Source organism: Hemiscyllium ocellatum, chromosome 24, assembly GCF_020745735.1.
Source record: "Hemiscyllium ocellatum isolate sHemOce1 chromosome 24, sHemOce1.pat.X.cur, whole genome shotgun sequence".
Taxonomy (NCBI): domain Eukaryota; kingdom Metazoa; phylum Chordata; class Chondrichthyes; order Orectolobiformes; family Hemiscylliidae; genus Hemiscyllium; species Hemiscyllium ocellatum.
This window is the reverse complement of record NC_083424.1, coordinates 15,393,839-15,465,927: the sequence shown is the minus strand read 5'-3', so window position 1 is coordinate 15,465,927 and position 72,089 is coordinate 15,393,839. Positions and strand designations below refer to the sequence as shown.

The following is a 72,089-nucleotide window of genomic DNA, read 5'->3' as shown; positions in this document are numbered from 1 at the left end:
CTACAGGCAATTTGGAAAAGACTTTGGCTATTAACCCTAACCATGCCCTTCATGATTTTATAAGCTTCAATAAGGTCATCCCTCAGCCCATGACATTTCAAGGAAAATAGCCCTAGTCTATTCAGCCGCTCTCTGTGGCTCAAACCCTCTAACCCTGGCATTATACTTGTAAATCTGTTCTGAACCCTTTCAAGTTTAACAACATCCTTCCTATAGCAGGGAGACCAAAATTGAATGCAGTATTCCAAATGTGGCCTAACCAATGTCTGTACAGCCTCAACATGACCTCTTAACTCCTATACTCAATGTACTTACCAAAAAAGGAAAGCATATCAAATGCCTTCTTCACTATCCTGTCTAAATGCGACTCCACTTTCATGGAACTATGAACCTGCATACCAAGGTGTCTTGGTTCAGCAACATTCCCCAGGACCTTATCATTAAGTGTATAAGTCCTGCCTGATTTGCCTTTTCAAAATTCAGCACCTCACATTTATCTAAATTAAACTCCATCTGCCACTCTTTGGTCCATTGGCCCATCTGATCAAGGGCTTGTTGAACTCTGAGGCAACTTTCTTCACTATCCACAACACCACCAATTTTGGTGTCATCTACAAACTTACTAACTATACCTCCAATTTTCACATCCAAATCATTTATGTAAATGACAAAAAGCAGTCGATCCAACACTGATCCTTGTGACACACTGCTGGTCACAGGCCTCCAGTCTGAAAAGCAATATTCCACCATCACCCTTTGTGCCATACTTTCAAGCCAGTTCTGAATCCAAATGGCTAGTTCTCACTGTATCCAATGCTATCTAACCCTGTTAACCAGTCTACATGCAAAACCTGGTTGAACACTTTATTGAAGTCCATATAGATCACATAGCTGGACTGTTCATCCAGAGACCCACGCAATGTCTGGGGAACCGGGTTCAAATCCTTCCATGGCAGATGGTGAAATTTGACTTCAATAAAAATCTGGAATTAAGAGTCTAATGATGGCCACAATTCCATTGTTGATTGTTGGAGAAACCCATCTGGTTCACTAATATCCTGAGGGGACGAAACTGCTATTCTTACCTCATCAGGCCTAAATGTCACTCCAGACTTACAGCAAAGATGTTGACTCTTAACTGTACTTTGAACAATTAAGAATGGGGAATAAATGCCCAGCGACAACCTCTTCCCACGAATGAATGAAAAATTTATAAGGACAAAACATGAACAAATAATGAGAGAAGTTGAAGTAAACACAAACAAGAAACTCAATCAAAATCCTATTCTTTCTAACTTTAAATGAGATCACTTATGAAATAACTACATCTAGTGTGCTGTCATGTCTAGTGTAGGTTTCAGAGTTTTACATTGAGGAATGTAACTTTCACTGATTTGACAGTTGATACATGACTTGAATGTGGGTGAGTGCATTGGGACTGAGCTGCTTGTGGGCACCATGGTTGACTGACACTGCCAGTGCAGCAGATGTGGTTGAGAATTCTAAGTTTCACGTTTTCAGTGTGGCCAATTTCACATAGTTTCTTGATTGCTGATCATCTGACAGCAGGGTTGCCCCAGGCTCTAACATGTCATAATTGTTTGGCTGTGGGAATGTTGATGCTTAATCTGAAATGACACAGGGAAATGCCTTGGCCCTTCAGCATGGTGATGAACTGTGTTCTGATCAGAAATAAAAGTTATATAATACATATAAAAAAGAGTTCTCTCACCAACTCTTTTATGTACCATTTTTTTAGTGGAACCTGTTAGGGCCCACCAGTACAGATATGTCAACATTGCATGTATACACACATTTGTCAAGATTTATAGTTCCACTTGTATCTACATGCATTCAGTAATGATTCATCCTTTTCAATTACCAGAAAACTTAGAACTCCTTGTCTCCTCCAGCCTTTCTTCATCTTATACTTTATGACCTATAAATTCCATGAATATTCTACAAATCTCATACAGTAACTTCAGTGGTAAAGTAATAAAGCGCTGCAGATATAGGGTCATGAACTATGAGAAAAATCCCTGCAGAAGTTCAGGCTTGGGATGACTCCATAACCAAATTGTCTGTTTGCTGACCTTTAGTGATCAAAGAGTTTTTGTGCAAAAGTTTTCCCATAGCAGGATGAACTGCATGTCAGAAGTTTATATCAGGTGAGATCATAGATGATCTCTGGATTGTTTGTGTCCTTTTTAACTTCCTATATGTGCGCATACTCTGATACAATTGACAAATCTCACTCACAGAAGCCACAACAATAACAAGTGTGAAAAATGTGCAGTCTCAAATGGATGTACCAATTGTTTTCTTTGCATTTTCTTTATTTTTTATTTTCACATTTCCAACACCTGAATTCTTTCATTTCCCCTTCCCCCACCTCACCCGAGTTCCAAACTTCCAGCTCAGCACTGTCCCCATGACTTCTCCTACCTGCCTATCTTCTTTTCCACCTATCCACTCCACCCTCCTCCCGGACATATCACCTTCATCCCCTCCCCCACTCACCTATTATACGCTATGCTACTTTCTCCCCACCCCCACCCTCCTCTAGCTTATCTCTCCACGCTTCAGGCTCTCTGCCTTCATTCCTGATGAAGGGCTTTTGCCCGAAACATCGATTTTACTGCTCCTCAGATGCTGCCTGAACTGCTGTGCTCTTCCAGCACCACTAATCCAGAATCTGGTTTCCAGCATCTGCAGTCATTGTTTTTACCTAGCTTCTAAGGTTTGCCAGCCACATTACCAAGTCTGAAAACTGTACAAAACTCTTCAGGCATATGGTACATAAGCATAAGTTTTGTTGTAAATAATACTTATAATTTAGTGCCATATGCTGCATTGAAGTATTTGAACTGTTTTGCATTTCTGTAATAGTTAAAATTTGATATTATATGATATACTTTGTCAAATGTCTATGAGCTGACTATGTATCTTGAGAAACAAAACAGAAACACTGGATGGATCCTTTACATCCTTGATCCTTATTCTTGTGAATAAGTCATTGGTTGTTTCCTTTCAAATCAACAGAATCCCATTTTTTGTAACCCTTTTCTTGTGTTTTATTTTCCAGTTCTTCATCAGTCTGATATTGCTTCTCATCCCTTTTCCAGTCAGCTGTCATCTTTCCTGTCATGAAAGGTCCAGACTGTACACAATATTTCCAGTATGGTCTGACAAACTGTCTACTCCTTTCTTACATCCACATGACTCAACAGCCTCAAATCAACAGATCATTTTGTGTTAAAAGGTCAAACTGTTTCTTTGCTGAAACCATTCCTTTAGGTTCCTTTTAGTTCAGGAACTCTGAACAGTGTTGGATTATTACATCAGAACTGGATGGTGTTGACAGAAAGGAAATGGATTTACACATCCCAGATGATTCACTTCCTTCCTGTAATCTGAAACGTATACCTTTTTGAAAATAAAGCTCAAATGAAAATAAAGTTTGCTTGGTTTGGAAGGAAACTGGAGTATGTTACCGAATGGGACTTTTTCATTTTTAGCATTTCTCCTCAGGATATTGAGTGCAGTCTTCAGGTATGAGCTTACAGTGAGTGTCAATTAGCTTTTCAATCAATGTCACAGTCACATCCAAAACCAGACGTGTCCTCATCCAACACCCACATGTATACATTCTCAACAGGACATATGGTACATAGGGAAAGGATCATTCCTGGTCTGTATAAACGACAGATGTCAAAAAAGCCAAGAGTGAATTATTACCTGAATCTTTTTGCCCATTGTCCAGTTGATTTGTGTGTAGAAAGACTGAAACTAGAGATGGAAATGTGCTGATAACTACTGACATAATCTCAAAGCAATTCAGATGAATTGGCAAACTCTTTAACTCAATATGTTTGCTGAACTTTCAGTGTCTCTAAAGCTATTTTCTAACAAATTTGGGAAAGTCAGTGGATAGGCTGAATGTGTGTAATACCTTTCTGCAATTAATCAAGAAAACCATCAGTTGCAGCATTGGGATCTACATTTCCATCTTGTTTGTCCATGTTTCAGCTCTTTTGGCAACTTCCTGTCGAGAGGTTTTGTTAAATGTGATAATAAATAAGTGCAGATATGCATTTTGATGATTGAGTTTCTGACTAAGTAAATTGATGCATCGGTTAAAAATTAAGAATGGATGTCATTTTACACATTCCGTATTTTGACCTAAAATTTTAATTAAATGAAGGAGCAACAATTTGGATGTACTTACATTCTATACAGGAGCTACCTTAACTGCAACTCCGTTTTCTATCTAATGATCAAATTTCTGCTTCACTGTTTACCCCAGTTTAAAAAAGATCACTACTTATTAAGTAGGCAATTTTGCCAAGACATGATAGAGAAGGACACTCGCTTAAATTGTTTTAGGCATCCTGCTAATGGACTCATGACAATATGCCCAATATAATGCCAATCTGTTGAATGGATTACATCTGTGTGTAAGTCAAACCTGCCTGACAGTTCCAGCAGCAAATCCCAGAACCATTAATAACCCTTACATTTTAAATGGCAGGACCAAAGTAATGGTCAAACCAAACTGCATTAAATATATTTGTACGCTAATCTTCATGTAGCATGATTTCAAAGCCATGACAACAACTTCCATTTGTATTGTATCTTTAACACAATAAAATGTTCTAATGCATTTCACAGGGAGAAAATATTAAGTAAAATCAACATGGAGCCGCTTAAAGAAATATTCTGTTTTGAAGAACCTCTGAAAAGCTATGAGAGCTTTCATCTTCTTCAGGAGTCACTGAGTGGATACAGGTTATTTCTATACTAGGAGGCTCCAAAAACTGAGATAAATTATTTAGTCTCATGCAACCAAAGAAGCCATGTGCAAAATAGTATTGTGCAAACAGGTTTGCCAAGCTATTTCTGCCCAGGTACATGATATATGACAACTTGAAAAGGAAAACATTTGAATGGAGAAATAAATTAAATGAAGCTCATCAATATGTGAACATGTTGGTTTCTTGAAAATGTCAGATGTGGTGTTCAAAGGACAATCGTGTGTTATCATGCTGCCCTCTGTTGTTTTGAATTATACACGAAAGTGGGCTGAATATTCATGAGTAATGCTCCAGATAAGATAATATATTGCAGAAAACAAATAGGGAAGAAGATATCAGGTTAAGTTGTGAAGGAAAAATTACATCTGATGTCATATAGTTCTTCACATTGCTGAACGTAAGGTACATCTGAAAACAAAAGCTCAGTCATTCTGTGATTGGAAGACTGTACTTCTTGTCTGGGTAGATGTGTCAAGCTACCTTCCTCATGTAAGTCTAGTCTATAATTTATTTTGCAATTGCGTATTAGTTCTGTGCTGATAAATTCTTAACTTCTAAAAATTGTTGTGGTTCATTGTGTCATGAGTAGACACACAGGTATTAACAAGGATAGCTAATATTTTAAATGTCTTTTCTATATGCTGTAATTGAAAATCATTTCCCAAATATTTCAAAGAGTACAAATAGTACTTAATACTCAACTCTTCAGACCAGAAAATTTCAACTTTGATCTTGATTCGTAGTTAGATCACCTCTGCTTTGACAGAGATAGGAGCGATGTGATTGACTCGCTGCGCAGGAGTTCTTCTTCTTGAGTTCCCTGCTGGAAAGCATCCACACTACACTGCCAGAATTCACAGCAAAGACAGAGCAAGGAGGTAGGTCTCAATTCTACCCAAGTCATACTGAGGATCAAACCTTGTTTCGTTGACACCAACCTGATAAACACTGGCTATTCAGCTAATGAAGTCAACCAAGCCCAAGGGGTCCATGTTGCTATGGCAACATAAACTTTTATGGCATGTTGCAGTTGGATCTATGGATAGTGAAGGTACAGGTTTCATTTTCTTTCTGCCATGTGGCAGACTGGAAATCATCCCCATGCTCGCCAACTGCCATTGGGATATGGTCAGATAGATTTACAAGCTGATCCTCCACCTCTTTCACTGAATTAAGAAGACGCCTCCCTTGGCTATCAAGCTCTGGAGTGGGATTTGAACCCAGAGCTTCTGGCTGTGAGGCAGCGATGCTACCCACTACACCACTAGACATGCTGAAGTGTTAAAGAGGGGGAAATCAGCCAGTGATCCCAAATGCAATCCACTGAAACCTCTTAGACATTGCACGCTTGTGGGAGAACTGGGCCTCGCTTGTGTGCTGTCCTATGATCCTACTGTCACTGATTATATTCACAAACATGAAGAAACACTGCTATGTTGAAGCTACTAGAGGACTGTGAATATGTGAGAGTCTCTGCACGTACAAGGTAAAAGAACAAAAATGGAAAAGAATAACTAAAATGTGCAAAAGCTTTCAATTGTACACCAAAACGTAAACACTAGAGCTGCCTGTGTCTGTAATCTATACCAGTTTGGCACCTGCTATCATTCAGAACCTTGTTGCTTTTGTCAGTGTCAAAATTCTATTGTGAATATTGGAACAGTTTTCCACTGGATCCTTTTCTCTTATGATCAGGAAACAAGTGAGACTGAATTTGCTCAACTGACAAATCACAAATTAAACCAACAAGGCTTTGGAAAGTGTCATTAGATTAAAAATAGAACAACACACTGTATAATGTAAACATTCTTTCATGAACCATTTGATCTTCCAGGAGCACAGCTGCAGTGATTTCAATGCAGCAGTGAATGCTTTGTCATCAGTTTGTTCTCACTGCCACCATAATAAGCTAATGTCTCGGATAGGCAGTTTCAGTACTGTACACTGACAAACTGAATCAGATTTAGCCTCTCCTTAATGATGTTATTAAGATATAACGTCAAAAAAGTATCTTACAATTCAGATTGTTACACACAACAGCTAAATGATTCCTAAATTCTTCTAAATTCCAACTGAAACAAGCCCAACCTGACCAATCTATCTTCATAAGATAACCCATTCATTCCAGGTATCAATCTAGCAAACCTACTCATAAATGCTGCAAACACATTTATATTCTTCCTTAAATCAGGAGAATGAAATTGCACCGTGGAATTCCATAGTAGTTCCCTGTTAAGTAAAACTTTTTACTTGGCCTGCTCAGTTAGAACAACTTTACATTTTCCTACATTATACTATATCTGCCATACTTTTGCCTAATTACTCAACCTATCTATATCCATCAGCAACATCCTTATGTTTGCTTCACAATACACTTTCCTAACTATCTTAGTGCTGCCTGCAAATTTAGCTATTCCCCTCATCAACATAATCAAAAAGGAGCGAGGTGGAAAACAGGATACCATAGGCCAGTTAGCGTGATATTTGTCATTGAGAAAGTATTAGAATCAATCACTCTGTACTTAAAGAACCTCATGTAATCAGGAAGAGTAAGTATGGCTTTGTCAAGGAGAAATTATGATTAACCATTTTATTGGAGTCCGTTGAAGGAGTATCAAGTGTTGTAGATAAAGGGGAGCCAATACACATGTTGTGTTTGGACTTCCAGAAGACATTTGGCAAGGTATCGTATCAATGGCTATAGCAAACAATAAAAGCCTGTGATATAGAGATAACACATTTGCATGGAGAGAAAATTGGCTGGCTGACAGAAAGCAGGAACAGTCTCTGAGAGATTGGCAGGATGAGACAAGTCAAATCCCACAGTGGTTTGTGCTGAGGTTTCAACATTTTACAAATTACAGCAATTACTTGTTGGTCTGGGGTGACATGTAGGCCAGCAGATGCCTTTCACTAAAGGAGCATTAGCGAACCAGGTGAGTTTTTGTGACAGTAGTAGCATAGTCATTAATATGTTAATAACCATTTTTTATAAACTGAATTCAAATTTCACCATCTGCTATCGGCAATTTGAGCCTATGTTCCCAGAGGCTGGGAATCTGAACTATTAGCCCAGAGATGTTACCATTCTACCACCACTCCCCTGATTTCCTTAATATCTACCATGAATTCCCCAATCTCACTCTCTGGAGGACCAATACCAATTTATAAAACCTTTTAATTTTTAAAAGTCTGTGACATGCATGAAGTGGTTCTAAAATAGGTATTCATCACTTTTGCTGTGTAAAGAACCTCACAATCTGCAATAGTAACATCATTTCAAAGTAATTCATTGTAAGTTTAAATACTTTGGACATCTTTCACAGACACAAAAGTTGCTAAAAGAAAGCATGTCTATTTTGCCTTTGGAAAAGACCATAAGACATAGGAGCAGAAATTAGGCTATTCAGCCCAGCGGGTTTGCTCCACTTTTCAATCCGTTGATAAGTTTCTCAATCTCATTCTCCCGCTTTCTCCCCATAACCCTCAATCCCCTTGACAGTCAAGAACCTATCTATCTCCGTCTTAAATATACTCAATGACCCTGGCCTCCATAGCCTTCTGTGGCAGTGAATTCCATTGATTCACCACCCTCTGGCTGAGGACGTTTCTCCTTATCTCCATTCTAAAAGGTCTTTCCTTTACACTCAGGCTGGGCCTTCGGGTCCTAGTCTCTCCTACGAATGGTATCTTCCCAACATTTTCTATTCCAGGTACTTTAGTATTTGTTAAGTTTCGATTAGTTCCCCCCACGCCCCCACTTCTAAACTCCTTTGAGTATAGACCCAGAGTTCTCAAAGGGTCCTCATATGTTAAGCTTTTCATTCCTGGAACCATTCTTGTCAATCTCCTCTGAACTCACTCCAGGGCCAGTAGAGAGATATGGGGCTCAAAACTGTGCACAATACTCCAAATGTGGTCTGACCAGCGCATAACAGAGCTTCAGAAGTACATCCCTGCTTTTATATTCAAGTCTTCTCAAAATAAATGTCAACATTGCATTTGCCTTCCTAACTACTGACTCAAACTGTGAGTTTACCTTGAGAGAATCCTAGGCTGGAACTCCCAAGTCTCTTTGCACTTCAAACTTCTGAATATTCTCCCCATTTAGAAAATAGTCCATGCCTCTATTCTTCCTCCCAAAGTGAATGACCTCCATCTGCACTTCTTTGCCCAGTTGCACTGAACAACGCAAAGGGTTATGTACGAAAAGCTACATTGTTATGATATACCATCTAGAAATCTAAAAACTAATATTTGGAGTCAGATATTTTTGAAGATTCCTGTGATTTATATTAAGAATTTAGAATAGTACAACACAGAAACAGCCCCCTCAGCCTACCATGTCTGGGCTGATCATGATGCCATTCTAAACTAATCCCATCTGCCTGCATTTGGTTTGTATGGTATATATAAATTGACAAGGTATTTGTTGTTTCCCCAGGAAATTAATGAATGTAATCGTGAAATGACCTGGGGTCCACTTATTTCATGGCAAAAACCCTTCATCAGGAATTCCTGATGTTTTGCCCAAAACATCAATTTTCCTGCTCCTTGAATGCTGCCTGACCTGCTGCGCTTTCCCAGCACCACTCTAATCTAGACTCTGATCTCCAGTATCTGTACTCCTTACTTTTGCCCGTTTATTTCATGTTCTAATGACCATGCAGCCTGCACCAAATACTGAAATAACATTCTGAGATAATTGTAAATGTGAGCTCCTTCAGTTTGACTCTTGTTTTACATGGACTGTCATTAGAAAATGATACTTCCAGAATACATTATCAGTTCTAACTTTACAAGTAACCCCTATCCTATTGTGCTATTGCCCAATCGACTCCTTTGGTCTCCCTATTGTTTAGGTTAAACAGATACTTTTGGGCACTTACATTCGATGCCAATACATGGTTGAGTGCATCCCTTATATGGGGAGCAACCCTGACGAAACTTGCAAAATGTTCTCTGTAAAATAATCATATTTATAGAAGGATTAAACTAAGCGTATGAGTGTGCCAGTATATGTGAACATGTGACAGTTTATGTTCATTGATCCTTCTGCCCTGAACATTGGTCCCTTTGAGTTATATGTGTGCTTGTTTGTTGGTCTTATTGTCTTTCTGGCATTCAAACCCTTTAGGACTGGGACACATTGACTATCCAAAATGATACAACTTTACGTCAAATCTCATCTGCCCAGCAGCTTTCCTCCAAACCATCAATCAACCTTACTCTACCCCTTCAAATCCATGGTCATTCACTTGGCTCAGATTCTAATAGTTCTAATCAGACAGTTCAGAAATGTTATGACACATCTCTGGAGCAGGTGAGACTTCAACTCTGGTCTCCGGGCTCAGAGGTAGGGACATTACCACAGTGCCACAAGAGCCCTCTAGTGGATCTATTTATTTTTACAACAACTGGCAATGACACATGATCATTTGTGGTCAGCTTTTTTCAGTAAATTCAAATTTAACCACCTGCTATAATGGGATTAAACCAATGTGCCCAGAATATAACCCTGGAGTTCCAGTTATAGTCCAGTAGCATGATCAGACCTAATGTAATGACATACCTCTGCAACAGGTAGGAGTTGAATCCAGGTCTTCTGTCCCAAAGGTAGGGACACTAAGTGCACCACAAGTGTCCTTATACCAGTGGCCTTTTGTTTATGTTCAGAAGTGCTCTTACACACTACTGAACATTGTTTCCTAAAACCAAATCAGCCATGGTATTTCTTCCATCTGTTAACCACCACCAGTAAATCACCCAATTGAATAATTTATGTGCAAAGCCTGTCAAGGTCAATACAAACCATCAAGGGTGAGGGTGAGGTAGAGAGAGGGTGAGGGCTGCAAAATCAAAATGGAGTTGGCAGGAGAAATAAGGCAATTTAGCCCCTGCAGGGCCCACCTCTGTCTAAAGGCATTGAGTATTGTTGGGCACTGTGTGCTTCTCCAAACAGACTCTGGCATTAATATAATGGCAGAAGAGTGGCAGACATGACCCCCTCCACAGCCTGCTGCCACATAGCCATAACCAAGATATACATGATCAAGGCTTACAGTTAGGCTGGGAGGCAACCTGCAGAACTATGCTTTTATTAAACTATTTAGATTAGATTACTTACAGTGTGGAAACAGGCCCTTCGGCCCAACAAGTCCACACTGACCCACCGAAGCGCAACCCTCCTGTACCCCTAGCCTAAGGTTAGAGGCAATTTAGCATGGCCAATTCACCTGACCCACACATCTTTGGATTGTGGGAGGAAGCCGGAGGAAACCCACGCAGACACGGGGAGAACGTGAAAACTCCACACAGTCACCTGAGGCAGGAATTGAACCCGGGTCTCTGGCGCTGTGAGGCAGCAGTGCTAACCACTGTGCCACCGTGCCACCCACAAGCCTAACCTATTTTTTTCTAATCAAGCTGTTGAGTGATGCTATTACATGCTGCTGGGGCAGATGGGACTTGTACCCAGACCTCTTGGCTTAGGGGCATGAACATTACCATTGCAGCACTAGAGGGCCCCCCAGCGGCTAGATGCAGTGGCACTCAGGATTGAGCTGACCTGTGGCAGTTTATGCTTTAAGAATGAGCAATCCTGGAAAATGGCAGCCAGTCCAGCATTTGTCAGTAGCTTATGACTTTCACTCTACCATATACAGAATCTGGCTAACATGTACCCATTTACTGTGTTTTAAATTTGCTAATGATCCCATACACGAACGTACCCGCCACAAATTACTCATTGTATTGTTTGAAATAGAATCCACCCCGTATTTATTAAACAATAACAACGAATCTCCCTGAGTTTCTGATAAAGTGTCAGATGTGAATGATTTACTGTGTGGAGTTTGCACGTTCTCCCGTGTCTGCGTGGGTTTCCTCCGGGTGCTCCGGTTTCCTCCCACAGTCCAAAGATGTGCAGGTCAGGTGAATTGGTCATGCTAAATTGCCCGTAGTGTTAGGTAAGTGGTAAATGTAGGGATATGGGTGGGTTGCGCTTCGGCGGGTCGGTGTGGACTTGTTGGACCGAAGGGCCTGTTTCCACACTGTAAGTAATCTAATCTAATCAATGTTGATCTGATCAACGGAGAAGACACGCCGTTTACTGTTGCCTTTTCTGATGGTAATTCATTAATTAGAGCAAAGCACTGCGGATGCTGGAGACTCAAAATAGCAACAAAAAGAAACAGAGAAGTGCTGGAGAAACTCAGCAAGTCTGACGTTTCTCCCAGAGCAGGTGGGCTAAGTGGCCTCCTCAGTGCCCTAATGATTCTGTCATTCTCACACCCAGTTTCTCCGCACACACGCACAAACGATGAGAAATTGTTCCTAAACACGTTTCAAATCTGGGCATTTGGAGGGCTTTGAGGGTTAACGCACCATAGAGACAAAAGCAATTTTAAGTTTTCTGTTTTTTTTCAAAAGTGAAAATAATTTGCAGATTTGACAGCCAACAATTAAAATGTAGATCCCTGAAGGTTTCTGACTTTCCTCATCTGTATCTTTCACAAGGAGTTTTGAGATTTTACTAACGGTAGAATTGAACAGGTTCTAAATGACCAATAAGATGATCAATTTGAATCCTCACAGTTTTCGAGGGCACCACATCGACTCTGGGCTCAATTCTCCAGGGGTGGCATCGTTTTTTTTCAACGCTCTTTCCCATTGCAATCTCTCTCTTATTCGAATAATTATTTGTCAATGGTAACAATGAACAAATCCCTCTTTTTTTATATATATAGAAAGGTGTTGGAGCAGGTTGACCTGAACGAAGTAGCGATCAAATAAATTGTTATTCTTTTCTCAAATGACAGCATAAATGTGAAAGGCTGAATATTTAACCGGAATGGGAAGAGAGCCAGGAGGAATTGTACCAGAACCTGTGAAGATGAAGTGAGGAAGGAGTGTTTGAAATGTGGACCTTTCACTGTTTGGGGCAAAGACCAATATTTTTCTCCTTAGTGTGATATTCACAGGTTACTTACAGTGTGGAAAACAGGCCCTTTGGCCCAACAAGTCCACACTGACCCGTAGAAGAGCAACCCACCCAGACCCATTCTCCAATATCTCACACGGCCAATTCACCTAACCTGCACATTTTGGATTGTGGGAGCACCCGGAGGTGCACACAGAACAGTTGCATGAGGCGGGAATTGAACCCGGGGTTCTCTGGCGCTGTGAGGCAGCAGTGCCCCCCACATTCTACTTGCTGAGCATTTCCACCGTTCCTCAGTTGATTTGTTTAATAACATGTTAAGTGCTTGGCTGCTGAATAAAGAGATTACAATCTCCATACACCCGGTGTTAACGCTACCAGTCCCGGTGCAAATACAGTAACAACGATGGAGTGCATTTGGCTGGGGGTGGGGATGGGGCGGGGCGAGGATTGCTGAAGGAGGTGGATTTCACCACCAATCCTGATCTATCTCACATCCTCAAAGAATCAAAGTGACTGACTGGGGGGTGGGTCATCAAACGGTTCAACAAACTCTCGTTGAAGCTGACTTGGTGCAGGATACACCTTTAAGTCAGGGAGGGCAAATACCGTTCTTCAAAACGAGCTGAAAATGTGTTGCTGGAAAAGCGCAGCAGGTCAGGCAGCATCCAAGGAGCAGGAGATTCGACGTTTCGGGCATAAGCCCTTCAAAACGAGACCGAGTAACCGTTTTAATATCCAAATGTTTACAGCATTGTTTAAAGGGGACGTGGGTATTGGTCCAGTTTGGACCAGTGTCACGGAAATGTTCATTCCGGTTACATTCTTTCCTCAATACTTTGGGACATTTCTAGGACACTCTTAGTTATTCCCGCAGTTGGAATGTGTTTGATTTTAATCCATTCTATTGCACTTGCAATAGTTTTGACTGTTCTGAAGCTGTCTGTCTGACCTGGAGCGTGACTATTAAGAGTACAATTATATCGAAGCATTTATTAAGAGAGGGGAATGCGTGGACAGAAGTTTAATTTTATTGCACTCTTTGTAATTTTCAAATGGAAATATTTTGTGGAATGCTTTTGTAAATTTCATGAATAAAACATAGTTTGCGGAAAGCAAGCTTTTCGCTGGGCGTTTTAAACGGTAAATGTCTTGCACTCAGATATTTTTGGATCTGCTGCTGGTTGTGATTTGGCTTTGGGTGTGGTGATTTCATTTTAAGTGGCCAGGTTTTCACCAGGAATCGTTCAATATTCTTTATTTTGGCACCTTGCTCTTCACTATTCAGAATACAAAATATCAAGCCGGAAAATTTGATCCGTATTTCTGGGAAATAAAATCTTTATGATTCGGACGGATCTGCAACTCAGACCAACACTCCTGAAACATTAAGACGGGACTCAAAGCCCGTTGAAATATACGGAGTTGTAACTGGTTTTTAATCAGGTGGAAAGGACCGAGTGTCAGCTGTTGCTGAGGAGGAGAAATAGATTTTAACATTTCAGTGGTGAGCACTTGTTAGCCTGAAGAGGAATAGAAGTTGAAAAATAGGACAGGGCAATGGGACGAGCTGGGTTGCTCAAAACTGGCATGGACAGGATTGGCCGAATGGCCCCCATCTGTGCTACAGCCATTCCTTAAAACTAAGGGTTCTCGTACGCTCCAGCTGCCTGCAAAATATCCAAAGCAAAACTTCATTTCATATCATTTCGAAAAATACATGTTTAATGTTTAGAAATCGCTATATTCACTTGGTATTCTGTTGAAATCCCTTCCAGGTTCCGTCCATCAATATTTCAAGTCCCAGTGTCCACCCATAACTATTAGTTATTGGTTTCTCTATCTTGCTTGCTCGAATCGTTAATGGGCTTTATAATTTCGTTTCAGCAACAATATATTTTTCTTTTTAAATACATTTAAATAGAGTTCACAAGCCATCAGTTGGTATTCTGTATACTTAGGACTTGTAGCCCTCAATAAATAAAGGGAGCTCGAATTAATTTTTACCTCACCAAACCGGGATTTAGTGTTGGCTCTGTATATTTAAAGCTAGTCACATGTAGATCAACGAGATAAGATCCATTTTATCATTACAAGTAAGAATGATTTGTATTAATCTGATGAAGGGCTTATGCCCGAAACATCGAATTTCCTATTCCTTGGATGCTGCCTAACCAGCAACACATTTTCAATTGTATTAATCTGAGTCGCTTTTGCAAGCCCATATATCAAAAATCTACTATGCATTTTATCGTTATGTAAAAAGATCATATAAATAGACCCTAAATAAATCACCCGAAAGAACTGTCGATGCTGTAAATCAGAAACAAAAACAGAAATTTGTCTCCACAGATGCTTTTCCAGCAATATCTATTTTATAGAACCTGTCTCGATGATGAAACGCCCCAATAATCTCTCAGGGAAATAGTTTTGAAAAGTGGTAACGCACTTGTCACCTCAAAAAAACACTTACAATTCTGCGCGCGTCAATAAACTGAAACGCCGTGGGTGGAAAGAGAAGGGATAACCCCCACACACAAAAACAAGGTACATGGAAAGTGAGTGTAAAAATTCTCACTGAATCCGAGATGCGCTTTTGTTTTCGAAGGGATTACACAAAAGCGAAACGCTACACTCTGTGGTATTGCTCTCAGGTTGGTATGGCTTCAGGGCCACTTGCTGCCTCCTGTGTGCGCTCTCTGAAGATGCACCCCTCTACCAGAGCGGAATTAAACGCCCTGTTACTGTCACAGGGACCCTCCTTCCTCGCTATTCCTCTGACCTACTGATGGGACAAGCTTAGCATTGATTGTGCTTTTCTTTTGGAGATTGCCACTTTGAGACAGTGGGAGTATTCCGTGTCCCACCCTGTGTGACTGTGCCCAGAGGATTTTTTTTCCCCCAGGTGTTCCCGTGATGTTGGATGGTTTAGATTGACGTCACGTCGTCATGGGAACCCGTTAAGTACATTTGCAAAAAAAAAGCTATGTTTTTATTTGTCTCTTTTGTGGCTTTTTAATTACCGACCGGGGACAGCTGCAAGAGCTGGGTCTGGATCGAACAGATTTGGAATTGAACTTTTGCTGTGTTTGGGTCTTCTGGAGTCCTCACCTACCCAACATAAAGGAGAGGATGATCGAGGTTTGAAGAGAACACTGGTACCTGGGTGAACAGACTCGGAGGTCAGAGGCTCATATGGGAAGCGTTAGAGAGAGTAGAACACGAGATTGCAGGAACCTTGGTCAAAGTCGGGACATTCCAGAGGGGACTCCTTCAGCCAACGCTCACGTCAAGACCTGCCCGGGAAGGAACGGCTTCCTCATGCCAGCCAAGAAGGTCAGGGATTGTGTGGCGCTAGGGGACAATGACTTTGCCTGTGGTGAGCACCGTTCCTCCCCGGGATACGCGGTACTCCCGCAGCCCCAGTCCCCCGGGGCTCCTGGTGCCCACGGAACCCAAATCCAAGCGGCGCCGTTCCGGACCCCGGACCAGAGAGACAAATGGGGCAAGAAAATGGACTTCCTGCTGTCAGTCATTGGGTTTGCGGTGGATCTGGGCAATGTCTGGCGCTTCCCTTACATCTGTTATCAAAACGGTGGTGGTAAGTCTGTGATTAACGACCTGCAGACCAAACTCTCTGCAAGCACATTTCTACATTAATATATCTGAGCAAATTACTATACTGATAAAGTATTTACCTTCAGTAATTAATAAATTCAACAGGTTTCTTAGGTGCATTTTAAATCATTCAAGATCATCCCAGCATTGCTTTAGACTTTCGTATGTGATTTGTTTTACTTGTATCCGTTTTAACATACACAAAAAAATTAAAACGATGTTTTAAAATATTCAGGCTCTCAGGAGGTGCTGTTATTGTACAACACAAGCCTTACATTTCTGCCAATGTATCTTTCCTTTCAGAAGATGTAATTGGCCGCAAATCGCAGCTTCCCGAAGCTCTGACGATAATTGTAGTTACTGTTAGCCTTGCTGTTTAGCCTGGTCACCTCTCCTGTGCTCCCTACTGACCAGCTTCCAATTCGCACGACTTATTCCTGGCTAGAAATCTATGCAGTTCGTTGTTTAAATACAGTTAAGTTAGTAATATTTCTGGTCTTTAGCACCTGACCCTATTTTTTAAAAAAAGCTGTGGGACTGTTAGTGCTCCGCACAGCAACATTTAGTTGCAACAGGGAAGACGTATCATGGCATGTTGAGATTCATAACATAATTGTGTCCTGACATTGTGTTGCTGAGTAGATGGAGGAACAGAGATAATGAACAGTTCGATCAGTTTGATAGGTTGAACATAACAGTACAGTTTTGTGGATGGATTGACGGACAGATAGGTGGACCGACAGTTAGGCAGCACGGATAGATAAATGGAGAGATGCAACTGAAAGCAATGCTGGACTAATAATTGATACTAAGTGATTATTGCTGATCCTACTGAAATATATCACGAATTGCCAATTGGGTGTCCGTTCGATTCATGACGGCTGAAGCATTATTTAAATTGGTTCAAGGATTTGAAAACACATTTAGACTGTGTCAGGAGTATGAAATATAGGAAGGTGGCCCAATCCAGATGACTGGCGTCCGTTTAAATAGTAACAGAAGTATTACATTCGTTAACACTACATACACATCAACTTTGTCTGCACAAGAAACGGACAGACACTCCCAAAGAGGTATTGTAAATACGCACCCCTTGGTGGCAGACACTGCATCTTGCATCTAACTATTGACTAAAACATTTAGCACTGGTAACTTACTGGTAATAAGGCGAATTCTTGTCGAATTTACTAAATATAAGTGAACCTTATGGATTCACCCTGAAGAGACAATCAGTGTCAAACGACATAAAGGTTCATTTGACATTTAAAAACTCCCAGATTAAACTCTATCCACCTCCCTCAGGCTCTCTCGGTGACAGTTCCCAGAAACCGGTGTCAGATGTAGACTTAATCAGATCCCAAACAGCACGAGGTGAATATTGGAATTGCTGTAATAAGTTGTAATAAGCTTAGAATAGGTTTCATTGGTAGGATGGAAAAGAATAACCCCGCAAAAAGAAATGTGTAGATCGCCTTAAAAATAACACTTTTTTTTATGCTGGAACTTTGTGCTTTTGGAAGTTTGGTGTTTGTAGGTAACATCTAATCAACTTAAAGTTTCCTTCCGGAGGCCACGTCCCACGTTGTGGTGATGGAACGAATTCCTTTCCATTACTATGACAAGTATCATTGCATGTGATTGAATGTTATACATCTTTGAACTTGTGAGCCATCCCCGTCAGAATTACGCTAGTATTTCCTATTTATCATTGGCCGGACTTTGCGGTTGTCTGCACTCGCTTCTGGGTAAAACCGACACAACTCCTGGCGTCCCCAGATGTACTGTCGGTGACACCGTGATTTTCCCCGCTGTAGCATTCATTGCAGAAGCAGACAGCACAGAATCAGTGATTTGAAATGAAGTCTACTTCTTCCACATTCCTGTCAAAGCCATTCAAACTGTTAAGTTTCGTTGAATGACGCTAAACCGTTGTATTTAACCATTATGAGCTCTAAGAAGGGCTCATGCCCAAAACGTCGATTCTCCTGCTCCTTGGATGCTGCCTGACCTGCTGCGCTTTTCCAGCAACACATTTTCAGCTCTGATCTCCAGCATCTGCAGACCTCACTTTCTCCTATTATACCATTATGATTAGGGAAGAATAATATCTCTGGTCCTAGAAAATATTGTATAAATGTGAAATATCATTCCATCTATTCCATGATAAAATAATAGACATTTAAAAAGTTTGCCTTTGACCTTTCACTTTCTACTTAATCCTATGGGTGTTTATTCCAAACTTCATTTCACTCTCTGTAACACGATTGAAAAATTAATTATAATCTATGCATTTTTCTTCTAGACTATGTTGTCTGTGAGAATTCTTCAACCTGATTCACTGCAGTCTGTTTGATGGCTTCATTTTGATGATTTTGAAACAGATTCCCTATTCAGGTGGCACCAGGCTGAATGTCATATGCAAATAGAAATTGAAATTCCAGAATCCATTCAGTTTTGTTGGAAACTTATCCTGAACTAAGCAGTGAACATTATTATTGCACTAAACATTGCTAAATTTGGGTCCAGGTACTTTTCAAACAAACTTCTCTATAAATCTGGAAATCCCAGAAAGGAATGGTCACATCAATTAGAAGGAAATGTTTCAGAATCTGAACTCTTTCGTTTATATTCTTGCTTAAGATTTTTAAAAAATCCATAACATTTTAAGCTTCTGCCTTGTCACTTCATAAATCTAAATAGCAGAGACTGTTGTCCTTTGGAACTCACCCCAAAGGTAAACCAGTCTTTAGTAACTGATTAGAGTCTTTGCAGAAGAAATAAGTCCAAATTATGGCACCAACAAATAATAGTATATTTGTTCCCCAATCAAACATTGACCAGACCAAACTAAATGAAATTGTTCTATGTTTGTACTTGATAAAAAAACAAAATGAACTCAAGCATCAGAAACAAAATTCTTTCAAAATGGGTCTTTTACACTTCATGTTCAATAATGCTGACAAAACCTTTCTCATGATACCATGAATTCTAGCAAATCTTTTATAAAAAAAAATCTCCATATAAAATAATCATTGCCCACTGAATAGTTGCTAATTACATTTAATCAGGGAAACCCTTTGGGTGAGTTGATAGGTATCACTATAGAGATTGTCACCGTGTGTTGGGCTAGTTGTCTTTGAGAATTCTGATGCTTGTCTTTATACACTGAGACAGTGGTGTACCTGCCATTGCACATTGCCTAGTTGCCATTGCACTGTGGGCCAGTTATTATATGGTGGTGTTTCATCTACTGCATTTAACAGTAGATGACATCATACATTGGCATATATCATTCATACATTGCAATTGCTATATGCACATTGAATATTAGAAGCTGGACGGTTACAACTGTACATTGGCAGTTCCTATTTAGCCAGAGTACGCATGAGAATATTTGACCCTGAGTTTATAGATTTAATCTGTAACTAAATATTTCTCATACCTGTTTTCAGAACTGGTCTCTGGTTAATTTCAGGTGCTTTTCTTATCCCCTACACATTAATGGCAATGTTTGGGGGAATTCCTCTGTTCTACATGGAGTTGGCCTTGGGACAATACCAGAGGACTGGCGTCATTCCAGTTTGGAAGAGGATATGTCCAATATTTAAAGGTGAATGTATCAAAAGGTGGCAACATTATCGCATACATCAGTAAGACAAATCATAACATCCTGTAAACAAATGAATCATACTGTAAAGGGAACTGAAATAATAAACTGAAAAATTAGTCAGCTGGGGCATAGTAGTAGTATTTGCAGGAGCTATAAACCCGAACAATTCAGACTCTGGATTTTAAGAACTGCAACTTTTTGTGAAGAATTAGAAATTGATAACATTTCCTGTAATTGTGAAAGAAAATCTAAATTCCAGTTCCGCTCAGACTTTCTAATGTGCACATGAGTGTTGTTACTGAGTAAAATAAGTCATGTTTCTACTAAATCACTCTCTTCCTAAACACTAATCTGAATTTAGATCTGTATTGTACGATAGTTCCAAATGATTTATCCCTCAGCATGCCCCAAATTAATTTGTGGGTAATTCCAAAGGAAAAATTCAAAATAAGTCACACAGATTAGAAGATACTGTAGTTGGATCCTGTAAGATACTGACTGCCTATATTGACCATGAAGGTGATGGTGCCATTAAAATGTCTGCAATATCCCTGGTCTAAAGAATGTGGCAGGGAGAGGGAAGGAGAAACATCCAGAAATCGTGGGCTTGGCTGCAGGCTGCTAATCATACAATTTCTAAACAATATTAGTGAAAGTTAAGCCCTAAATACAAGAACAGAAACAAATGATTTCTGATTGCCCTGCTGCTTCATTAGAGAAACATAGAAGATAGGAGCAGAAGGAGGCCATTGGGCCCTTAAAGCCTAGAGCACCATTCATCCCAATCATGGCTGTTCAACCAACTCAATAGCCTAATCCTGCTTTCTCCCCATAACCTTTGCTCCCATTAGCCCCAAGTGCTATATCCACTTGTCTCTTGAATACATTCAAAATGTTTTGGCATCAACTACTACCTGTGGCAATGAAGTCCACAGGCTCAGCACTCTTTGGGTGAAGAAATGTCTCATCTCCATCCTAAATGGTCTACCTCCAATCCTCAGACTGTGACCCCTGATTCTGGCCACACCCACCATTGGAAACATTTTCCCTACAGCTACACTGTTTAGTCCTGTTAGAATTTCATAAGTCTCTATGAGATTACCCCCTCATTCATCTGAACTCCAGCAAAACAATCCTAACCTGGTCAATCTCTTCTCATACTTGAGTCCTGTTATCCCTGGAATCAGCCTGGTAAACCTTTGCTGCATTCCCTTGAGAGCAAGCGCGTCCTTCCTCAGAAAAGGAGACCAAAACTGCACACAATATTCAAGGTGTAGCCTCACCAAGGCCCTGTATAACTGCAACAACACATCCCTACACCTGCACTCAAAACCTCTTGCAATGAAGGCCAACATACCATTTGCCTTCTTTACTGCCTCCTGCACCTGCATGCTTAACTTCAGTGACTGGTGCACAAGGACACCCAGGTCCTCTCTCCCAATTTATAGACATTTACAGAAGTTTTCGTTATGATATTGTGTTGCAAGCAAACTAACTACTTTTAAACCAAATTCAACAGATGAGGTAAAAGTGACTGCCCTTGACATTAAGGCTGCATTTGACCAAGTGTGGCATCAAGGAGCTGTAGAAACACTAATGGGAACTAAGGGGTAAACATTCCATTGGTTAGAGTGATACCTGGCACAAAGGAAAATGCTTGGTTTTCAGTTATCTCAGCTCCAAGGCACTTCTGCAGGAGTTCCTTCCGGTCGTATGATAGGCCCAAACATTATCAGCTGCTTCATTGATGACTTTCACTCCATCATAAGGACAGAAGTGGAGATGTTTACTGATGACTGTACAATGTTCAGCACCTCCACAACTCATCAGATACTGAAGCAGTCCATTCCAAATGCAGCAAGACCTGAACAACAGCTTGGGTTTAAAAATGGCAAGTACCATTTGCTCCATACAAATGCCAGGCAATGACCATCTCCAACAAGAAATAATCTAACCATCATCTCTTAATATTCAATGGCATTACCATAATTGAATTCCCCAACTCTCCTGGGGGGTTACCATTGACCAGAAATTAACTGGACTGGCTACATGAATGCAGTGGCTACAAGAGCAGGTCAGAGGCTAGGAATACTGCAGCAAATAGCTCACCTCCTGACTCCCTAAAATTTGTCCACCATGTACAAGGCATATCAGGAGTGTGATGGAATATCTTATCTGGATGGGTGCAACTCCGTCATCACTCAAAAAGCTTGACATCATCCAGGAAAAAGCAGCCCACTTAATTGGCACAACATATTTGTGGGCAGCACGGTGGCATAGTGGTTAGCACTGCTGCCTCACAGCGCCTGAGACCTGGGTTCAATTCCCGACTCAGGCAACTGACTGTGTGGAGTTTGCACATTCTCCCCGTGTCTGCGTGGGTTTCCTCCGGGAACTCCGGTTTCCTCCCACAGTCCAAAGATGTGTGGGTCAGGTGAATTGGCCATGCTAAATTGCCCGTAGTTAGGTAAGGGGTAAATGTAGGGGTATGGGTGGGTTGCGCTTCGGCGGGTTGGTGTGGACTTGTTGGGCCGAAGGGCCTGTTTCCACACTGTAAGTCTAGTCTAGTCTAATACATGAAGAGCTGAAAATGTGTTGCTGGAAGAGCGCAGCAGGTCAGGCAGCATCCAAGGAGCAGGAAAATCGACGTTTCGGGCATGAGCCCTTCTTCAGGAATGGAGGGCTCATTCCTGAAAAAGGGCTCATGCCCGAAATGTCGATTTTCCTGCTCCTTGGATGCTGCCTGACCTGCTGCGCTTTTCCAGCAACATATTTTCAGCTTTGATCTCCAGCATCTGCAGTCCTCACTTTCTACTACATACATGAACAGTTACTCCCTCCATCACTGATACTCTGTGGTCGCAGAGTGTACCATCTACAAGAATGTACTGCAGAAATTCACTGAAGTTCCTTTGACCATAACTTCTAAATGCATGACCACTTCATGGACAAGGACAAGAACAGCAGATACATTATGAACCACACCATCTGTGAGATTCCCTCCAAGCCACTCATCACTGTGACTTAGAAATATATTACCATTCCTTCAATGTTGTAGGTTCAAAATCCCAGAACTCCCTCCCTTACAGTGGATCTACCTACAGTACATGGACTACAGCATTTCAAGAAGGAAGCCCACCATCACTTTTTCACAGGCAATTAATTACAGGCAATAAATGGTGATCCAGCTAGCGATTCCTACATGTCATGAATCATTCAGCCAGACCATGACATTAACAAATGTTTCCATGAGAATAACGCTCAAGATACATCTACCACTGCAAACATCATGTGACCTTTAGCATGATGGACTCCCAGTGTCAATACCCCTATTGTAGGGAGTTTCCATATGAATACAATCAGCAGCAAATTAAAAACTAAAGGAAAAATAAAGAGATCAGTTAGAGAGATGAGTAGAGAATGGACAGCCCAGATACAAGCCATTCAGTCCAGTGGCTTAAGCCTCCAGTTACTTCATCTAACCCCATCAGCATATTCTCCTAACTCTTTCTCACTTTTCTGTCTTCCCCTTGGATGTATCTCTGCCATAACTACTTCTTGTAGCAACATGTTCCACATTTTTACCACTCTGTGGTGAAGAATTTCTTCCCAATTTCCTATTGGAATTTTTAGGGCCTGTCATTTTTATGACAAAGAGATAACTGGGTCTTTTACTTTCTGTATTGAAATTGAAATACCAAAGTAAGACTGTATCCTAGTAATGTTTAATGATCTTCTTTTGCTCATGTATAGAATGGAGAGGTCTAACGTGTCTAGAATCCAACAAACAGTTAGACTTTGTAATATGGAAAATAGAGCAATAAGGCAGCTAGAAACCACAGGTAGAAGCAAAGCAATTTATAAATGGTTGCTTAGGCCACATTAATAGTGTCATGTTTCTACTCAAATGCTAAATTGAGCTTCTCCATATTACCAGTTTTTATTTTGTTTTAGGGATTGGATATGCAATCTGTGTCATATCATTGTATGTTGCTTTTTACTACAATACCATCATATCCTGGGCTCTCTACTACTTCTACTGTTCATTCACGGCCACTTTGCCCTGGACAAACTGTGACAATCCTTGGAATACACCCAACTGCACCAACTACTTTGGCAAGAATAATGTCACTTGGAATAACTTCTCCAGATCTCCAGCTGAAGAGTTTTTCATGTAAGTGCAAATAAGTGGTGAGTGCTTAACCGGTGGCACTGGTTTCAAAGAATTAAGCACAATGTTTGGGTGGAGAATTATTTGGTTGTGTGGGTCAGAAGGGGAAATTGTTGCCTTTTGTTGAGTTGGGATGTAAATGGAATGAAACATGATCAATCATTTGCACTCAGTGGCAACATTCACACAAGTGGTCGTTCCATGTGTATAAATCATTGTGAGTATTGTTAAGTTAATTATAATATGAATCTTCAGAGTTGAACAGATAGATGTCTCTTTTTGCTCAACAGATCTATGTGCTCACTTTCCAATTAGAAATGTGATCCTGGCCCCTAGCCAAAGGATGATTAGGTCAGTTATCAGATGCCAAGTGTTGTCTGGGCTATAATCAACTAACTGACCACTTTAGTCAGAGCATCTAATCCCTAAATTATCATGGTAACAGCTACCATGCTGTATAGAGATATCAACCATTGAGTGAAATCTCTGCACTGATGCCAATAAGATAAATCAGAGTTGAAGCTCATACATAAGTTGCTCACTTCCTGGAAGGCCAATATTTTGACATTTCCTAAATGTTCAGGAACTAATTGTATTTATATGGTGTTTCATTAATATCCTTGGGATGTGACAAGCTTAATTTTCTATTTAAAAAGGAATTATATTTGTACAAACAGGGGAATCCACAATGTGGCAGATTAACATACAACCATGATAACATAGTTACCGGTTTGATATCCAAAGTATTGTCTGGCAGCATCTATGAAGACAAATCAGAGTTCACGTTTCTGGTCTGGATACCCTTCCTCAGAACTGAGGAAGTTCTGAGGAAGGGTCACCGGACCTGAAACATTAACTCTGATTTCTTTGCACAGATACTGCCAGACCTGCTGAACTTTGCCAGCAACTTTTGTTTTTGTTTCTGATTTACTGCATCTGCAGTTCTTTCGATTTTTATTCATAGTATTGTGTTCACTGTTATCATGTAGCCAAACATGGGAGCCACTGTTGTAAGATGTAGTGCACAAATGACAATCAAATATTTTAGATAGCCAGTTTTTTTTTGACTCAACTGGAGGACTGCTGAGAATGTGCCAATCCTCATTATTGCATTGAAGTTTGAGCCTAGATATATGTGGTCAACTTCAGCAGTGGAAATTATTGCCACAATCCTCTGAGTCAGAAAGGAATGTTGTTAAAATGACAATGACAAATTAATTACTTTTGAAATCTAACTACTTTTGCTTTGTAGATACTAAGCAGTGTGTCTTCTTTATGTTTTTCTCTTGCTTTTAGACGGAATGTTCTGGAGATTCATAAATCCAAGGGGCTGCATTGTGTGGGTGTGATCCGCTGGCAACTTCTCTTATGTCTCTTTGTCATATTTACCATTGTTTACTTCAGCCTCTGGAAGGGAGTGAAAACATCTGGCAAGGTTCGTTCACTGAGAAAGCTACTTTAGGTTTTTATTTTTTACAAAATTATAAAAAGTGCAAAAGGTAGTATAACAATTTTATATTGTTCGGATATCTTACACAAATATGGTGAAATGATATTAAATCAGGCCCTTTAACAGTATTTGGGCAGGCATATACTGGCAGGTCAAAGAGAGGCATGTATACAATGCAATATATTAACAAGAGGGTTGTGTTAAAGAGGAATACATTGCAAAAATAGCTGTGTTCCAAAAAAGAGATCTATCGTGGAGAAAAATGTGCTTTAGAGAGGGACATGATACAAAATCCATGGGTTTGCATTTTCCATTTGGGATCAGATGTTGACATAAGAATCAAATGCAGGTCCTAACCCCAAAATGGGTTGGGAATAGTTAGCCAACTTGAATTTTGTGTCTAGAGGGTACAGTTGACATTTGATTAAAGATAGTGGTGGGGGGGGGGCTCAATGATAGATGGCAAATAGCAGACCCTTCAGCACTGCTCTAAAGGTAATCCCACCCTCTGAGGAGGGAGCTGCCAATGCCTATAAAGTGAGAGAAACAGAGAAAGAGAGTATCTCAAAACGGATGTGTCCTCGAAGACCAGCAGCCTTTCCACTTGTTGGACAGTGGCCACAGCCAAGAGTGGACAGACACAACAGGTACCAGATGGAGAAGGGGAAGTCCTAGGTGTCACTTTCTCTCATTGGCTGTATTTTAGCCACAGTGTGTGGCCCATCTCATGTTAGGAAAATAGGGCCCTTAATTTGTTCTGGGGTAACAGTTCTGCCCCAACTCAGCCCTTCATGGAAATGGGAGTAGGACTTGGATGGTGCTGGCAAACTGGCACATTGGCAAGTCATGTGCAATTAATTACAGGCATACCCAGCCACCATCCCTCACACATCAGTCTTTATAAATCCCATCCGTTACAAGATGCATGCATTACAGAAAAGTTCAAGCTAATTCAATCAATGATCTTGTATCTGTTACAGATAGTCTGGGTAACTGCCACTCTGCCATATCTGGTGCTTTTCATCCTTTTGATAAGAGGAGCCACATTACCTGGTGCATGGCGAGGCGTGGTCTTTTACCTCAAACCAAACTTTAAGAAGTTGTTGGACACAGATGTGAGTACATATAAGGAGTCAGAAAAGCTCTGAATTATTATGAAATAATTGTATTGAATGCATCTTTATAACCAGACTGCAGTTTGAACTCTTCACTCCTTACTCCCTTTGTACATACACAATTTCTCTTACTTCTGGAATACCTTCCAACTGCAGTGTCAGAAGTTCAACTACAAAAGTAAAGCACAGCAGAAATAACATCATCATTTTATATTCCCACGAACGGATCAGAAATGGTGAGCACCTTGCCATTCATGATCAGTAAAGAGCAAAGATATAGTATGACAGTCATACAATAAAAATATTAATAAATTATGCATTAATTCACAGAAAGAGTTCCATCCATGGATTTCAATTTCCTATAGCTTCCTGAGTGAATGGACAAATTAAGAGTGGCAGGGCTTTTGAGCAAAGATACTTCTGGTTAACATTCGTATCATTTATAAAGGAAGACACCTACTGGGGATAGCCAAATTGTCTTACAATTGATTTCAGGGCCATCCTTCACTCCACTATCTCAAAATTCATTCTATGAGTTTATCCCTCCATGTGTGAAGAAAGTCTATGATCAGCTTTAAATTTAACTTATTTGTTTGAACCTATATTGCCTTACTTACCCCAATAATTTAGCTACTTTGCTAACTATGTTACATGCCTCAATAAGATCACCAATATAATATAACTCATTCTCAGACTGAAAACTCAAAAAGCCCAATATTTTCTCATTACTCGCTGTCAGCCTCAAGTTTTTGCTCCTGTGAATAAATGCCTTTCTTCTATCTCTGTCACCAACATTAAACACAGTGTTCAAATGCACTGTGCTATTTGACTTTGACTTATTTTCATGTTTATTCTACTGCTTTAGTATTAACTTTGTAGCTTCTTGCTATTTATTTGCTGCACCCATTCAGTATTAAGTCTACTAATATCTTCAGGTGTCTTTCAATATCATCTTGAGTTATTCTAAACTCATTGAATATGCACATCTCCCCTCTTGTCCTTACATATGTATTGTTTTATACCTGTCTGCATAGTGTTTGTTTGCCATTACTTTGCTCACATATGTATTCTTTCGAAGTTATCACATAACTTCTGAGCTGCCTCCTGTGATCTGATTTATTAGGCAAGAATTACAGTTGGAGATGGAGCAACAAATCTTGATTTCAATGCAGTGAGATTACAAGAGAAGAAGATTGTATCACTCAGTGTATTTGTAGATCATGAAGAATAAGAAATTATACCCAAACGTAATAGCTATAGTCATATTAATAAAGGAAGGAAAGAAATAAACAAGAACAAGTTGCAATGGAAAGAAAGATTGAAAACTGGAGTTGAGAAAATTAGCTTTCCTTATATTTTATTGCAATGCCTCCCCAACTCCTTATTTTTCATTCAGAATTATCTCTCTTCATAAAAATGGTGGTTTGCATATGGGATTCATATAGATAGAAATCACGTCAGAACAGATCATCTCATTGCAGTTCATCCCATTGCTTTCTCTTAATGCCAACATTTTAAAAATCCATATCTTCCAGTTCTAATTTTTGAATGGACCAAAAAAAAACCTTTTTCAATTAAAACAAATGATGCATTTTCTATCATTACTTGAGGAACAGCGAGATGCTGATTGATCACTTCATTTTTTTTGGCATCTTTTTAGCCAGCTAGCCCTACCCTCCTCCTTTTATCTAGGCTGGAGATTAGCATTAATGCTCAGTGGTTCCTGCGTTCTCTCTGAGCCACCTGACCATAGAGTGGAACTTCTTGAGCCTTCAAGCTCAGAAACAAGAGACACACAGTCACTGGAAAGCAATACTTTTTTAAACATGCCACAAATCTACTTAACCTACTGCATATTTCTGATAATTTCCATATTTAACCACACTTAAAATATCAGTGAAAATTTATTTTGGTGAATGGTTCCAGCATACATGACTCACCAGCAACTTCTTCAAGATATCATTGCACATTGAAAAGTGAACCTTTTTAATGTTGGTATTAATTTCCTGCCAATATTTATTAAATAAAGTCTAATTGAACATGCTGGCCCTATCGGTTGCTGCATTAGCAGGCTTGCTCTCATAATCATGATGTGCCTCATCCTCGCAGACAGCTGGACCCTTATTAACCACAGCCTTAGCTACAGACAGGGATTCATCCCTGGGTGCATGGGAGCTCTAAAAGGTAAATGAGTTTATTATTCCATCGGAACAAGAGAGAAACCTTTACAAATGCAAATCATAGATTGAAACACACATCTCATTTATACACAGCCTTTGTTCATGTGGTTCTTACAAAATGATGAGCGTTTTAATAATAGATTTGCTTTCTGTAATTAAAGACTGCCAGAGGAGAATTTCTTAAATGCGTTTCCCACTTGTTCCATCCTCTGACAAAATAAAATTAGACAGGCATTTAAAACAAAGCCATAGTGTCTCCTTACCTACCCGTTTTGTAAACATTGTGATTTCTAGCACGACCAGCCTTAGCCCTTCACCTAGATTTGCCAATAACAACTTTTTATTTTATTAATCTAACTCCATCTCAGGAAATTCAATAGGCCAACCCACACAATTTTCATAATGCGGAGTATTATTTCACCTCCACAATGTGGTTGGCAGTTAGCTGACTAGCCACAACATAGATACTAGTGAATTGCAACAATCCCAAACACTTGTTCTCTGAACAGAATCTACCTTCCAGTGTTACTGTACGTTGAAGCAACACAAAGCCTTATGATCAAGCCTTATTTTCCCTTTAGTTCACAAAACTTCACTTGGCAGTATTTCTGCTCCTGGTCACCAATAAATGTTGGTAAAGTGTGAAACCAAAACAAAGAGAGCTGGAGAAACTCAGCAGGTCAGCCAGGATCTGTGGACAGAAAACATGACCCTTCTTCAGTTGTAAAGTGTGCATTAGCTTCCACAGTGGAGCAACCTGCCAGCACTTAATTATCTTGGGCTGTATCTGAGAAATGGTCAACTGGCAGTGCTCTTGTAAGGTTGTTAATGCTTACAAATCATATCACTTTCTGGAAGTTGAGGAAAAAAATTGATGGTGGAAAGAGACAGCCAGTCTGCTATGGAGTGGACTGGCAACACTGTAAACAGATTTTGCTAAGACTAGTAACTAGAGGAAATGTTTCCTCAATGTTCCTGGAGAATGAATCACAAAATTGCAGAAGAAGGTCTTACATAAAACAGTATAGCAAAAGAACAGGCCCTTCAGCCCACCGTGCCTATGTCAACCATGGTGCCATTCTAAACTGATCCCATCTGCCTGCACAATCCAACCTCTCTTTATAGCAAAAACGCTTCAATCCAGGCCACATCTTGGGAAGCGTATTCTGAACCCTCTCCAAACTCTCCTTTCAGTAGTGTGGTGACCAGAAGGGCACACAATAATTCAAATGTGACCAAACTAAAGTTTTATCCAGCTGCACCTGACTTTGGTCCATTGTGCCTGTTCTGGCTGTCCGAAATTTGGATGTTGCACTTCAAAAATATTCCTCAAATCTGACAGTTTACTAAACCAAATGTAATATAAAACATGATTTAATTTCTGATTCCTATTGCAAAATAACTGCTTCAGTTTTTTTTTCCTGGCAATTAACCACACGACATATTCTGTTTTAATTTGCAATATTCAATTCCTAGATGCAGGTAAATTGAATCTGAATTTCAAGTTAATTATATACTCAAAGTAACTTGCAAAACTACAGTTCTCTCAATGTCCACTTTCCTTGCTTTTGCCCATTAGCAAAAGTAAGGTTTTAGCTGTATACTGTGCAAAACAACTCTTAAATGAAATCAAAAAGAACAATTGCAGCAAATTGCAAGCATTTTAGCAAGAATCTGATCGTACTGCTGGTTTAAAATTAATAGTTAAGTAATTGAGGGTCAAATATTCAGGTCCACTTATTTTACAAAATTAAATCTCTGTAATTAAAATGGAATCAACACTGCAAATAGATTTAACCAGCAAACAATGGTGGGGGGTGGGGGGGAGTGGTTGTTACGCTTAAGTTTGGAAAGATGTATTAGAACAGAGGTATTGTATAGAGCTGTGTAATTACACTGTGAGGAGATTAGTGATTGCACAAGATTGCAACAAAAGAAAAGATTCCAAAAGGATGCATCCAATCCATTGGCCAACACGTTACATTTTCTATAGAAAAGAAAAACTGTATTTCACTTTTTGTCATAATGATACCATATATAACCAACACAAGAATGCTTCCCTCATTTATAGCAATATACTTTATTGCAAAACTATAATACAAGATTTAACAAATATGTAACTAAAACACAGTTTAGCAAACACTCGGGGTTTACAATGAACTGACTGGAATTTCAAAGGATTTCGTCAAATTTATTAATTTTAAAATGCCATTTAGATTTGTGTATTTTCAATCTCTTCTCTAAGAGTGACAATGATTTTAATTGATCTGTTCATGGATCTCTTTCCCCACATGATCGACCAAAGGTATAGGTGCCATAGACTTACTCTCCTACTAAAGAGAAACAACTGATGGTGGTTTAACCTGAGGATCACCCCACCCCAGACAAGAGCAATACTGAGAAGGAGAGTACTTGAGGTTAACCTCAGCTGGTGTGAGAATTGAATCCACACTGTTGGCAACTACTCGACAGCACAAACCAGCTGCCTAACCAACTGAACTAACAAACCACAATGTTAACCAATATAGTACATGCAACACCTATTTCAGACAAGGCCAGATGTTAAAGCTTACATCAATCTCTCCTTCTGGGTTGGAGAGAAGATGCCTCTAGACACTACATGGGGAAGCAATGGTATTGTGGAAATATTCTTGGACCAAGTAATCCAGAACTCCAAGCTAATGTTTTGGGGTATGGCTTCACATTCCCCTGCTTCCTATAGAAAATTTGAGTTCAATTAAAAAACTATCCTGGTGGTGATAATGTAATCAGTTAATTGTTGTAAAAAATATAATGTTCTTTTGGGAAGGGATTTTGCTATCCTTGTCTGACCAAATATATTCCAAAGCAATTCAGTTGACGTTTAACCGTCCTCTTGCCTCAGCAATGTATTTTTACCAAAAGTAGCACTCAGGGCTCACAATTCATCTAACAGTAAGGGTGAAGTTAAAAGGCCTGAGAAAAAGGAATTAGGCACAATGATCCAATCCTTTCTACCCTTAAAATTTTTCCTTTATTTAAAAGGGGACCATCCTTAGAGCCACGTGATGCTCCATAGAGCAGTTTAGTTTAAATATAGGTAGGACAAGCAAGCTTAAGGAACAAAATGTCCAAGACAAGAGGCTGCAGTGTGTTAGCTGGAAATGAAGTGCTCCGAAGCTACTTGGCATTCTGCAAGTGGAAATTTCCATAATAATTTATGTTATTCATCCACCAGGTAAGCCTCTAGCTGCTTAGAAGACTGATTAGATTTTAGGATCTTCATGCATATTTTATATAAAAAAGCAGTCTCTGATATTAAGATATGATGCATATCATTCATCTGCACAGGTTATTTCTGATATGTTGTTTCTTCTTCAGGTGTGGGTGGATGCAGCTACACAGATTTTCTTCTCTATGGGTCCTGGATTTGGAGTGATTATGGCTTTAGCAAGTTACAACCAATTCAATAATAACTGTTACCGGTAGGGCTAAATAGTAGTGTCTAATGTTTGTAAATCGTACCATATAATTCCTGCTTGCTAAGTGAATGTGGGCGTGATCCTATTGCAAATAGAACAGGAAGGTTCCAGATTCATTTGTACTGAGTCAGTTGATCTCACAATAGGCAATTGGGGAAAGTAAAGCTTTAATTGTGTTATTTTCAGGGCTTGAAATATGCTTGGCATTCTAAGGCCTTTTCCAGGGCTGGTGAACATCTCAATTAGGCAGAAAGCATAGGTCAACATAATTGGAGCCAAAGATTGAGGCAGTTCATGATTCCACCCACTTTGATTCCAATGATGTGGAAAGAAAATAGATTGACAATGACATGACCTTTGGGAAGTCTGTTGCTACTGCTGCCCAGATTGGAACGGCATTTCAAGCAAGCCGCAGTATCGTCTAACAAATTCAGAAAGGTTGGAAAGCTGTCAGGTGCTATAACCTAGTGCTTCCCAAACTATTTTCTATCGTGACCTATTTTAAGACTTGAAAATTATCGTGACTCAGGGTGACAACTGAAAAAACCGAAATGAAGCAGCAAGTAGTATCATTCAGTGTATAACTATTACAGTTTGCACATTATAGATTAATGCATCATGGTACATCATATTAATATGAAAATCTGCGTCTTTAAAGTACTTTGTAAAACTGTTATATTTTATGTATCCATGTCAGCTTCAGGCGAACTCTTCATATTTTCCAATAACTGAGGATTCAACGAAGGGCCTCCTCTCCCCACCTACAATTACAAACAGAAATCTGCACTCTTCCCCTCTGCCTATACACAGTACAAAACCCCTCTCTCCTCAACTCCACCCACAATCTAATCTGACCATCTCCACTTCCCCACACAATGAAATCAGCCCCTCTCCCCTTTCCCAACACACATCATAGTTGGCTCTGTCCCCTCCTCTTTCATAGTGTCATCAGTCCCTTTTTCATCACAATTATTACCTGTAAGCTTCAACACCCTACTGTCCCATTGTTGGTTTAGTTGCCAGTATCTATAAAATTGAATCACCAGCCATGGGGAAGGAGCCTGCACAACAGGAGCAGAACCACAGTGAAATGTGAAGCCATCACTTATATTCCCCTGGCTCAGCCAAATGACTTTCAGGTTTTCAAGTTACAGACCTACACTGAAGGAACCAAGATGGCACACTAACATTCTGTTCTCATCCTGCACTCACAACTGGAAGTGTTTTCTGAAGTTAAAGAGAAATTTGGGGTCACGGTCTGCCCTTTGATGTTTGGCAGCAAGTAACCTATATGTCCAGGACTGTCCGACCTGAGTTGCCTCTGCACAATCACCACTATTATCTTGGAGAATAGGCACCTTGCAACTTCATCAGAGTTCGTAACACACAGTTTTAAAACTGCCTGCTATAAGCAAATTACCCTTCATGGAAAAGAGCCAATTTTTAAAGCTGCATTGATAATATGTAGACATCTGCATTTTCTTTAGAATTTTCTGATCCAGGGAATTGCAATCAAGCAAGGCATCCACTTGGTGAAGCTCAAACACTGGACTAATTGTATGTCAAACAGAGGGTGTGATAAGCAGGACTAAGTGATCCCACAAGCTTTGCAATCCTCTTACAACCAGTTCTGCATGAAGTTGAGCAATTGAACAACTAACAGGATAAAACTCCACACATAAGCACATTCTCAATAACAGGGAGGCTCCAGAACATCTGTACAAAAGCCAAGACTGAATCATTTGCATCCACCTTCAGCCAGACCCCAGCCAATCATATTCACTCCACATGATATCAAGAAATGGCTGAAGGCAATGGATACAGCAAAGGCTAAGTTCCCAGAAACATGTCAGCAATAGTGCTGAAGACTTGCTCCTTTGAGACACTATTCAGAAGGGATCATCAACAGTGCTATCAAATGGCAGTTTTTGATTTGATCATTTTTGATTTAATTTGATTTATTACTGTCATGTGTGCTGAGGTACAGTGAAAAATGTTGTCTTACATGTTTTCCAGGCAGAATGTACTATTCAAGTGCATCAGAGTAAGAGAACAGAGAGCAGGATAAAGTGTTATAGTTGCTGCAAAGGTGCAGCGAGAGATCAACATTAACGTTGAAGAGGTCCATTCTAAACGGGGAAGAAGCTGTCCTTGAATCTGTTCGTACATGTATTACTTGCTCAGTGATGCTCAGTTTGGTTTTCAACAGGGCTACTCAGTCCTGGCCTCATTACAACCTTTGTTCAAACAAAACAGCTGAATTTGAAATAAGGCAAGAGTGACTGCCTTTGCCATCAAGTGTTGCATCAAGGCACCCTCGCAAAATGGAGTCAATGAGAGTCAGGGGAAACCACTCCGGTGGTCAGAGTTATATCTTATACAAAAGAAGACTATAGCTGTTGAAAACCAAATATTTCAGTCCCATGAGATTTTTACTGGACTTCCTCAGGGTAGAGTCCAAGGCCCAACTATCTTCAGCCACTTCACCAGTGACCTTCCTTCTATCATAAGGTCAGAAGTGGACATGTTTTGCAGTTGACTGAACAATGTTCAGCACAATTCATGCCTCCTTGCATGAAAAGTAGTCCATGTCCATATTCAGGAAAACTTGGCCAACATCCATGTTGGGTGGATATGTGACAAGTAACATTCATGTCACACGTGTATTAGGCAATGACTGATTACCTCCAGCAAAAGAGAACTGAATCATCTCCTCTTGACATTCAATGGAATTTCTACCACTGAATGTCCCTATCAACATCAATGGGGTTATCATTGACCAGAAACTAAACTAGACCAGCTGTATAAATGCTGTGACTACAAGAACAGGTCAAAGGCTAGGAATTCTGCAGTGAGCAAATCATCTCCTGTCTTGCTAAGTCCTGTCACCATCTACAAGGCACAAGTCATGAATGTGATGGAATACTCCCCACCTGCCTACGTTCAAGAAACTCAACACCAAGCAAAATGAAGTATCCCAGTTGCTACACTCCCTATTTACCATCTTCAATATTCACTCACATCACTGCATAGTGGAAGCAGTGTCAACTATCTATAAGATGCATTGCAGTGACTCAGCCAGGTTCCTTCATATACACCTTATAAATCCACAACATCTACCATCTAGAAAGAGGAGAGTAACAGTTGGATGGGAACCATCCACAAGTTTCCTACAAGTTGCATGAACCTGAATTATACAGCTGTTTGTTCACTGTTGCTGGGTTCAAATCCTAGAAATCACTTCTCAAAGTATATCTGGGTGTACCCACATCCTTATGGACTGCGGCTTTTCAAGAGAGCAACTCACCATCACCTCCTCCAGGGCAATTAGTTGTAGGCAACAAAAGTTGGCCCAGCAACAGCATCTATATCCCATGTACAGATAAAAAAAAGTAATGTGAATACTCAGGATAAGAGAATTCCTGACAGTGGAAACATGGGCTTTTAGGTTTTTTTTCGTAAATATATATTAGTAAATTTTTTTTAACTTAAAAACATATAAAATTATTGGAAAATACAATCAATAATAAATATCAATACAATAAAAAAAACACAAATTACAAGACCAAGGGAATGTGCTCCACAAATAATTTCTGCCATCCCAGCAAGCCCGGCAGGTTCTCAGACATCCAGTTCATCAGAATATTCTTCCATGCACAGTATGCAAGAATATTAAATAGTTTCTTCCCATGTCCATCTAAAGATGGTAAATTTGGTAGACCTTAGAGGAGAGATATCAGGTCTACTTTGACTTCAGTCCTCAATACCCTCCTGATCTCTCCCGCCACAGTGTTCCAGTAAACACGGAGCCTGTGGCATGTCCAGAAGCAATGGGTAAGAGTACCTACATTTATTTTACGTTTGCGGCACACTGAAGATGCCCCTTTTTTGAACTTCACCGGACAGTCCAGTGCCAGATGAACCCTGCGCAGAACTTTTAACTGTGTAGCGCATGTCCTATTACGATTGAGAACTTCCGAGCATTCTCCCATATGTTCTCCCGTGTTTCAGAAGAGATCTCCACTCCTAGCTCTTGCTCCCAGACCTCACATAACCGGTTAATATCCTGCCAGGCCCTGCCACCCAGCAGGCGATAGAGGGCACTAACTGAAAGGGTGCTTGTGGAATATAGCAACATCCTCTCTGTATGGGGCTTATAGAGCTTAGTGAGAAACGCAGTCTTCTTCTGGATGAAATCCCTAACCTGAAAAAAACAGAAAAGATCTCTGCTGGGCAATCCGTATTTGCGGCTCAGTTGCTCAAAAACATCATAACCTCCCATCAAACAAGTCTCCCAAACTAGAAACTCTTCTCGTTGTCCATAGTTTGAATCCTGAGTCCATCATCCCTGGTTGGAACCCTGGCATGCCAACTATAAGTGTAAGTGGCGAAGTCTTGGATAAGCAACCCTCAATCTAATACATCACCCTCTGTGCCTTGACTGTACTAATGAGAATGGGGTTCCGGCAGTGGTCCATAAGGGCTTTTAGTTTTTGATCAATCAGAATGTTCATTAATAATATATGGAATAATACACAAGTGAAAATTGCAGATGACTGGTCATCTCTTCCTTCCAGTTGCTGATATCAGAGAATTGCAGGGTCACATTTGGGTAATGCTATCTGATTTCTTGACATTTACAATCAATGGCTGAAGGCTTTTAGCTCAGAAAATAAACTTTTTTATTGTTGACTTTTATTTTCTTTGCAGAGATGCAATTGTTACCAGTTTAGTGAACTGCCTGACGAGCTTCCTGTCAGGCTTTGTAATTTTCACAGTACTGGGATACATGGCTGAGATGCGCAACGTTGATGTGGAAGAAGTGGCAAAAGACAAAGGTGTGTGTATTTAAGTATTTTTCAACAAAGACAATTTCTGTTAAATGCAGCCCAGCACAAGAAAGAGACTGAACAAAGTCATGAGTGGGTTGCAAGGTTATTACTTTCCCAAAATAAACAAACTTCCATTAGTTTGTTGAGACAGACACAAGTTGGAGTGTGATGGAAATATTCTCCACTTGCCTGGCTCAATGCAGCTCCAGCAACATTTGGGAAGTTCAACACCATTTGAAACAAAACAGCCTCTGATTGCTACCCCATGCACCACTTTCAACATTCAATTCTTTCACTGCCAGTGGCAGCAATGTGTACTAGCTACAAGTGGACCTCATCAACCCACTACAACTCCCCTGAGAGTTCATTCCAAACCTGCAACCTCTATCACCTAGAAGGACAACAGAAGACGATGCATGGGAATGCCAACACCTGCAGGCTGCCCATCAAACTGCACATCATTTTGACCTGGAACGAAATCACCATTCCTTCATATCCTTAGCTCAAAACCCTGGAATTCCCTTCTTGACAGCACTATGAGTGTATCTAGTCCCCATGGGCAGCAACAGTAAACAAGGCTGTTCTCCATCACCTTCTTCAGGGAAATTAGGAATGCACAATAAGTGCTGGCAAGCCAGTGATTCCAATATTTCATGAATGAACAAACAAAATGTGCACATAAAGCAAAAATATTGCTTGATTGACTTTTTTTTCCCCTTGGATCTATTTTGTCAATGGCTCAGTATGATATACACAAGATAAAGGGTTTCAATTTCTGCTATTGATATTTTAAAAGTCTGGTCAGTTGACTCTTTCATAGGGTTCCAATTAGAATCATTTTTTAAAAAAGTATATTATGCTGCCTGGTATTGTTGAATACAGAGACCTAGGGGCTCAGGAACATAGTTCTTTGAAAGTTCCAGCTCAGGTAGACATGGTGGTTAAGAAGATGTTTAGCAAGCTTGCTTTCATTGCTCAGACCAATGAGTATAGGAGGTGGGACATCGTATTGAGGTTGTCAAGGAAATTGGTGAAGCCATTTTTGGATACTGTGCTTAGTTCTAGTCACCCTGCCTTAGGAAAGATATTATTAAATTGAAGAAGTTCAGAAAAGATTTACCAGGATGTTGCTGGTGCTGGACGGTTTAAGTAATAAGGAGAGGCTGGATAGGTTGCGACAGTTTTCACTGGAGTGTAGAAGGTTGAGGGGTGACCTTATGGAGGTTTATGGAATCATGTGGGTTATAGAAAGGGTGAAATGTATTTTCCCAGGGTGCGGGAATTCAAAATTGGGGGCATATTTTTAAGGTGAGAGGAGAAAGATTTAAAAGGGACCTGAGGGGCAACATTTTCATATGGAGAGTGGCTCATATACGGAATGAACTGCCAGAGGAAGTGTTAGATGCAGATACAGTTACAACATTTAAAAGACATTTGGACAGGTACATGAATAGAAAAGATTTAGAGGAATATGGGCCAAATGCAGGCAAGTGAGACTAATTTAGTTGGGAAAACTTGGTCGGTATGGACAAGTGGGATTGAAGGGTTTGTTGCTGTGCTGTATGACCATGGCTCCATGAATTATTATTTTTAAGCTTTTCCATACACATCTTTGTTCTTCCAAAGTTCACTGATACTGTATGAATTGTATGCTAGATGAAAGGGCGTGAAAGTATTATGAGATGGCATGTTTGGTATGTCGGGCATTATGCAAGGGTGGAGAGGCATGGATCGGTATGCAGGTCCATTAGGGGTGAATAGAGGAAATAATTTGGCAGTGAGTCGCATTTTTTGGTATTGGGTATAAGATGGTCAGTGATGGGTTGTGAGCTAGACAACCTAATATTTAACAAAACAATTGGGTTCAAGTACTTGAGAACCAATATGAACCTTTTAACCAAACCACATCAGCACTCAATAGCCTCAGTATCCAACTCCAATCTGTTTCCAGAGTGGTGGGCCCAGCCCCAGCATGTACAAACCTCCTGCCTCCTGCTGACCCTGAACTAACCGAAACGTGTTATGCAAATCATGTCTTTTTCCCTAAGGTGTGGCTGCACTCAACCTTGAAATTATAGGACTTTCATCTTTAACACAAATTTTTGTCCTTAATGTCTGTCCACCATTAACACAACTGCCCTGATGATTGTTTACAGGTTTGAATATCATTTGCCTTCTTCCCAGTTAAACTACTTGGTCCCCCTTTAACTATTAACAATCAAATCAAACCACATTACATTCCTTATTCTTCCATTTTATCCTAACTTAAGGGACAGTCCCAAAACATTACAAACTTATAATTATGGATTTGTATCTCTTTTTAAAGACTATCTCCTCTTTGAGTTTGCAGGTTCCGGCCTCCTGTTTATAACGTATCCAGAGGCCATCGCTAACATGGATGGCTCCCCCTTCTGGGCAATCCTTTTTTTTCTCATGGTGATAACTCTAGGCCTGGATAGTACAGTGAGTATAAATCTTTGATTAAATCAATTTAAAAGAACTACAGCTTGAGGGTCTCAATTGGAAGAAATTAGATTCCTATTGAAGAATCTCAGATGGAGTATTTCAGATGGAGTACGTTGTGGAATCCATGTTAACTACAACAAAGGTTAATCATAAGATATATCTTTGTTACCAAATGTAGTTTTGTCACTTTTTGTGGTGTTTGATTCTAACAGATCAAGTAAATTGGTTGCTTTCAAGATCATTTGCTAGAAAATGCATAAAATCCGCACAGGAGCCATTTTTAATGAATATTTATGGTGATAATAATTGACACATCTTCAATGGCACCATAAAGATTCTAAAATGTATTAGTATCTAATACCTACAGCATTGACTGTGGCATTCTCTCAATGCCTTGTGTAGAACTCAGACTTGGCTATTGTGTGGTCTATAATTTAATAGTCTATTGACTCACCAGGCATGGAAGAATGACCATCTGGGCACAGGGCCTTGAGTGTAGCCAATGTCCAGGAAACAGCAAGCAATCATTGTCGAATAATTGGAGGTGAGGGGAGAGAAGATCTAGCTACTCCATCTTGTACAAACAATTCAATCTCCTTGTGACTTATATAAAATCTTCATTTCAGGTAACACTGACAGGACGATATTAAGAATAATTACACAGTGATGAACTGGAGCCCTTTGTAGGCCAGACTAAATAAGGATGGCATGTCCTTTCCTTGAAAAGGGTTTGGGAACATTTGGGACTTTACAAAAGTCCGGCAAGAGTCATAGTCATTTTTCTGATACCAATCAATTTCACCATTTCTATGTTGCCAGACTTACAACAATAAAGCAACTGTATCTGACCCATAAATATTCAGTTATTTGTGAGATGGCAATTAAAGATAGTATTACTTAGAGCATGCATGATACACCAGAGTGTATGCACTTTTCAAGTAGGAGACTTCTTTGTGTCCGTTTTTTGAGGATCACATATTGGCCTCCACAAGCCATGCCCAAATGATTCCTGGCCACAGGAGACCATTCGATAGATATTCTCTTCATGAAGATCCCTACCTGAAGCAGAGACTCACTCAGTAAGGCAGGACCTGTAAAAAAGAAGCAGATAATCCATCAAGCTTATCCGATTTCTGGCATGAAGCAATTTCTACAAACATAAGCATCCCCATCAAGCCCTGCCCTCATCATTTCCTTCATAGGTGGACAATCTCATGTAAGATACAACAAAGAAAAGGTCAGTTCAGGAAACAAAAACTTGGGAAACCTTCCAAGCCCCTAAGGCAACCAAGCAAATTCCAGAACACAATAACTCAATGGTATTTATTCAACTCCTTTTTTGAATGCCTACCAATATCTCATTCCAGAGGTCAACAATTCTTGATAAACAGGACCTTTTAGCATCTAATCTAGATCTGAGCTTTAACAAATTGTACCATGATCTGTTTCTCCCTCAGCTACCTATTTCAAAAGCCTAATTACTTAAATAATATTTAATCTTTGTATTATTTTTGAAATACTCAATGAGGTGGCAAACTATAAGATTGTCTAAAGAATGCAGCATGTGTGATGAGCCACTTCAGTTACATTATGTCCTGAATTTGAATATTGAGCTTCACATACAACATCTGAGCAGTGGTGCTAGATTAGGGACTGAACTTTGCGGCAATCATCACATTGAACAGTGAGCAGGTCTCAAACCTAATGACCAATCCAATCAAAGCAGTACTCGTTCTGGGCACTCTAGACGTTAGTATCATCACTTTACATTTTTCAAATACATGAAAATGTTTAGACTCAGGGAGAAAACAAGGAGACCTCCCAATTTTGTTAATTCTATTGCTTGTCAATTTTCATGTTTCTGTCCTTTTGAAAGTAATATTCCTGTAAACTAGGGGAGTCTTCCAGATACCGAAGTGTTGTTGAGTATTTTGCTTTGTTTTTGTGTTCCTCTTCTGTGTGGAGAGGGATCAATGTATGGTTTTTTTGGGGGCGAAGCAGATACAGTGATTCATCGTCATTTACTCATCAACAGTATGGCGGTCTGGAGTCGATCATTACAGCTGTGATAGATGAATATCCTCATCTGTTTGCTAAAAGAAGGGAACTATTCGTGTTGGGATTGGTTGTTGTGTGTTTTATGGGCTCTCTCAGCACTCTTACAAATGTAAGTACAGTTGTCAATGGAAATATCTTACGTTGTTTGCTTTTTGATTGTCTAAAAATATAAGTTTTTTAAAAATCAACCGATGTTAGTCATTGAATTAAAATAAATTACCTGATGGATGAAAAGAGAGAATGCATCTGCGAACTCAGGGGGTCGCTTTAGCTCAGCTAGCTGGACAGTTGGTTTGCGAAGCAGTGTCATGCTACTAGTGTGGTTTTATTCCCTATGCCAGCTAAGGCCACCATGAAGAACTGTCCTTCTCAACCTCTCCCTCATCTGAGGTGTAATGGACCTCAGGTTAACTCATCACCAGTCATCTCTCTCTCATGAGAGAGCAGCCCTACGGCTTGGTATGACTATGGTGACTGGACCCTCAGCAATGGAAGGAAAGTGTGGGGGTGTGGGCGGTGACAAAACAACAAACTTGAAAAGGCAGTTATAATGCCATGCCACATTCTTGTGGTATCCCAAAGCCCCTGCTATCCCTTTTCAAGTGTAGCTGCTCTTATTTATGGAAATAAGGTGTGGCCATCAGGGTTTCATAAACAACATTATGATAAATAGCAGTTAACTTGTTCACCTCATGCTGTGTATGTCCACCTGGCAGCAGGGGAGCCTAGAAAACTCCCTCAGATAGCCTTCCCACTAGGCTCCTGCTTCTCCACAATTTTATATTGTTTCAGGCAAAGACTAGGTCAGCCAGCCAGCCTGTCTTCATCCCAGTTGAGGCTATTATGTAGCTGATTACAGACTAGACTATTTCCTGCCTGGTTTTAATCTTTAGTTTGCTGAGAGAAGTTTTGAGAATGACTCTATTCAGAACTCAGGCTGGAGGTGGAAGGAGGGTGTAGGGACACCTCCATCACCGTCTCCTTTCAATATTGGACCCCTTTGTCTCAATCCGAGAAAGTCTGAGCCCAATGGGGTGTTCCTTCCCCTCAACCCCATCTCTATGTCAGCAGCCTCAAAAACTGTGTTAAACTCCCCCCATCTCCCAATCCCCCATTCATTGCTCACCTCACCACCACCCCCCACCTCACCGCACCCTTCTATTGAGACCTTCCCCTGGCCTTGGCCTCCAAGTTTGCTTGCAGTTGCAGTTCTGGACACTGCAACTTCTTGCATTGCTGGGACTACAGCTCCTTGGTAAGCCATAAATCACTATAAAGCCGCATGAACGGAAAATGAACCAGGTTTTGCCACTTCTCATCAATATGTCTCCAACTGGCAAGCCTGCGGGTATGGATACTGAATGAGGACAGGCAATGGTTCCCTTTTCTACTGTCAAATATCAAGATTCTCACATGAAGAATGATTATTTAGAAGAGGGCAGTGGTGAAAATTATGCATGTGATTTTAGTCATGAAGATTAGGTAATTAATTTTACTGCTCTTCCTGCCTTTTAGTTTGAGAGAGATGAGGCAAGTGATCAGTTCCTCAGCATCTAACTATGTGTAGTTTAATGGCTGCATAAAAAGTACCATGCACAAACATTTCTCAATGATTTTGTCTCCGATAATTTTTCTCACGACTCTCTGTTTAGTTTCATCCCACGGTAGTGTGAACAAAACCATGAACTTTTTTTGCCAGGAACTTCAGAAGTAATTACGGAATTATGTGGGAGATTGTAAATTAAGTAAGCAGCTGGGAAGAAGCTAGATAATTGCTTGATGGATACACATTTGTACATGACATTGTTGCACCTAGCGTAGGCTAGCAGTAATAGGTTAGTCTGATAGAATGAACTGAGATGCAAAATACAGAAGTTGAACTCAGATATCCTGAATATAAATCTCTACAATGGATTAATTAAATGGTTCAATGTTATTTAACATTATGGTATCTTAAGTCATGTTGGCCTTTATTGTAAGGGGACTGTAAGAATGAGGAAGTCTTTTGAGCTTTTATGAGACCACTTCTGGTTAACTGCTCATTAATGGAAAATATATATCCATTGCAGGTGATACCATAAAGGTTTACTGGATTAATTCCTGGGATCAGATAGCTGCCCAATGGTGACAGGCTGAGTGAATTTTTCTTTGGAGTTTAGAGGAATGAAGCCTGATCTAATTGAAAGATACAAGATTCTGAAGGCGCTTGACAGGGTATGCAGGGAGAGCTTGTTTCTCAAGGCTGGGAAATCTAGTTTGAAGGGGCATCAATTCAGGATAAGGGGTTAAGCAATTAAGACTCACGTGTGGAGATAAGCCTTCACAGATGGTTGTGAATCTTTGGAAGTGATACCTCAGAAGGTTGTGAATACTTCTTTGTTGTTATATTTCTGGCTGAGATAGACAGGCTTTTGATGTCTGGAGGGATTAAGGGATATGAGTGGGAAAGTGGAGTTGAGGCCAGCCATGATTATATTGAATGGTGAAATAGAAACTGCTGGAAAAGCTCAGCAGTATCTGTGGAGAGAAACTAGAGTCAACATCTCAGGTCAACCTAAGACATTAAGTAAAAAGTGAGGTCTGCAGATACTGGAGATCAGAGCTGAAAATGTGTTGCTGGTTAAAGTGCAGCAGATCAGGCAGCATCCAAGGAACAGGAAATTCGACGTTTCAAGCATAAGCCCTCCATCAGGAATGAGGAAAGTCATTCCTGATGAAGGGCTTATGCCCGAAACATCGAATTTCCTGTTCCTTGGATGCTGCCTGACCTGCTGCGCTTTAACCAGCAACACATTTTCAACCTAAGACATTAACTCTGGTTTCTCTCCATAGATGCTGCTAGGTTTGCTGAGCGTTCCCAGTAATTTCTACTTTTGTTTCTGATTTACAGCATTCACAGTTCTTTTGGTTTTTAAGGACAGTGTGGTGTACATTCCTGCTTTAATTTATTATGTTCTTAATAAGCATTTTGTCTTAATTCTTCTAAGCTCAGATACAGCACACACAATGTCTGTTCCTCTTTATTGCATCTCCGTGGATATGCAGCTGAGATTTTTTGCAATCCTAGAAGTGATTTCATACTCTGACTCATCTCCAAAACCTTAAATCTGTGAACTCAGATAAATCTTTGAGGGAACTGGATAAATATTTGAAGGAAAAGAATCAGTGCTATAGGAAAAGCTGGTAAAGACTGGCATGAACTCAATCTGCCGAATGACTCTTTCTTTGCAATGTTATTCTATAATTATTCTATGTGAAATTTGCACTGTACACTCTGTTCAATATTCACTGGGGACCTAGACAAAAGGAAGCCTCTTGATAAGTTTCTGCATTTTTCTTGAAACCTGAAGGAGCTCCTGCAGCCACCTCAAAACCTGGCTCCTCTACCCCAGGCTCACTGTTTTATTGGTCTTCTCTGTACTATGGAGGCCCAATCCTGACAATGGATCAGCTCCAGCCATCTTGTAGTCACCTTGTACCATTTACCCCGTGATGTTAACACACTGTCAAGGTCAGGTACAACACTAAATAAGTGCAAAGTAAAGTTACTATACCCTCCATGATAAAGTGCATAAATCCTTACCATCCCCATAAAATGTGACATTAAACAAGGCAAGTTGTTTTAATAGGCTTTTTGAGAGCAGAGTTATGCACAATTATAATTATGCCAATTATGAACTGAATTGGTATAGATTGAAATTTTTCTACACAGACCATTTAAAACCAGTGGGAAAATCATGCCAAAGTTACCATAAGACGATAAGATGTAGGAGCAGAAGTAGCAATTTCGCCCATACAGTCCACTCCACAATTCGATGAGATCATAGCTGATCTGGTAATGTTCTTTCCATCATAGCCCTCAATACCTTTAAAGATTAGAAATCTCTCTATCTCAGCCTTGATTCTACTTAATGACCTGGCCTCAACCGTTCACTTGTGTTAAAAAATTCCACGAATTCATTCCTCTCTGAGAGAAGAAAAATCACACTCATCTCTGTCTTAAATAGGCAGCCCCTTACTCTGAGATTATGTACTCTTGTCCTAGACTCTCACACAAAGAGAAACAACATCTCTGAATTTACTCTGTCAAGCCCCTTAAGAATCATATATTTCAATAAGGTCTCTCTCATTCCTTGAAACTCCATGGCCAAGGTTTTGTCTCAGATTTAAAGCTCCAGTGTACTAATGAATTGTATTTTACATTTTTGTGATGTTAACCCCAGCCTGATTTGAAACACAATTGAATTTTTCAGGGAGGGGCATATGTTGTCAAACTGATGGAAGACTTTGGATCAGGTTCCTGTCTTATCGCTGTGGTATTATTAGAATCCATTGCAGTGTCTTGGTTTTATGGTAAGAGATCCACCATCAGATCAATTTCTCTGTTTGGATAATTAAAAATGAGAAATCTAGCAAAAGAATAGTCATTACAAATTGGTTTCCAGACGTCATGAGAATATTTGGTTGTGCGATGGGAAAATTAAATTACAGCACTTTCGTAAGTCTTGGAACAGGGAGGACAACAGTAGGGAGTGCTTTAATGTGGAGTTGGAAAGAATATTCTGGTCCACAATTAAAATGTTAGAAACATATTTACCTTCATTGGCAGCAGCTATATGAGTGCCCAGAAAACCCAGGCAAAGCAAGTCCCATTGAAGACAGTGTGTTTGGCACATGGGTGCTTCAACAAATGTTAACGCCTCTAACTGACATGGGCAAGTGACTTAACACCCATTTATAGTGGCTACCATTATGACCAAAGAATACTTTTCATTGAACCAACACCTGCACAGATAAGGTACATGACATTCAATTGCTAAACTGGTTTCTGCTGAACCTGTTTCACATCCAGACAATGGCTGCAACCCAATGTTTAAAGACCTCTGAACATAAAAGAAAAACAAAGACAGTGTAACCTGAAAAACAAGAGGGAACACATAACTATTTAAAGAGAAAGACAAACATACACATTACAAGCAGGAATAAGCCACTCAGCCTCTCGAGCCTGCTCTGCCATTCAACAGCATAGTGGCCAATTTGATTACTTCATATTCCCAGCTACCCAAAAGAACCTTTCACCCCCTTGCTTATCAAGAATCGATCTAGTTCTGCCTTCAAACCATTCATGAGACTTTGCTTCCATAACATTTTCTGGAAGAGCATTCCAAAGATTCACAACGCTTTGTGAGAAGAAATTTCTCTCTATCTCTACCTTAAATGGATGACCCCTTGCTTTAAATTGTAAACCCTTGTTCTAGATATGTTACAAGAGAAAACATCCTTTCTACATCTGGCCTGTCAAGACCTCTCAGAATATTATATGTTTCAACCTTTTACTCTTCTAGTCTCCAGAGGATAAAAGCCTAGCCTATTCAGACTTGTCTCATAAGACAACCTGCCCTTTCTAGCTATTAATCTACTACACCTTCAGCTTCCAACATATTCCTTTCCTAAATAGGGAAACCATACTGTACGCAATACTCCAGATGTGGTCTCATGAATGGCCAGGGTAACTGAAGCATAATCTCCATGCTTATGTATTCAATCCTCCTTCAGTAAATGATAACATTATATTAGCTTTCCTAATGACTTGTTGCACCTGCTTACTAACCTCAGTAATTTATACAATAGGACACCCAGATCCTTCTTCATTTTAGAGCTTTAAAATCTCTCACCATTTGAGTGAAACGCTTTATTATTCTTTCTGCTAATATGGGGACTTTCACACATTATACTTTTTGCTCACTCACTTACACTCTAAAGTCGAGGAACTTAATTACAAAACAGGACGCGTTTGGTAACATGATGCATCAAATTAAATATAAGTGGTTTACTTTCACAAGATCTTGAACATAAGAACATAAAAACTAGGAGCAGGAGTAGGCCTTCTGGCCCTTGGAGCCCAATCCAACATTCAATATAATCATGGCTGATCATTTCATGGCCTCAGCTCTACTTATTGGTCCACTCTCCATAACCCTTAATTCCTTTACTTTTCAAAAATGTATCTATCTTAGCTTTAATAACATTTACTGAGGAAGCCTCAACTACTTCACTGGGCAGGGAATTCCATGGATTCACATCCCTTTGGGTGAAGAAGTTCCTACTCAATTCAGTCCTAAATCTGCTCCTCCTAATTTGGAGGCTTTACCCTCTTGTTCTAGTTTCACCCGCCAGTGGAAACGTCCTCTCTACCTCTATCTTATCTATTCCCTTCATAATTTCATATGTTTCTATATGAGCCCTCCTCATTCTTCTAAATCCCAATGAATATAATCCCAGTCTACTCAATCTCTCCTCAATAGCCAACCTCCTCAACTCTGGAAACAACCCAGTGAACCTCCTCTGCACCCCCTCCAGAGCCAGGACATCCCTTCTCAAGTAAGGAGACCAACACTGCACACAGTACTCCAGGTGTGGCCTCACCCGCAACCCGTACAGCTGCAACATAACCTCCTTGCTTTTAAATGCAATCCCTTTAGCAATTAAGGAGATCAGCTTAGTTTCAAAGTAATCATTTTGACCAACAATTTCTCAAAAAAATGCTAATATGTATGAATAATTGAAGTACAGATCTGCTGATGTATGGATTGATCACACTTTGTGCTGAGTTAGTTGGTTTTAGATTGGATGACAATAAGGATGTTCAGAAGTCCTCAATGTAGGCTACAGAATGGAAAATTCAGCTGAAGTTACCACTGCTAATCACTGTCTAGAAATCACTTGCTGGAAATGTAGATGGGTGCATTTGCTAAAATGTGAAAGCATTTAACCATAATGCCTGTCACGGTTGAATGCCTTTCGACATTCTTTACTTGGTTCTTATAAGAAGAAATAGCCACTCCAGTAAGGTACCTGAGGATACTGGTGTTTGAATTCCTTCTAGTCTCAGTGCTGTGGAAGATTGGGAATTCCATTTACAGGGTTATTGGATTCTAAATTCTAGTGGGACAGAAATCCAGGTGTAGGTAAATAAGTGTTCATTACATGTAAAGGCTTTTATGTCAAATGATTTGGCATGCTTTCATATATAACATATATCATTTACATTGGAGGATGAACCTAAACATCTACTGAGATACATGCATACAACAAATTTAAAGCATTAAAGCATATATAGGGCATAATAGTTATAGCACTAAAGTATATAAAGCGCATTACCATTGCTTAAATATACACCAACAAATAGTATTGAACAAAGTGTTTCAAGATTATACTGTCAGCATTTTGACCAGCTCTGAAATTGTCCCATTTTCTGTCCTTGATTTATGTGCAGGTGTCCAACGATTCTGCAGTGATATCCAGACAATGTTGGGTCTCTCACCAGGACTGTTTTGGAGGGTTTGTTGGGTGGGGATCAGTCCTGCCTTCTTAGCTGTGAGTAACAAGCCTTAAGCAATTTATTGGTGTGTATGTCACAAGGAGGTATCCACACTGACCTGACCATCCTCCTGTAGTATTTTTTATATTGTATTAATCAATCCAGGTCAGACCGCATCCACATTATTAATAGTTTCACAAAATTGACGCAAAGAATAGATCCTGAATTTATGGACTGTTGAAAGTGATCCAAAGGTATTAGGTATATGTGGGATTGAATGGGGGAAACTAGAATTTGCAGCAGGCCTTGGTTCTGCCCTTACCCCAAAATAAAAGATTCTCCTGGAGATGTGTGCATTTCTTGAATTTCCTTGTGTATTGTTTTCAGGAGTGAGAGTTCCAACTTCTTTAATATCAAGACAGAATGAACCTGTATGTTATGGTTACATATGTACATATTCCTGGTAGACCCGGATTCCACAATTAATTGATTTATGGATTGGAAAATTATTACAATGTGCAAAGTGCCACACAGAAAGCTCTGGTCCCAATGAAGCAGAATCCCAGGGCCATTTTAAATGGCACAGGTCCTTACATTATATGTAAAAACACTTTTCTAGAAATGGTACCAGAGTCAAGGCTGTGTTTCTGAGTGCACCTCACCCCAACATCCCTGTCATAGTCAAAAGTTTCGATCTGCATCTGCACAGTTGGATTATGACAGTCTCCCTGATCACAACGAGCTGCCAAATGACCATTTATGTCTCCAATCATCTTGGATGTCAGAGATATAACAGCTAAACTATAATTCCAAACTTATTTGCAGATAAATTATTACAGAGGTACCTCGATCATCCGAAGGAACCAGGCGGGCAGTATTTCATTTGGTTAATTGAATTCCAGGTAATCAATTAGCTGAGTCTAGATTACAATGGTGCTGGAAAAGCACAGTAGTTCAGGCAGCATCCGAGGAGCAGTAAAATCGACATTTCAGGCAAAAGCCCTTCATCAAGGGCTTTTGCCTGAAACGTCATTTTTTTTCATGCTCCTCAGATGCTGCTTGACCTGCTGTGCTTTTCCAGCACCACTCTAATCTAGACTCTTGTTTCCAGAATCTGCAGTCATTGTTTTTACCTATCAAATAGCTGAGCATTGGGACCTTGTGGTCTTGCCAGATAATCCAATATTCAGATAATCGAATGCCAGATAATTGAGGTTCCTCTGTGTACTGAAGTGAAGATTCATAGAAAACATATGAAACTTGTTCTTTTTCAAGAATATTGTGGTTAATGTAGTGTAGTGGTTATGTTATTAAGAAGTCAAGACAAACATTACAGAGAACATAATTCAACATCTACCCTGGTATTTTTAGAACCTAAATTACATTTTTAAAAACCTGTTATCAGTAAATGTCACCCTGACATTGTGGATTGTTTAACAGCTTCATAAATGGTCAAACTTTCTTACTTGGCTTGGCCTCTATGTGATTCTAATCCCAATCTAGCATGGCTGATTATTAACTACCCATTCAATTGCCAAGCATCAGCTAAGTTTCATCAAACAGTTCAAGAAGAAATCTCATTACTTCCTTTACAGGGCAAGTAGCAATAATAAATAATGCTGTCTTTGCCAATGATGCCTGTTGTGTTAAATCTCTCAGTCAGTATGTCAGTGTACCTTTAAGAGACTTGTTTATTATATCATCAATGTATCATAGCACGTGACCTGAGGGTCTAAAGGTCTCATTTTCATCTTACCCAGGGTTCACTTGAAATATGATTCTTGACTGAAAACATGCTTCTCTGTTGCAAACTAATGGCTTAATAATATTGCAGATAATGATGTGCCCGAGAAATGTAAAGTTTGTACATAATAGTTATTTCCAATAAATATCTGTTGGATACTTGAATACAATGATTTCCATACACATTTACTTATGTTACAGGAATTAACATAAGCATTTCTGCATCAATTAAAACACTCTGTTCAAGGCAAACACACATCCTAAGAATAAATATTCTAAAAATTAGAATAAATCTGCCTGTAAAGCACGTACCTCAGTACATGCGACAGTAATAAATCAAATCAAATCTGCAAGAGGTTAATGCATTCATTTCATAAAACCACTGCTTTAATTTCTGGGCACATGATAATTCCTTTGATCAACTGGCACTGAACCTTCTCATTCATTGGTGAATGGGCTGTGGTTGAAGTGCATCTTTCAAAGTAAGAGGTAGAATATGAGTTACAAGTATTGAGGGGGCCTGAATTGTCTCTTCCAGAATTGCTGACTAATAGACTCTTTGCACGTAGCCTTTTTACCTTTGAATACGAAATGTCAATCAATAACAATTAATGCAACACTGGCAGAAATGCTAATGAGAAATGAAACACATCAACTGGGTCTTGAGAATGGTTCATTTCTGGTAAATGTTCTTTTTCTCTTTCTTGCAGCCTTAGCAAAAGATTTTGATTTTGAATCCAGTAAAACAGTAGTGTGGATTTTATATCCTTGTTGTTAAAACTGTGTAAAATTAAATAGAAACTCATATTTGTCAGATTACATTGCAGCCAATTTTTACCCTGAAGTAACTGAATCGCTAGCCCATTTTGTGTGAGTGCCAAATATCAGTTCTAAATGTATCTTATGCCTTTGACTTACAATGTAAATTTGAAGCTGTGTTCAGGATTTTGTTTTTCTCCACCAACTTATACATTTTGATGAGATTCCACTTCAGTTTCTTCCTTTCACAGATGAAAATCCTACATTTTCTCAGTCGTTCTGCATAATTCAGTCCTTTGGCATGAGGGATTAGTGGTGTACCTTCTCCTGCATTACAGTAATGGTTTGAATAGCTGTCTTGTGTCTCAATGCCCAGACAATGGTAAAGCTTTCTCCAATTTTCATTTTGAAAAATAATGGGCGGTACAGTCCACATGTTGTGTGAGTAATAGAGAGAAAGGTGGGAAAATATGGTAAGAAAGGAAAAATCAGATTCTTGCACTGAGAAAAAGTATCCATGTTTTCACCTGAAGGTAAATAGCAATTTCAGAATCCCACCATTGAATGATGACTACACATTTCTACACATTTGCAACTCATTAAAATCCTAATTTGCCTTATGGCTACTTTCAAGAAACTTCACCAAGAAATCAAATGGCACAAATCCCCAAAGTAAATCAGAGAGAATACCTAGTGGCTGCCACATCCTGAATTCCTTCCTTGGCCATAATGCATCTTCACAACAACAGCCCTGCATACGCCATGGCCATCTTCCTCCTTGAACCCTCACTCATGCTCGTCAGCTACAGAAAGCTTCACCCATTTCATGCCTGCTCTCAGACCACAACCATTGCAATAATTTGCTTTGGAGCTCAGGGACACCTGTAATTTGCAGGTGTCAGATTGTTTTGTGTGCAGGGATGCAGCAACATTATAGCTACACCTTACAGCTCATAACTTGCTTCCCTAGTGCTCCTCAGTTTGCCCTTACTTGGAAGCTGCCAAATGTCTGTATATTTCACATTGCTTTCTTCGTGCACACTCAAGAACTCCAATAATTATGTATAGGCTGCCCACTTTGTGGCTGAAATTGTTTTGTATTGGAGAGGGAGAAGCAGACAGCTTGGATGATTGACAGCACTGAATAATCAAGTATGTGGCACTGTGTGGCACTGTGCTACATCAATGTTATACCTGCAGCATGTGCCAGCAGTTTAAATTGCAAACACATTGCATGTGCTCTAAGAAAGAGGCCATGTATGAAAGTAGGGGAGCAGTTTTTAGATAGGATGAAGGGGGACTACAGTCAGTCAAAGGATAATGCCATGGTCAGTCAAAGGGCTCATCCTGTTCCAGTCCACAGTCAATCAGGCACTTGGTCTTACCAGACAAGGGGAGCAACTCAGTATGATGGACTTGGATTGAAGAGCAGTATGCAGTGATGCAGGAGGCAGATAACTGGTAGGGTATTCCCAGTCAGCGAATAAGAATTGCAGAGGGCAGGAAGGGTTAATGGTTTGAGAGGATAAACTGACTGAGGGCCAGTGAGTGAGCAGGATGCGTGTAATACTGAAAGCAGATTTAGAGTGAGTGATGGCCCTGTGAGTATGAGGTAGTAGTGAAAAGACTGAGGCACGTACACTTACCTAACACAGAAGATCATTGACCTTTTTCCTGTACTGATGAGCACTCTTCTTTACCCAGACACACCACTGGGCTGCAATTTGTGTCCAGACTGTCTTAGTCTGGTGACATGGACTCCTGTGGTAGTTAGCTGGAAGCAAATAAACTGCAGTGCTCAACATCTCCCTCCCCCCACCCACCAACATCGCCAAGTCTCTGTCTACCATGTAGGAAGTGAGCTTTCCATTTCTCTAGGCTGTGTTGTTATGTTGAGGCTGAAGTCCATAGTGTGTGTTGTTCCTGGCTTGCAGTCTCTAAAGTGGTGTGCAGTTGGACTTTAACATGGAATTAGAGGCACAATAGCTGGAAGATCCATTTACTGTGGTGAGCACATTCACCTTTCAGGCTGAATGATTCCCTGAGGAAAGCACTCAAGAGCTTGATTGAAAATGAATGAAGAGTTAATGAAGATAATGTGAGAAAAGTAATTCTGAGCCATGCTGCACTGGGTGCTATGCATCTCATTTAACAAAACACAACTGCAAATGAGAAAATTCTGCCCAGTTTCATCATAAAATATAAGCTGGAAATCTTTGTTGTAAACTATTAAATTAATGTTTTTCTTATTTTAAATGAGTTATAGTTTCTATCCTAAAAAGATTAAAATAACAGACAAAGGAATTTGATAGGAATATAAATATTTGGCCAGTAATATTGCACAATGCAACTTCCAGTGCAATACAGACAAAAGCTTGTATCCATATTCAAAATAACCTACTTGGGAAAGTATGGTTGTTTTCAAAAGAGATCAATATAAAGGCAGCTCCTGTGGGCAGCTAGAGTTTACTGGGTATATGCTGACTAACGTAATTGAAAGGGAGGTAAGGCAGCACAGGATAATTTTAAAAATTCTTTCTTTAGATATGGACATTGCCAACATTTATTGTGAATCACTAATTGTTGTTAAGAATGTGGTGATGAGCCTTGTTCATGAAGTACTGCAGTCCTTGTGCTGAACTTGTTGCAGGTGTGTTACTAGGCAGCAGGCTCAGGATAGGGATACGACTCTGAGATTCTGAAACAGGGCTTTCCAAACTGAAGACACAATCCCAACAAAAGTTCGGAGTTGTGAAATTCAAGGTAGCAACTGCTGCGCTGGAGCTTCAAGCTGACAGCTGCTTAGCCCCTTTAAGTCATTGCAGTATCTTTTAACAGTGAGAATGGGGAAAGTGAGGCCTGCAGATGCTGGAGATCAGAGTCAAGAGTGTGGTGCTGGAAAAGCACAGCAGGTCAGGCAGCATCAGGAATGAGGCTTATGCCCGAAAAGTCAATTCTCCTGCTCCTTGGATGCTGCTTGACCTGCTGTGCTTTTCCAGCACCACACTCTCGACTAACAGTGAGAATGATCAATCTTTCTGATCCCTGAGGTCAGATTGCTGTCTTGCAAGGTCTCGTGGAGAAGTAGGTGCTTTTAACTTTAAAACATTGTGGATTACAAAGCGTTGCCCATTCTCACAGCTTTCTTATCCTCATTCCTTCATACAGCCTTCCTTCAATTTTCCAACACCAGAATGGAATCACATTATCCTCGAAGTCAGCATAGTCCCAGTTCAGAGCATCTAACAGTTTCTTAATTGAATATAATGTCCATTCCTTTCAGAATTAAAACCCACTCTGTTCTCAATGGGTCAGTTATCTTGTGATGAATGTGAAAGTGTAATTGTTGCAATTTTAGGAATATGCATCTGATTATTTGTGAGTAAGAGAAGTGACCTTAAAATACATTAAAAAAGGACAAAACAGGAAAACACTAAGCATCCATCCTCATGTAAGCAAAAAAAGGCTTTCTTTATTAGACTAAAGCTTAAGATTTCCATTTTCTAATTTCTTTGCAGTTTATTACAGTGAGCTCACTTGTGTATCAGCCCCCGCTCAGTCTATTTGGTTACGATTATCCAGACTGGACTATAACAGTTGGATACCTGATTGGAGCTTCATCTTTCATATGGATTCCAATATACATGATGTACAAATTGGTATGGACGCCTGGATCGCTTAAACAGGTAGGAAAGCCACATTTGAAGGAAATACATTTTTGCATCTAACACAATATGAATGCAAATATGTACATGACTGTAAGGAATTGTGTATATGAGTTGGTCATTTGGCAAGGTCAAAATAGAATTTCCACGGTCACACATGTTTTACAGAAGGATTGTTTCTCATCCATAGAATCTCACACAATACATTGCTTTTTCTTTACCTTGCTTTACCTTTCCATCTTAAGTGGAAAGAGTGTGCCAATAATTGTGCCCCATTGTTCCACAAGCTCTCACAAATGTATGAATACCTAATTAGACCTGTAAGACAAATTTACCTAACTGACTGCTTTTCATGACAAAAGCAATGCAAACCAGGTTTTGTCATTAACAGAAAAAACCTATTTATGTAAATGCACTTAATTTTAACAAATGGCAGAAAAAAGACAGGATTACTATGTAACTTAAATTATACCCCTTTAAAATTGCAAACACACACAGTCAGAAGGTTTGACATACAGTGTTATGAAATGAAAAATATAGACAGGGAAAACAGACTTCTGAAGATCAAAAGTCCAGATTAAATTGCCCATCACAGAGTGGTAGCAATCTAGAAGGATCGCATTGCTAGGCTTTGTGCTACAACACCAGCAGGACAGAGCTAAAGCCCACCCCAGTCAAGTCATTTTGACCAACAAAATACTAAAAGAGCCACAGAAGTTAAAAATTTTACTTACCTTTGTTTTTGCTGCTGGGAAATGCCGAAGAAAGGAGGGAGCCCCCCCGAGGCCAAGATTGTGGCTCAACCCACCAACGTGACAGGTCTGCTTGCTCAACAAGCCTTGGTTGTGGAGCTCACCAAATCTCACGAGGTGCTGGGGAGGCAGATCAACAAAAAGTTGGCCCCGATCTCTGTTATCCTCCAAAAGCATGAACAGCAGCTGGGAGATCTTGGGAAAAGAAAGAATGAGGTCAACGACTGAGTCACAGTGGTGGAAGCTGAGAGTGATTCATCCAAGAGCTGGATTGGAGCCCTGGAAATGCAAGTCCAAAGTTTAATTGATCTGGTTCGTAATCTTGAGAACAGAGGCAGGAGGAAGAATTGTGTTATTGGTCTGCCGGAAGGAAAGGAAGGTGAGCGGCCAGTGGAATTTTTTTAAGAAGCGGTTACCAGAGTTCCTTAGCTTGGAGGAGCTCACCAGGTTGAAAGATTGAAAGAGCTCACCAGGTAACGGTGCGGAGACCAACACCCTTGACTTATTCTGGTGTGATTCCATCATTATAAAGACAAACTGAGAGTCATGGAAGCTTCCAAGGCCCTGGGAAAGGTCCAAGGAATATGGTTTGCGAGGGCTCCAGGGTCATGTTTTTTCAAGATTTCTCGGCGGCAGTGATCAGGGAAAAGAAATCCTACGGTAGCTGAGAGAACTCGGGATCCAGACCTCTCTAAGATACCTAGTGGTGCTTCGGCTTACCTTTAATGGATGTGTACACTTATTTGACTGACCAGAGAAAATCAAGGAACTCTGTGGACACATAACTTAAACTGGACCATTGAATAAGTACAGATAATACCGTTGTTCAGGTTTGTCCTTCTGAAGGGAGGTCTTATTGAGGTCTCTTTATTATTGGTAATAAGTTGTGTTAAATTATGTTTGGGATGGACAGACTTTTATGGGGTTTTTGGTGTGACCCCAGCTAGGAGGAGTCAAGAGGGTGGGTGAGATGGCTAGTAAGGTTTTGGGGTGTGTAGTTGCCCCCTTTGAGTGGGAGTGGTGGGGGGGGCGAATTCCCCTAATCAGTGCCATTGGCGCTTTATATGTGGTTTTTTTATGGTTTTCGATATACATAGTTTTGAATGTTTTGCAGGTTTGTTAGTTGTAGCTTTCATTGAGGTTCATCGATTTGTAATTCAAGTTCTTCCTCTCTGGAGTCTAAATGTTGCTACAGATTTTTATGGCTAAGGATATGTTTACAGAGGAACCTTGATTATCCAAACAAGATGGGAGGGCACTATTTCGTTCGGATAACTGATTATTCGGTTAATTGATTTCCTCTGGAACTCGGAGCTTTCTGTGAAGTCTGCTTCCCGTGCAAGAGACTAGGCAGCAGCACGCTGTGTGTGAGACCCAGCCCCCCTGTCCACCCCCAACCCATCAGCACCCCTACCCCCCAAACCCCGTTTGCCCCGCCTCCAACACTCTCCACCCCCCTGCCAGCCCCCAACCCTGCCCCCAACACTGCCCACCTCCAACCCTATTCACTCCCACCCCAGCACACCCCCAACCACATCCATCCCCACCCTCACCCAGTCCAACATTGCCCCAGCCCATCCACCCCCACTCTGACCCCCACCCACCATCCATCTCCGTCCGCTCCATTGCCCCCCACCTCCTGCTCCCCCATCTGCACCACCCCTCCCCCCGCCCCTCCGGGTCAGCCGGACTGAACACCAGCAGTAAGACTGCTGCTTCCTTTATGGGTTAAGTCTCCAATTAGTGCAACACACACACACACACACACACACACACACACACACACACACACAACGTTTTACCGCAACTGTTTGACTGGTTCCACCTCTGCCTTGTACAGGACAATGTTGAAGAGATTATCTGGGGAAGGGGGGTTTAGGGTACACCCCTATGTAGAACTCCAGGGGAAGTGTGGGGGGAGAGAGAAAGGACAGGAGGTCAATCATTTGGAGATGGTGCCTGGACTGATCTCGGCAACATTTCAGTGAGGTGAGTTCATTTTTAATCTTGTACCTGTAAACAAAAGATGTGATCAGGGTTGAAACAAGAGGAATTGAGTATAGAAGCAAAGAGGTCCTTCTGCAGCTGTACAGGGCCCTGGTGAGACCTCACCTGGAATATTGTGTGCAGTTTTGGTCTCCAAATTTGAGGAAAGACATACTGAGGGAATGCAGCGTAGGTTCATAAGGTCAATTCCCTTAATGGCGGGACTATCTTACGCTGAAAGATTAGAGCGACTGGGCTTGTATACGCTTGAGTTTAGAAGGCTAAGAGGGGATCTGATTGAGACATATAAGATTATTAAAGGATTGGACACTCTGGAGGCAGAAAGCATGTTTCTGCTGATGGGTGAGTGCCGAACCAGAGGACACACTTTATAAATAAGGGGTAGGCCACTTAGAACAGAGTTGAGGAGAAACTTCTTCACCCAGAGAGTGGTGGGTGTATGGAATGCTCTGCCCCAGAAGGCTGTGGAGGCCAGGTCTCCAAGAAAGAGTTGGATAGAGCTCTTAAGGATGGTGGAATCAAGGATTATGGGATAAGGCAGGAACAGGATACTGATTGAGGATGATCAGCCATGATCATAATGAATGGTGGTGCTGGCTCGAAGGGCAGAATGGCCTACTCCTGCACCTATTGTTTATTGTCTATTGAAACAGCTCTTTGATGTAATGTTGCTATCGGGACCTTGAGATCCCCTTTAGATGATCCGATATTCAGATAATTGAAATTCGGATAATTGAGGTTCCTCTGTAAATGGTGTGCATGGAACATTAAGGGGAGCCACTTGCTGGTCAAGAGGAAAAAGGTACTCTCCAGTCTTGAAAAGGAAAGGATGGATGTCACCTTATTGCAGAGTCACACCTAGATGATAGAGAACATTTAAAATTGCAACAAAATGGGTATGACCGGGTTCATTTTTCATCTTTTAATACCAGGAACAGTTAGTTAATATGAACAGCCGTACTTATTAGGAAGAATCTCCCAATTAAGTTGTTAGAGTGTATTAAAGACATGTACAGGAGATTCATAATCCTTAAAGCCTTGATAAAGAGAGAAGAATATGGATCTTAAATGTTTACTTTCCCCCCACCCCACCTTAAATATCTGGTAGACACATTCTCTCAACTGATTAGCCTTGCATCTCAGCATGTTACCACTGGGGGAGGGATTTTAATTGTTTATAGATCCTACGGTAGACAGATTGCCCAAATGCACCCCGATATCTTCTTAATGATCTAAGCAACTAAGGGATTTGTGTGTTGAACTAGGGTCGGTGGATGCCTGGAGGCGTCTCCAACGTGCACGCAGGGATTTTATGTGTTTTTACAATCCGCACAAATATTTTGATTGATTGATCTCTTTTTGACTCCCGCAGCACACTTGGGCAGATGGTATCCTGTACAATTGGCAATATCACTATTTTTGATCACACCCCAGTGTACCTAATGGTCAAGAGGAAGGACATTATAGTTGGTTCGGGGCACGAGCAATTGGATCCATTTATCCTTAAGGATAGCACGCTTATCAAATACTTTTCCAATGAATTCAGGGCTTTCTTAGACATTAATTCAGATTTGGCCAGTAATTCATCCATTCTCTGGGAAACCGCTAAAGCCTATGCCAGGGTTTGAGTTAGTTCCTATTCTGCCAGTAAGAAACTGAAGGGTGAGCAGCAACGTTTGGTTGAAACATAGTTGAAGGTAGCCGAGAAGGCATACTTCGATCGACCCTCTCTGGCTAAATTACAGAAGATCACAGTGCTTCAGTCCGTACTGAACTCCATGCTTACACAGACAGCTAAGAAGGAGCTTATTTTTGCAAAATAGAGGTTGTTTGAGCATGGTGGTAAATCAGGCAAATACTTAGCGTATCTTGCCAGGAAAAAGAGCACCCCTCAAGCCATCACCTCAATCAGGGAAGGTGCTGAAAACCTAACCTGTGATTCTAAAAGCATTAACACGGCTCTTCGAAGATTTTACTCTGAACTATACCAGTCTGAAAACTGTGAGGATGGGCAGGCTAGGATAGAGTCCTTTTTCAAGAATTTGGATCTCCCAGGTGTAACTCCCGAATAAGAGTCTTTCCTTAATGTCCCATTGAGTAAAAAGTGAGGTCTGCAGATGCTGGAGATCAGAGCTGAAAATGTGTTGCTGGTTAAAGCACAGCAGGTTAGGCAGCATCCAAGGAACAGGAAATTCGACATTTCGGGCCAGAGCCCTTCTTCAGGAATTAGGAGAGTGTGCCAGGCAGGCTAAGATAAAAGATAGGGAGGAGGGACTTGGGGGAGGGGCGATGGAGATGTGATAGGTGGAAGGAGGTCAAGGTGAGGGTGATAGGCCGGAGTGGGGTGGGGGCGGAGAGGTCAGGAAGAGGATTGCAGGTTAGGAGGGTGGTGCTGAGTTCGAGGGAATCGACTGAGACAAGGTGGGGGGAGGGGAAATGAGGAAACTGGAGAAATCTGAGTTCATCCCTTGTGGTTGGAGGGTTCCCAGGCGGAAGATGAGGCGCTCTTCCTCCAACCGTCATGTTGTTATGTTCTGGCGATGGAGGAGTCCAAGGACCTGCATGTCCTCGGTGGAGTGGGAGGGAGAGTTAAAGTGATGAGCCACGTGGTGGTTGGGTTTGGTTGGTCCGGGCATCCCAGAAGTGTTCTCTGAAGCGTTCCGCAAGTAGGCGGCCCGTCTCCCCAATATAGAGGAGGCCACATCGGGTGCAGTGGATGCAATAGATGATGTGTGTGGAGGTACAGGTGAATTTGTGGTGGATATGGAAGGATCCCTTGGGGCCTTGGAGGGAAGTAAGAGGGGAGGTGTGGGCGCAAGTTTTGCATTTCCTGCAGTTGCAGGGGAAGGTGCCTGGGGTGGAGGTTGGGTTGGTGGGGGGTGTGGACCTGACGAGGGAGTCGCGAAGGGAGTGGTCTTTGCGGAACGCTGATAGGGGAGGGGAGGGAAAGATATCCTTGGTGGTGGGGTCCATTTGGAGGTGGCGGAAATGACGGCGGATGATACGCTGTATACGGAGGTTGGTGGGGTGGTAGGTGAGAACCAGTGGGGTTCTGTCTTGGTGGCGGTTGGAGGGGCGGGGCTCAAAGGCGGAGGAGCGGGAAGTGGAGGAGATGCGGTGGAGGGCATCGTCGATCACGTCTGGGGGGAGTCTGCGGTCCTTGAAGAAGGAGGCCATCTGGGCTGTACGGTATTGAGCAGATGCGGCGGAGACGGAGGAATTGGGAATATGGGATGGCGTTTTTACAGGAGGCAGGGTGGGAGGAGGTGTAGTCCAGGTAGCTGTGGGAGTCAGTCGGTTTATAGTAGATGTCTGTGTTGAGTCGGTTGCCCAAGATAGAAATGGAAAGGTCTAGGAAGGGGAGGGAGGAGTCTGAGACAGTCCAGGTGAATTTGAGGTCGGGATGGAAGGTGTTGGTAAAGTTGATGAACTGTTCAACCTCCTCGTGGGAGCACAAGGCAGCGCCGATACAGTCATCGATGTAACGGAGGAAAAGGTGGGGGGTGGTGCCAGTGTAGTTGCGGAAGATGGACTGTTCCACATATCCTACGAAGAGACAGGCATAGCTGGGGCCCATGCGGGTGCCCATGGCAACTCCTTTAGTTTGGAGGAAGTGGGAGGATTGGAAAGAGAAGTTATTCAGGGTGAGGACCAGTTCAGTCAGTCGAAGGAGGTTGTCAGTGGAAGGGTACTGGTTGGTGCGGCAGGAAAGGAAGAAGCGGAGGGCTTTGAGTCCTTCGTGATGGGTGATGGAGGTGTACAGGGACTGGATGTCCATCGAGAAGATAAAGCGTTGGGGACCGGGGAAGCGAAAATCATGGAGGAGGTGGAGGGCGTGGGTGGTGTCCCGAATGTAGGTGGGGAGTTCTTGGACTAAAGGGGACAGAACCGTGTCGAGGTACGCGGAGATGAGTTCGGTGGGGCAGGAGCAGGCTGAGATAATGGGTCGGCCGGGGCAGTCAGGTTTGTGGATTTTGGGCAGGAGGTAGAAACGGGCGGTGGGGGGTTGTGGGACTATGAGGTTGGAGGCGATGGATGGGAGATCCCCTGAGGTGATGAGGTTATGGATGGTCTGGGAGATGATGGTTTGGTGATGGGAGGTGGGGTCATGGTCAAGGGGGCAATAGGAGGAGGCGTCTGCGAGCTGGCGTTTGGCCTCAGCGGTATAAAGGTCGGTGCGCTAAACTACTACCGCGCCTCCTTTGTCTGCCGGTTTGATGGTGAGGTTGGGTTGGAGCGGAGGGAGTGGAGGTCTGCACGTTCTAAGGGTGAGAGGTTGGAGTGGGTGAGAGGGGTGGACAGGTCGAGTCGGTTAATGTTGCAGCGGCAGTTGGCTATAAATAGATCGAGGGCAGGTAAGAGGCCAGCACGGGGTGTCCAGGTAGATGGGGTGTGTTGGAGGTGGGAGAAGGGGTCGTCAGAGGATGGGCAGGAGTCTTGGTTGTAAAAGTAGGCACGGAGGCGAAGGCGGCGGAAGAATTGTTCAATATCTCACCGCGTGTTGAACTCATTAATCCGAGGGCGTAGGGGAATGAAGGTGAGGCCTCTGCTGAGGACTGATCTTTCATCCTCAGAGACGGGGAGGTCTGGAGGGATGGTGAAGATCCGGCAAGGTTGGGAGCTAGGACTTGGTGTGGGACTGGAGCTGGGAGTGGGGGCGGGGTTATGGGCAGGGGTGGGGACAGAGATCGACGTAGGGGCGGGGTTAGACGTGATGATGAATGTCCCATTGTCAGAGCAAGAGGTGCAGGAGGCCATGAGGCAGCTACAGAGTGGAAAGGTGCTTGGTCCTAACGGACTTCCCAGTGAATTTCATAAGGAATTTATGAATATACTGTCAGGACCAATGCTCAGTATGTTCAATAATTCACGCAGTTGTGACCTTCTCCTGCCATCTTTAAGAGAAGCTAATATCTCGCTTATCCTTAAAAAAGGGAAGGCCTTAGGGGATTGTGCTTCCTGTAGGCTCACTTTTGAATGTTGATTTCAAAATCCTATCTAAGTCTCTTGCATTAAGGCTAGAAACTGTACTGCCTTCCATTATTAAGGAGGACTAGGCGGGCTTTATCAAGGGCTGCAGATCATCTAATAATGTCAGGAAGTTACTCAATGTGATCCAAGCATGTCAATAACAATCAGTACAGGGATTAGTGGTCTCTCTAGAGGTACAGAAGGCATTTGATTGGGTTGAGTGGCCACACCTTTTTTACACTTTAGAGAGTTTGGCTTTGAAGTCTTTATCAGGTGTGTAAAGTTCTTTATAGTGACCCTATGGCTGTGGTTCTCACCAAAGATGTGCAGTCAAGCAATTTTAATATCTTTAGGGGCAGTGGACAGGGCTGTCCCCTATCGCCCTTGCTTTTCACATTGGTGATTGAGTTGCTGGCAGAGGCCATATGTAACGATTCCAATATATCTGCTCCAGAAATAGGGACAAAGTCACATAAGATTATATTGTATGCAGATGATTTCCTTGTCTTTTTATCAAACCATACACTTTTCGTACTCATCTGATACAATGCATTAATTTGGCATTTTTTGGAGTTACAAGATCAACTTCACAAAATTAGAGGCCATGCCTATGGGTAGTCTCCCAAAAATACCTGGTTATGAGGATGAATCTCAATTCCCCTTTAAATAGTCATGGGGGTGGAGTTTCTTTACTTAGGTATATGCATTACTCCCATTTTTGATCGACTAGTTAAAACCAATTTTGCTCATTTGTTTGACAGAATCAAGCAAGTACCTTGAGGATGGGAGGCGCTTCCAATTTCTTGGTTAGCTCGGATAGCCCTCATTAAAATGAATATTCTCCCCTACCCTATGCGAATCCTTTTGATCTTCACTAGGCAACCATTCAGGAGACTGAATGGCTGATTCAGTTCTTTAATCTGGCATCACTAACAACCCCTCATTAAATTAACTAAATTACAGCTACCCCACAGATTGGGAGGAGTGGATCTCCCAGATATTAAAAACTATCAGTTAAGCTCATTATCATCTTACATGAGTGACTGAGCCTATGGGGACCCTCTTGCACTAAGGTTAGTCATGGAAGCCTCTCGGGCAGGATGCCCCTTATTCCTGATGAAGGGCTTTTGCCCGAAACGTTGATTTTACTGCTCCTTGGATGCTGCCTGAACTGCTGTGCTCTTCCAGCACCACTAATCCAGACTGCTCTTTTTCTAGCTTATTCTTCTTGAACAAAATGAGGACAGTTAAGGAATATTGCCATAACCCAATAGTTATTAATACTGTTAAAGCATGGAGGATAATGTGGCAGAGAAAAGGCAATATTGCCAAAACATTATTTCTTACACCCATAATTGATATGCCGGGTTTACAACAGGGGATGATGGTTCGGAGTTTAAACTATGGGCAGCTAGGGGTGTGTCTTGCCTGGGTGAGTTACTTGAGAGAGACACATTGATGTCTTTTGACCAGTAGCTTGGAAATACGAGTTGCCCAGTAGGGACCTCTGCTGTTTTTTTTTCAAATTAAAGACTTCCTTAAAAAAAACTACAAATTTAACTGATTACTAAAGATCTGATACAGAGAAGAGGGAGCTTAGTGCTAAGAACACATTTTCTGTCAGCAATCTCTACCACCTGTTGGAAGATGACCCCTTGGACGAGACCGAGCTATTTTGTAAGGTATGGAGAGGGAGCTGGGCGCTGAGATCTCCTCTGAGGTATGCGAGGATATCAGGGAAAATGCAAGAAGGATCTTGATTTGCAATAGGGCCTATGCCTTGCAATTGAAGATTCTTCACAGGGTCCACTTAGCTCTGGATAGTCTCTCTAAATTTAAAGCGGGAGTATCTCCAACATGTCCCAAATGTAAAATGAGTAGGGGACTCTCACTCATTGTCTCTGGTCCTGCCACAGCTCGCAAGCATACTGGAGCACTGTGGTAGGCGAAATAGAGAGAGTCTTGGGGACAGAGGTGGAGATGGACTCAATATCTCTTTTTCTTGGCCTGACAAAAAAAAGCTTTCCAGTATCCTCACTTTTTGTGCAAGAAAAAACATTCTGTTAGGGTGGGTGTCTGCAAAATCCCCTGGGGTTGTCAGACTTGTGTGAACTAGTCATGGAGCACATCCCTTTGGATTTTCTCATAGGTATGGTGCACCATAAAACTGAGAATTACTATAAGACATGGCAACCCTTTTTGGACTACCCTGGCACAGATTTGTCTGCCACACTAACAAGGACTTTTGTAAAGCCATAATGATTGTGTTTAATGAATCTAATACCAGGGAAGAACTACGAATATATGAATATGCAGAAATTTATTCTCTCGATGGCTGAGAGCTACTGGTCTGTTTCTCTGAGTCTAATTATTATCATTACTTGTTAGTTAGTTGTTAGCTATTATTTATTTATTTATTTATGTATTTAGTCGGTTCCTTTCCTTTTTTTATTATATACATGTATACGTAATTATACACGAATGTAAATCTGTGCTTTCTCTTTGTATTGTTTTAAATTGTCTTGTTTTGTGTTTGTTGTATTATTTTTAAAAATCTTTCTTTACTAAATTGTTTTCTTTAAAAATCTGCCCATCACAATTTCTTTTGATTTTAGAAAGATGGCTCCCTGTTGTCTGCAAAGTGATAGCCATTCTTTACTTTGATGGATGATCTAGTGGACTTAGGCCTTTCCTTTTTGAGAATTTCTATTAAGTTTCTTGATTTACTGACTTTTCACTCACACCATGACAAGGAAGAGAGGTAGATTTTCTGCTGACCGTCTCTGGCTGCTTTGCACTTAGAGATCTGTAATAACTTTCAGCTCAACCAATCTGAGCTCTGTCCTCAGGCAGTCTTTTCTTAACTCAACAATTTCTATTCTCACTCTTTCTCAAATTATCCCCCTCACTCTTCAAAACGTACAGCTGAAAATGTGCATTGCTCGATTTTGCCATGATTCAAAACTCTTGTGGTATTTTTGTTGTGTAGCAGTCCAACTTCCATTCCAGTTTACAGCCCAAAAAGGAAAAATATATGGTCCATTACAAACTCCTAAACTGAATAGATAGGAAGCAAGGGAGGAGAAACTGTCATGTGGAAATCAATCATTAGTTATTTTCAAGATGCTAGTTTAAGATCTGGAAGTAGAACACTCACATCCATCCCAGCATATGAAATGGTATGCAGTCACAAGGCAATTAAGGAGCTTAAGAGGAAGAAAATAAAATAAAAAGAGAGGAGTGTTACTTCAGATTCCAAACACATATGAACTTCATTACATTGTAATGATATTAGTTCAAGATGTACAACCAACAGTTTACAAATGTTGTCATCTTTATGGAAAAGTATTGTGAATGTATCATCTGTTCAAATACCTCATGAAGTAATGACAGAAAGAGTTCTGATATTTGAAAATGAATTTCCATGCTCATGAAGGTTGAAGGATGTCAGTTCTGGATTAGGGTCATCATGAAGCAATCAGAGGTCTACGTACAAAGTAAAGCTCCTTTTGCACTGTCTTGTTAAAGACTTTTGGTGAGGCTTAATTTGAATTAATTTAGGGAATGTTCCCTCGATTTTGTGGGAACAAGATGTTTTAGCTTCATAACACGATCATAAGTTCCCACTGATATGAGGTTTCAGATAACTATTCATGTAGTCAGTCTGAGTGTGAATTGGTGATACAGATTTTACTGTGACTTCCTTCATTAAAAATTAGAGTGAAGGCTACCATACTGATTTAATGTGGAATCCTTAAGAGACTGAATTGGGCTTCAGGAACAGGAAACGGAAGAGAATGGGAGGGAGGGGAAGGATTGGAAGAGGAGAGGGGAAGGAGAAAGAGGATGCTGTGGGTGTGGGAGGAGCAGGGTTTGAATGTCAGCTGGGTCAGTGAGTGGATGAAAGGAGAACAGCACCTGAGTGTCAGGAAAGCAAAAAGTAAAAAATGAGGTCTGCAGATGCTGGAGATCACAGCTGCAAATGTGTTGCTGGTCAAAGCACAGCAGGCCAGGCAGCATCTCAGGAATAGAGAATTCGACGTTTCGAGCATAAGCCCATTCCTGATGAAGGGCTTATGCTCGAAACGTCGAATTCTCTATTCCTGAGATGCTGCCTGGCCTGCTGTGCTTTGACCAGCAACACATTTGCAGGAAAGCAAAAAGCCTAAGTATCAGTAGGGTGGGGAAAGAGGGGCTGATTTCAATTGCTCTCAGTAGAGAATCCATAAATTTACAAAATAGGAGAGATCTTGAGCATGCCTTTAATATTCCCCTACATAAAAGACACCAAGCCTATTTGTCTGTTATGCTTTAAAGAACGCTGAGCTCAAATAGTTACTTCATTGAAGGAGAAGTCAAACTCTTTCCTAAAGATGGCACTGCAGTGCTGGACAAAGCTATCGATGTCACACTGTAAAGCCATAACATACTGATATTGTATAGGTGGCTCAAACTAAAACATTATGGCCTTATGGTGTTATCGCTATACTATTAATTCAGAAACTCAGCTAATGTTCTGGCTAAATAGATGGTGGAATTTGAATTCAATTTTAAAAATATGGAATTAAGAATCTACCATGACACCATTGCCAACTGTTGTAAAAATCTATTTGGCTCACTAATGTCCTTCAGGGAAGGAAATTTGCCATTCTCATCTGCTCTGGCCTACATGTGACTCCAGATTCACAGCAATGTGGTTGACTCTCAACTGAAATGGTCTAGCAAATCACTCAGTTCTAGGGCAGCTAGGGATGGGCAATAAATGGTGGCCAGCCAGCTACGCCCACATCCCACAAGTGAATAAAAGAAATAAAATGATCCAAAGGCACTCCTTACTGAACCATCAAGGCCACTGGCTCTCAATAGCAACAAGCAGTTCAGGAAAAATATTGACGATTCCAAATGAACAGAGCTTCTGATGATCAGTAGTGGATCTGCGAAAGATCAACTTGCTGTCTTGGGTCAATGAGCAGATACTGTATGGTTGGGGAGAGGGCTATTTGGAGTTTTGGAAACATTTCAATCAGTGTTTTTATCATGAATTAACAAAAGCATCTTATCTTGTGATTCCAACTTAACAGGATTAATAATGAGTGTGCACACAAGGTTTGGCATTATTTGGAGATGCTGGTGTTGGACTGAGGTGTACAAAGTTAAAAATCACACAGCACCAGGTTATAGTCCAACAGGTTTAATTCGAAGCACTAGCTTTCAGAGCACTGCTCCTTCATCAGGTGGTTGTGGACAACACTATTGTAAGACACAGAATTTATAGCAAAAGTTTACAGTGTGATGTAACTGTATACATTGAAAAAATACCTTGATTGTTTGTTAAGTTTCTTTTCTGTTAGAATGACCATGTTAGTTTTACTTCTTTCATATGTAAATTGCAAAACTGTTTTTTTAAAAGTTACATTCTCAGGTGAACTTTAATAATTGGTGTCAGCCCAGATAATGTTTTGAAGGTATTAGCCCCCTGTGTGCTGCTGTCTGTCTGTGCCATAATGTTTAGACTGATTCTAAACTAAAAAATGAATTAACAGGATTTTACATGGATTTATGCAGTTTTTGAGCAAAGTACAATGTAACTCTGCAAGTACAAATTCACCCCACAAACGAATGTGTGTATGTGTGCATGTGGGTTTGTGTGTGTGTGGGAGGGAGGGGGTGCTGGGTGGTTGTGAGTGTCTGTGAGAGAGAGTGTATATGTGTGTGTGAGTGTAAAGGGGTCTAAGTGTGTGAGTGGGTGCATGTGTGGGTGTGGGAGTGTGTGTGTCTGCTGGAGTGTCAGTGTGTGTGTGAGTGTGTAGGAGTGTCTGTGCATGTATATAGTGCAATGGGATCACCTGTAGTGCAACATGAACTCAAAGTCCCGGTTGAGGCCCTCCATATGTGTATGGAACTTAGCTTTCAGCCTCTGCTCAGTCACTTTTCGCTGCTGGGCAAAAATGAGGACTGCAGATACTGGAGATCAGAGTCAGGATTAGAGTGGTGGTAGAAAAGCACAGCAGGTTAGGCAGTATCCGTGAAACGTCACTTTTTGCTGCTGCCTTTGTCACGGTCTGCAATACATTATCAATGAGGATGAGCATCTCGCTAAGACCTTCCCCACACCTCCACTGCTTTCCTTTTAACAATCACCAAATCTCAAACAGATCATTTTTCATAGCAAACTGCCCGGCTTTCAGGACAATCCATACAACCCTGTCACAATAGACGCTGCAAGATGTGCCAGAGGGTAGACATGGATACCACCATTACGTGTGGGGACACCTCCCACCATGTACATGGCAGGTACTCATGCGACTCAGCCAACATTGTCTATCTTATACGCTGCAGGCAAGGATGCCCTGAGGCATGGTACATTGGTAAAACTGAGCAGAGGCTACGGCAGTGTATGAATGGGCACCGCACAACAATCACCAGATAGGAGTGTTCCCTCCCGGTTGGAGAACACTTCAGCTGTTCAGGACATTTGACGTTGGACCTTCAGGTGACCATCCTCCAAGGCGGACTTCGGGACAGGCAGCAGTGAAAAGTGGCCGAGCAGAGGCTGATAGATAAGTTCTATACCCATCGGGAGGGCCTCAACCGGGATCTTGGGTTCATGTCACATTACAGGTGACTCCATTGCATTATACACACACACACACACACACTCCTGCAAATACACACACAGCACACAATCAGGCACTCCTATATACACACATACAAACACACACACACACACACGCACACACGCACACACACACACAGACACTCCTGAAGACACACACACTCACACACTCATACATGCACCCTCTCACACACTTAGACCCCTTTACACTCATAAACATATATATACACTCTGTCGCACAGACACTCACAATTCCCCACCACCTCCCCTCTGCCACACACACACATGCACACATATGTTTGTGGGGTGAATTTGTACTTGCAGAGTTACATTGTACTTTGCTCAAAAACTTCATGAATCCATGTAAAATTATGTTAATTCATTTTTTAGATTAGAATCAGTCTAAACATTATGGCACAGACAGCAGCATACAGGGGGCTAACACCTTCACACATTATCTGGGTTGACACCAATTGTTAAAGTTCACCTGAGAATGTAACTTTTTAAAAAGAAGCTTTGCAATTTACCAATGAAAGAAGTGAAACTAACATGGTCATTCTAACAGACAAGAAACAACAAACAATCAAGGTATTTTTCAATGTATAATTTCAGTTACATCACACTGTAAACATTTGCTATAAATTCTGTGTCTTACAATAGTGTTCTCCACAACCACCTGATGAAGGAGCAGCTGCTGCTTCGAATTAAACTGTTGGGCTATAACCTGGTATTGTGTGATTTTTAATCTTTGGCATCACTGCTATTTTATTTTTGTAAAGAAGAAAATATTAAAAATTCATCACAAATACAGAAAGTACATTGCTTCTGCATAATCTAATAGAAGAATTAATGAGGATGAAAAAGGTGACTCTGAAAATCAAAATATAGCCCCCAAACATCAACAAATACTGCCCAAGAATGTATCACAAACAGCTCTTGAGAAAAAATATTTTGATTGCTGGATTGGAGTCACTGTTGGTTCACATGGTGCCAACTCATCAAATCATCCAATTGTGTCCAACATTACTGTTGAATTGGAAGTCCAGTTATATAAGCGATCATTTATTCATATTGTGCCACCCAAAGCTCCCTCTGTAAACGCCTTTAAAGATTCTGCACATAAAGTTCGAACTTTGTGCACAGTAGTGTAAGAAACAAGACTCCTTCTCATTTTTATCCTGACACTAATTAATTTTTTTTTGTCCACACAGCGCCTGGCAGTCTGCATTCGGCCAGAGAAGACAATCAGAGACCAGAAGCCTGATTCACTCTGCATGAATACTATCCCTTAATTCCTTGTACATATTGCATGCAGAAACTTTACTTTGAGATTGAAATGGATTTTTTAAAAAATCCATAGAAGAATTTGTGTGAGGTGGAAAATGCATTTAACATTTCAACTTCAGCAAGAACAGAAAATGAACAAGGACAGGGAATTCTGCAAAAGCTTTGATAAGGAGCTTTAAATATTTATACAACTGTTATTGTTAACTTAAAGTTGAAAAGACCTTTCACTTTGTACCTTTTGGAATTTTGTGGGTGAAAAAAAATTCAAAAAAAATTGTTCTTACAAAATGTCTGATTACATTTTCCAAACTTATCAGCACTTACCACTGAAAAATTATGACTTGCCAACTATGTAGACCAAGTGTTTGAGATTTGCATTACTTAACAGTCACAAGAACTTATACTCAACAAGCTGCTTTTACACATTATACCCTGTTCTTTGTCTTGAATTAGTTTATGGTCTCTTATCCCAGTTCAAGACAGCTAGATTGTTCACTTAATCAATTGTTTGCCCAAATTTAAATCAATTAGAAAGCAATCCTATAATGCCATTGCAGTGTATAAAAAAAAGATACAAGATAAAATGCTGTTATTTGGTTTTGTACTTGTTATTAATGAATGTTTGAAGATTATGATTTTTAATTAGTTTTTTTGTAAAACAACAAATGTGTTTGTACTTTTGAAAAGTGCTCCTAGTTAAGTCCACTTATTCCTGATGTGTTCATTTTTAAAAACTGTAACCTTTCTCAAACAATGAATAAAATGTAAGGTGAATGTTAATGGGTTATTAACCCCTACATTGGTAACATGTATGTACATGCAAGGAGAAAGTGAGGATTGCAGATGCTGGAATCAGAACTGAGAGTGTAGTGCTGGAAAAGTACAGTAGGACAGGCAGCATCTGAGGATCAGGAAAATCGATGGTCCTGATGAAGGGCTTATGCCCGAAACGCTAATTCTCCTGCTCCTCAGATGCTGCCTGACCTGCTGTGCTTTTCCAGCACCATGCTCTCAACTCTGTATGTACATGCAATTCTAACAGCCCTTATACTAAGTATAATTTGAATACTGGGGTCTCTATGGCTTTCTAAAGCATGTTTTACAGTAACCTCTGGCTGGCAATGGGGTTGAAGCACATTCAGGTTACCATATCAACAGGATGACAAATAGTTAGAGGTTGTCAGTTTTCAGAATAGAATAGAATTTCTTCAGAATGGAAACAGGCCATTCAGCTTAACAAGTCCACGTTGA

General features: G+C 40.8%; 1 protein-coding gene across 1 annotated transcript; it reads left to right on the top strand.

Moving 5' to 3' along the window:
* Positions 1 to 15,951: 15,951 nt before the first annotated feature.
* On the top strand, positions 15,952 to 70,861 carry slc6a4b (solute carrier family 6 member 4b). Its single transcript, XM_060844132.1, has 13 exons — positions 15,952 to 16,357; positions 19,850 to 19,984; positions 23,939 to 24,158; positions 25,452 to 25,590; positions 26,586 to 26,720; positions 32,261 to 32,364; positions 37,072 to 37,199; positions 39,544 to 39,656; positions 41,695 to 41,826; positions 45,971 to 46,070; positions 48,994 to 49,094; positions 55,059 to 55,226; positions 70,763 to 70,861. The coding sequence occupies exons 1-13, from the start codon at positions 15,952 to 15,954 to the stop codon at positions 70,841 to 70,843; spliced, it is 1,962 nt and encodes a 653-aa protein (XP_060700115.1). The 3' UTR covers positions 70,844 to 70,861.
* Positions 70,862 to 72,089: the final 1,228 nt, after the last annotated feature.

Excerpts from the sequence above, each read along its gene's own strand:
- slc6a4b (XM_060844132.1), top strand. The coding sequence starts at position 15,952 with ATGGGAAGCGTTAGAGAGAGTAGAACACGAGATTGCAGGAACCTTGGT. Across the intron at positions 19,985-23,938 it reads GATATGTCCAATATTTAAAG|GGATTGGATATGCAATCTGT; the intron begins GTGAATGTATCA and ends ATTTTGTTTTAG. Across the intron at positions 49,095-55,058 it reads TCAGTCCTGCCTTCTTAGCT|TTTATTACAGTGAGCTCACT; the intron begins GTGAGTAACAAG and ends ATTTCTTTGCAG.